Source organism: Lactuca virosa, chromosome 9, assembly GCF_052849685.1.
Source record: "Lactuca virosa cultivar CGN04683 chromosome 9, Lactuca_virosa_CGN04683_v6, whole genome shotgun sequence".
Taxonomy (NCBI): Eukaryota; Viridiplantae; Streptophyta; class Magnoliopsida; order Asterales; family Asteraceae; genus Lactuca; species Lactuca virosa.
This window is the reverse complement of record NC_136434.1, coordinates 242243448-242315536: the sequence shown is the minus strand read 5'-3', so window position 1 is coordinate 242315536 and position 72089 is coordinate 242243448. Positions and strand designations below refer to the sequence as shown.

The 72089-nt window shown below is 34.6% G+C and overlaps 2 protein-coding genes and 1 pseudogene across 6 annotated transcripts; all 3 read right to left on the bottom strand.

Moving 5' to 3' along the window:
* Positions 1–23088: 23088 nt before the first annotated feature.
* Positions 23089–27629, bottom strand: POL{LAMBDA} (DNA polymerase lambda (POLL)). Its single transcript, XM_079070155.1, has 14 exons — positions 27363–27629; positions 27146–27286; positions 26524–26775; positions 26362–26455; positions 26129–26259; positions 25988–26050; positions 25565–25744; positions 25417–25470; positions 25249–25337; positions 24856–24946; positions 24572–24652; positions 24317–24384; positions 23605–23689; positions 23089–23381 (listed from the first exon to the last, which is right to left on the bottom strand). The coding sequence occupies exons 1-14, from the start codon at positions 27471–27473 to the stop codon at positions 23286–23288; spliced, it is 1536 nt and encodes a 511-aa protein (XP_078926281.1). The 5' UTR covers positions 27474–27629; the 3' UTR covers positions 23089–23285.
* Positions 27630–29217: 1588 nt separating this feature from the next.
* LOC145141253 (NADH dehydrogenase [ubiquinone] 1 beta subcomplex subunit 3-B pseudogene) lies at positions 29218–31550 on the bottom strand (annotated as a pseudogene). Its single transcript, XR_013722532.1, has 2 exons — positions 31221–31550; positions 29218–29362 (listed from the first exon to the last, which is right to left on the bottom strand). The product of XR_013722532.1 is annotated as an NADH dehydrogenase [ubiquinone] 1 beta subcomplex subunit 3-B pseudogene (transcript).
* A 1137-nt stretch (positions 31551–32687) lies between these two features.
* Positions 32688–37540, bottom strand: LOC145136463 (protein STICHEL-like). 4 transcript variants are annotated; one of them, XM_079070596.1, is made up of 7 exons: positions 36618–37538; positions 35009–36545; positions 34710–34926; positions 34087–34626; positions 33383–33989; positions 33200–33269; positions 32688–33091 (listed from the first exon to the last, which is right to left on the bottom strand). In XM_079070596.1, exons 1-7 carry the CDS (start codon positions 37202–37204, stop codon positions 32990–32992), a joined length of 3660 nt encoding a protein of 1219 aa, XP_078926722.1. In that variant the 5' UTR covers positions 37205–37538; the 3' UTR covers positions 32688–32989. The 4 variants fall into 4 exon arrangements, with proteins under 4 accessions (XP_078926722.1, XP_078926721.1, XP_078926723.1 ...); XM_079070595.1 differs by having other exon boundaries at positions 35009–37538; XM_079070597.1 differs by having other exon boundaries at positions 32980–33091; positions 33188–33269; positions 35009–37539.
* Between the last annotated feature and the right edge of the window lie 34549 nt (positions 37541–72089).

The window sequence follows — 72089 nt, the reverse complement described above, 5'->3', positions numbered from 1 at the left end:
TGATTGCTAACCCTGGTACGTTGTATTTGTACTCCTGTTAATGCAAACCCGGTATGATGTATTATTACCCCGTGATTGCTAACCCTGGTACGTTGTATTTGTACCCCTGTTAATGCAAACCCGGTATGATGTATTATTACCCCGTGATTGCTAACCCTGGTACGTTGTATTTGTACCCCTGTTAATGCAAACCCGGTATGATGTATTATTACTTCTTTAATATATTATCCATATACTAAAATTATTATACCTATCCTGGTATAGATAAATGAATTGTTAGTACTTTCCTTTCCTAATATACTTGGAATAAAAAGTATACAATCGTGAATCATACTTGTATATTTAGTTTTGAATCATAAATTATACCTATTATAATTTATACGTTCTATGTGACTAGCATGATCTCTCATGAACGTACCCCTTTGCTCAGCATGATACAAAGGTAATGATACCGACTGAAGTAACCTTTTATATTTCCATATGTATAATATACATAATTAAGAAGGAAACGGCCTTCGGACAAATAACACCACCTTAAGTCCACATCCAAACAAGGAAAAGGAATTAAGGCAACTCATTAGTCCTAAGCCTTTTAAGTCTTATTTATATACTTATACATATATGAATATGAATATGATAATTATAATTTGAAATACTTTATAAAACCTTTTTCAAAGAATTTAACAGTATTAAAAGAGTTTACATGACTTTAAAGATTTAACATGGCTTTAAGTCATTTTGGAAGTATTTGGTAATCCTTAAAAGCATAAGGAAATCCTTTGTGTGATTATTATCACATACAATTATTAACACAATTTAGATTGTGTTCAACTTGTATTCCCCCCCCCCCTAAAAAGCATTTAAAACCATTAAAAATGTGGATTATAGGGGTATGAACTCACTTGATAAGTGGTGATTTGGGTAGCGTTTCGTTTCTATAAATTATCTTTCTCGAAGAAACCGCGAGTTTTTGATTAAAACCGGGCTTTACGTGGGCAGCACTTCGACCGGAAAGAGGTTAGCTTCTCGAGAATTCTGGGGCTTCGGGGCTTGCTTCGGGTTTTAGATATGATATCGGGGCTTCGGGGTGTTGTAAGGAAGTTTAAAGGGGTGAAAAATGTGAAAAAGGGTGAAATTTGGGGTGAAAATGAGTTAAGAACCAGAGAGTATCGCGCCCTATATATAGTCCGCAGCCTCGGATCCGAAGCAAGGAGGGTGCGACGCGTGTTCAGACAGGTGGCGAGGGAGAAGGCAGGTGGCAGCTTCGCATGCGAGGGGGAGGCTTCGCCTCGGACAGCTGGCGAGACGTGGCTCGCTTCTGATGCTCCACGGATGTGAGGCGCGTCGGTTCCTCATTGGACCGTGCCTTCGGTCGAATCAGCAGCGAACACGTGGCGACACAGGCAGGTCTCGCATGCGAGGTGACGTGGCCGAATGGTGACCATGCGAAATTTCCCGGTTTTCAAGATTTTTCGATTTTTGTGCCCAAAACTTGCAAAATTCATAACTTCCGCATACGAGCTCCGTTTTCGACGTTCTTTATATGCACGCGTAGGTAAAATTATACTCTACGACTTTTGTTTAGACTTCGTCGGCTAATTTTGAATTTATTTTTAATATTATTATTTTTAACAGACCGGGACAGGAAATCCGTTAAAAATTCATAACTTCTTTATTCGAAGTTCGTTTTCGTCTGTCTTTTTACCGTTGTACTACTATTTACGAGACCTTCGATTCTCGTTTAGGTTGTATCGGCTAAAAATCATTCGATCTTTATTTCGAGTTTTTAGCTGTATACTGTTATACTGGACTTTAGCAAAATCATAACTTCCTCATATGAAGTCAGATTTTGGCGTTCTTTTTATGAAAGTTATCGGTTTAACATATTCTACAACTTTTATTTAGATTGTTAAGGCTAAAAATCATTTTATTGAGAACTCACTTTTTACACTGAACAGTGTTTTGCCGGTTTTGTCGCGGATCTTCGATTGGTCATAACTTCTTCGTTATAACTCGGATTTCAGTGTTCTTTATATTTTTGGAAACCTTGTTACAATCTCTAACACTTTCTTCATCCAAACTAAGATTATTGAACAATTTATTTTTGACCTAAATTTGACTGGGGTTACAACTTCCCCCCCCCCCCCAACGCCCCCATGCCAGCGACGCCCCATGAACCATCTTGATCATGATTTCCCTTGACTAGTGAACCACCGTTCCCATTTTTGAACTTGAAAGATTTCAACTCTCTAAGCTTGCTAGCATCTTCGCTATTGAAACCCCACTCCAGCATTCCATCAGGTGAACCCCATTCAGAATAAGTAGAAGACAGAGGCATTAATTAAAGGCTCATGGTGGATCTGACACCACGGTCTATGAAACTCTGGCTTCGTTGTTTAGAAAATGAACCACATCTTGAATTCATTGTTGCTTGTACCATAGCAACCGATGAATTTAACCCCAAACTTGTAGCGTTTCTCCCCTAAGAAGACAGGTAGGCTGCCCAAAGTCGGCTCGAGTTCTGCCGGATCTAGTGGCCTATATGAAAGAATTTGTTTTGCCACATATTCCCGGAGAAGATGAATTAAACCCTATATTTGAGATCCAAAAACATCATCAAAATTAGTTTGTTTCATTTCCACAAATGTATTGTTGTAAAGATTGGATGATAAGTTGTCAATCAGGCAGTTAAAGACGTCTTCAAACGACTGTCAGGAAGTTGTAGAGTCGGTGGCGTTAGATGAACGAATTTTTTCTGCCACATATTCCCGTTTGATTTTGGATTTTTGATATCTATCAATGAAGGTGATGGAGATGAAAAGAAGTAGGAGGTGGGTAGGAGGGAGAGAGAGAGAGAGAGAGAGAGAGAGAGAGAAAGAGAGAGAGAGGAGGAGGAGGAGGGGGAGGAGGAGGAGGTGGGCCCCTTCTTATTTTTTAATTATTAGAATAAATAAATATGTATTAAATTTTTTTTTAAAAAATGAAAGAACATGGAAAAATGTTGTAACTTAATTGAAAAAACACATAGTGTCAAAATCAAACTTTTTTGAAAACTTAGTTTCTTTTGTATAATTTATTTTTTGTATAACATAATAATCAAGGCTTGTTGGAGGGTTGGAGAACCTTAATGGGCAAGATTTTGGAGCAAAACAACAAAACAAAATTGACTAATATACAGACATTTCCATAAACTCATTATTATTAGTGTTGGATTAGTGTCTAAGCCCGTAACCATATTTGGTAAGTACATGACCCGGTTGTGCATGGTCCTTTTGGGTTGCCTTCACCAAAGCAACTTGACTGGAAAAATAATAGAGAAAGAGGTTATTATGGTTTATTAATATATTATAAGAATAATATATTAAAATAGAAATCATATTTGTTTAGTTATTATTGTTCAAGAATTAATTAAGAATTAATTTTGTGACCAAAAGGAATTAACTAAACTAGGGGGACTGAAATGCAATTATGTGATAGTTGGAAAGTAGGGCAAAGGATGCCCTAGGTATAGGGTGGACGAATTCAAGGGGATAAGGCCCTAGAATTCGTCCAAGGATAGGGCTTCTGGAATTATCCTTTGGCTGCTTGGTGGCTAAGCAACCAGATAAGGATAAGGACTGAAACCCTAATCCCTACAGCTATATAAAGACCCCCTGGCTTAGGAAAATTGGCGACTTGATTAGAAGAAGTCCTAGAGCCGATTTTCTACCTCTCCCCTCTCTCTTTCTTGCCTCTCTATTGCTCTTGGTGTTTGTGAGCCATTAGAGGTGCTACACTTGTGGTACTTGCTTTCAAGACAAGAAGATTGAAGATTTGAGTTGTTATTACAATATAACAACGAGAGGTATGTAAACCATTCTCCTTTGTAGATTTCGAAATTACTAGGAGCATGCTAGGGTTCTTCATGTGTTCATAATGTTGTATATCTAATAGAAAAACATAGATCCAATTCTAGGGTTGCATGCACACATAGGATTGTTTGTATAAAACTCAACAGTGGTATCAGAGCCATTTGGTTTTGTTTTTCAATTAGTTTTATTCAAAAGTATGAATTTTACACTTTAGGGTTTATGCCCAATAAACCCTAGGAGGCATGGTTTTCGAAATTAGGGTTCTTGAACCCTAAATTTCGAAATTTGATAAGGGTTTCCCAAACCCTTTCCTTAGCCCCCAAGATTTCGAATTCTAGGGTTTGCCAACCCTAGGGTTTCGAATTTGGCCTCCTCCCCAAGATAAGATCCTAAATTTTAGGGACTAGGATAATGCCTTATCTTATAATTATCTTTTAATTGTTTAAAATGTGCTAATTAAATATTTTGAATTATCCCATCCCATATTTTCGATTTTTTAGGGGATTTAAGGGATTAGGTTAAATTAATTGTTTAATTTAAAAGATAATCCTTCAAGATTTGATAATTAAAATAAATTGTTTATATTTGGGATAATTATTAAATCAAAGTTTTAATATTTAAAATTTAAAATTAAAAGATTTTAATTTTAGGAAATTTTAAATTTGATTAAAACCCTAATGATTTGAAATGTTTCAAACCTTGCCCTCAAGTTTTGGAATTTAAATTTTAATTAAAAGTTTAATTTTAAAATGTTAAATTCTAAAACCCTAATTTTTGAAAAAGTTCAAATTGCACCCTTATGGTTTTATTAAATTAATTAAGTGTATAATTAAAAGAGAGTAAATAAATTCATAATGATATGGTTTACATTTAATTAAAAGTGTAATTTGTTAAATTAGACCACATAGTATTTTAAAAGTGTAAAATACACCCTTATACTATATATAAAATTAAAAGTCTAATATTATATATGTATAACTTAAATGTCAGTCTTACCGTTAGTAGGCCTCGTTCACGAAGCTGGTCTATAAGGGGTGTTTAAGGAAGCGGTCTGTAAAATGTCCGTCATTAGGTATCCACTCTTACCTACCGCACTCTTGACTAGTGGAGGGTCGTTAGCCGAACGGGTAGGATAGGGCAAACTCTTTCCATTAAAAGTATAATGAATTATAAAGTAACTAAATGTTTTATAAAATTCCCAAATCTTAGTTACTTTAGGAAAAAGTGAATTTGATGCAATTCCATGAAATTACACTTTGTACCGTTACTAAGACGTTAGTGGAGCGTGTGTGGTTATGTCACACCCCAAAACCGGAACGGCGGAAACGTTCTGGGGTGGAGGACGTCATGTCAAGTATCACAACACATGCAGTATAGTAATCAAAGTACAACAACCATTGCATTAATAGTATAAGTTTTACATAGGTTGCATTTAGCAACAACATCAGAGTAGATACAGAAAATAACATAAGATGCAGCTCGGTGCAAGGCTGTCTTCGCAAAAGCTCCCGTAATGTACCTGTCTACTGATGACCTGAGAATACAAGTTATTTTGAAAGAGAGTATCAGCATTTTAATGCTGGTGAGTTCATAAGTATTTTAATGACATTGATGTAAATACATATTTTTCCTCAAAACAATCTCATTAGGTGATGGTGATAAGAGTTTATAAGGTATTTGAGTTCTTTCCAGAAAATCCTATATTTTCTAACAAAAGTAGTCTTCTATCAAGACCCGACTATTTTGAGTTTTGAGAAATGAGTTTAACTAATAAAAGCAGTCTTCTACCAAGACCCGACTATTTTGTGTTTAAGAGCATTTTTCCCCAAATGTTACTATCATTATCAAAATATAGTTTTACATTAATGAGTATGTGAGAAGATCACAATTAAATGTAGTAGGGAAGATAATGCTTTACTTCAACAAGGACATTGTTGTTTATAAGGTAAAAATGCAGACTCCAGGTAGTATTTGATGGACTATACACCTCAGGGAGTCTAAAGTAGTAGAATACAGACTCCAGGTAGTATTAAATGAACAATACACCTCGGGGAGTCTAAAGTAGTAAAATACAGACTCCAGGTAGTATTAAATGAACAATACACCTCGGGGAGTCTAAAGTAGTCTTTAGTCCTAATTCGGTTAATTTAAAGGTTCAAATGGGAACTAGTACATAATTAGGAAGATATATTAGGATAGTTTTATGTATATATAGAAATTACCGTAGTATTAATTACCTTAAGGCCATGAATTATAAGGTAATTGTAAAGATACTCGTAACCATACTGATTGACGGATGTAAACACGACGGCCTGCTGGCGTCGAAAATAGATGTGACATTTGTCACCCCTTGGCTTGGTCGGCCGGGACTGTAGCTAGCAGTCAGGATGTGGGATGGTCTGTCCCGTATAGATCTATACACACAATGCCCGCTCTCCCTCCAGGAGACTTTGGTTACCACTCGACAACGGTGAAATCCGCGTCATGAGGATGTATCTAGTATTTTGATTTCTATATACCTTTCTTTTTACTAAAGGTACAAGCTTTTAGAATATTGATATAGCTAAGTTCTCCTTCATGAAAGTTATTGTTGGATTCTAAACTATACCTATTATAGTTTACTTGAGAGGTTATCTAGGTACCTTTGCTACCCAAAGGCGCTGAACTGGAGTAATAGTTTTAATATATAAATAGATATACATAATATATAACTAGGATTCCAACGACACTCGGACACATAACCGGATACTCTAAGTCCACAACCAAAGAAGGAGCAGGAAATAAAGCGAGCTATCAGTCCTAAGTCCTTCAAATCCTACTTATATAACTATATCTATACAGACATGAATCTAATAAGAATATAAGTTTAAAAGACTTCGATAAAAGTTTAGTAATTTAAAAAGTGATTTTAGTATTTTAAAAGAGATTTGAAAACAAGATTTGAAAACCTTTAGTTGGATAAAACAGTTTAACATGCAAAAATCTACTTGCTTGACAGTTATTAATCACATGTGATTCATATAATAACTTAGTAATTCAACTTGTATTCCCCCCCCCCCCCATAAAAGCATTTAAAATCATTTCAAAGGTTGATTAAGGGGTATGAACTCACCTGTAGTGGGTGATTCGGATGAACGGATGGTATAGGATGCTAAGTGTCAAGTGAGGACTTGAACACACACGCGGATCCTATTTAGCATATAATGACACACATATGCATCTAATTAGTCCTTTAACAACTAATTAATTAAGTTAAGACACCCTAATACATGGATAACACTTTGATTCAAGTGTTAGGAGTGCTAAAGGGTTGTATCTAAAGAGAGTATGGCCTCACCTTGGAGTTTACTTCCCATTTGGTAACAACACATGAGTTTACGGCCCATGGTCATTACCCCCATGAGTTTACGGCCGTAAACTCATGGTAATTTGTACCATTGTGTGATTTAAGGTCTTATACCCCTCAAGGAAGTGTTCTAGATTTGTATCAAAGGCTTAGGAAGGGACTAGGGCTCAAAATGGCCCTTCATTGGGGTTTACGGTTCTTGGACCACTCCTTGGAGTTTACGGTCGTAAACCCCTTGAGTTTACGGTCGTAAACCCATGAGTTTACGGCCATAAACTCATGGTCACTCCTACCATTCGTGATTTGGGGTCTTTAGCTCATGTATGCAAGGTTCTAGCTCAATATTCAAGCCCTAGAAGGTGTTAGGGGCAATTAAACACCACTTGATGGTGTTTACGGTTCAAGGAGATCCCTTGACCGTAAACCCATGTGTTCTTGAGGGTTTTTGATGTTTTTCAATGGTTTAACAAGTATTCTAAGTAAATAACTAGTTAGGAGGAGTGTACTTACTTATAGGAAGCTTGTAAGAGTGTTTTAGGCCCAAAAAAAACACTAGTGTGTGTTCTTGGTGTTCTTGGTGTTCTTGAAGAACACTTGAAGATCTAAGAAAATAGGAGATTCCATGGATGAAATCGTGTATAAACACTAGATAAAGTGTTATATCAACAAATCTAGGGAAGAAACACTTACATTTTTGGAAGCTTGGAAGGAATGTGTTATGATACTTGAGAGAGAATTGTGGGTGTTCTTGAGCTAGGAAGTGAAAAATGAGCCAAAAATGACTAAGTGTCATATTTATACTTTTTAGAGTTTACGGCCGTAAACTCCATGTTTGGGGCCGTAAACTCCAAACTCTTGGAGTTTTGAGACTTAAGTGATGCATGACAACCTCTAAAGTATACTTCCTATAATTATTTATCGAAGTACTAGGCTTTTGAATACTCAAAATGACTCCAAACAGCTTAGAATTTGGCGAAAACAAATCTGACTTCTAATGGGGTGAATAGTTGTACCATATGGAAATTCCGAGTTGTCACATCATCCCTCCGTTAGAGGGAATTTTGTCCCGAATTTAGAGTTTAAGCAATACGCAGTTTTAATTTAACGAAGCAAAAAAAAGATGAGGATATATCAGTGTCATCTGATCCTCTCGCTCCTAAGTGAATTCAGGTCCTCGCTTGGCGTTCCAGCGAGCCTTCACTGTCGGGACACGGCTTCGCTTTGTTCGCTTGACCTCTCAGTCCATGTTCTCTACAGGTTTTTCCACGAAATTGAGGCTCTCATTGATTTCGATCTCGTCGAGTGGGGTTACAAGAGCCTCGTCGGACAAGTACTTTTTCAAGTTTGGGACGTGGATAGATTAGGGCGGAATTTATGGAATCCCTAAATTAGTTGAGGTCTGACGGATGATGGACCAATTCTTATCAAGAATCTCTGATGGTCCTAAGCTCTTGGGGAAATAGGACGTTTCAGTACCTGGAACATAATGTACTTCCATTGTGAGATCATCACTGGGCGTGATCGTCATTTTGAAGTTCCAAAAGTTTTCTCTTACCGAAGGTGTAGTCCTTTTGATTGGTTCTTAGGAAGCTCAGGTCGTCTTCGGATTCGTATTTCTTACTGGTTGGCTTTCGGGGGTTTTCTGGATCATTGGAGGCGCTGACTACGGGCTGGCATCTATTGGTTACGTGGCATCTACCTTAGTCCAGTGCAAAAATGGACTTGCACTTCTAACTCATGAGGTGTTTCTAACGGAATATCTCAAACTCAGTATGATAGAGAGTTTTACCAGACGATGCTTAGAAATTTTTCAATTTTCTTCATCGTCTAATAGATGCTTCCACAGTATGATCCCTAATCGGAAAGAATCATTCTCTCACTTGCTTCGCTATTTCATGGATAGCAGTCTCTGATCAGGGCTAGCTTCGTCTTTAGAGATTTTCTGAAGTGATTGACTATTTCGGGAGGTGGTTCTACTATCTCTGTAGAGATAGTATACTTTGGGACACCTAGTAGTCTAACAAATCTCTAAGACATGCTCCATTCTCCATTGTGTCTGCTCCCTCCAGTTTGTAGGAAGCGCGTGTTTTTGACCTTTACGACTTGAGTTACTTTTCCTAACTGAGAGTGTCGGCTGCTATGTTGGCTTAACCGGGATAACAACAATTTTTGAATTTGTAGTCATTTTAGTAGCTCAACCCACAATTGTTCCCTTGACTTCAGTTCCTTTCGCTTCTGGTTTTAATGTCTAATGGAGTTGGTTAACAGCGTGCGGTACCCCTTTCCTGGGTACTTCTGAAGGTTGGATGAGAGAGATGATTGATGGTTCGCATTAGGTTCTCTATTAGGGCTGAATGAATTTTATTTGACGCTTAGGATAAGGTGAAAGTTCTTTTTACACAGCACTAGGAATTTTCGCATGGTCGAACCAAGTCGAGCCATGACTGACGGTGGTGTCGAAATTTACAACCATTGACACGATACGTAATGGAGATTGATAGGACCAGGTGCTGAACAGGGCACACAAGTTCGTAGCGCTTCGGGTTCGTCCATGGTATTACTACCGCGAATACTTGGACCGATATGATTTGACGCCGAACGTTAGGGGTCCTCATGTTGTGGAATAATGTACTTTCCATGAACGGATTTCTCACGAGGCCTCTATAATCGCCTAGTATACACTAGTCATGTATAATTAAGATTAAAAAGATTGTTGACTGAGCGACTCCGCCCTAAGTCCACAACCAGACAAGGAACAGGAAATAAGGCCGTGTCACTCATTCGAGGTCTATCAATCCTAATTACAAATGGCCTTAACGTATATACTAAGCCATCATAGCTTTACCTGATGGGTTTTTAAGTTTTACAACAGTGCTGCAACTTTTGCCTTAATGAGGGAGTAATTACAATTAGAATCGATTATTTAAAGTTTTCGACTAGCTACTTAAGGTTGAGAGGCGTACCAAAATTCTACTGGGTCCCTTGATGTTTCCCCTAGGTATTAGGGTTAAACTCCTCCTGCGTCTTTGTCATTTCTTTCAGTTGGGCAGTCCCTCTTGAAGTGCCCAATTTCACCACATAGGTGGCATATTGGACTGGTCCCAACATTGGTGGTTGATGTAATGAACTCAACCGGGGTCCTGCAGTTGCGAGCGGTATGTCCCTTCATGTTGCACCTAACACAAAAGGGTTCTCGACAGACTCCAAAATGATGGTAGTCACACTTGCTGCAGTGGGGGAGGTTCCCTAGGTAGGGTCTTCTTGGTGTCGAGACAGGCGGGTTGACAGGGGTATTGATCTCCTCAGCTTGCTGCCCTTCGGAAGGTCCTTGAGCTGAGGTACTCCCCTTATCGTTCTCAAACTTTCTTTTCAGGGGGTTAGATTGGGGTTCTTGGGTGGCTTTGCACACGGGTGTTGGTTGTTGTTGTCCATTGCTATGATCGGGATTCCTGATAGTGCTCCTGCTAACATTGGCGTTGTTAGCATTCAGGTGAGCCATGACAGCTGCTACTGCTGCTGAAACTGCAGCTTGGAACGTAGCTTCATCGATCTGAAGAGTCGGTGTCTTGCTAGCGGGTTGGTTACGTTTCTTCGGAGGCATGGTTTTTCCTACACGATGAGGAACACAAGCGGATGAGAGACGATAGTTACACTTAGACGTATCTTTCTTTATTATAGTAGGCATAAATTTTTCCCGCGCTTTGAGTTATGGTTATCTAAGTGTCGACCTACATCCCTATGATGCAGTCCTGGCAACAGGGTAGAGTAAATGTATCGGAAAGCCCTAAAATGGGTGTCGTTCCAACTAAGTTATTTTATATTGGAGAGGTTCACTCTCCGGCTTTGAAAAGATCTGAAAGGACCTCGGAATGAAGGTTACACAAGAAAAAGACATGAAAGTTCATGGCTAAACACCCTTAATCGAGGTTTTATGATCCGATTTATTTATCTTAGTCGCGACAGGAAAGACGATTTGCCTAACACATAGTGTGAGTAGTGTAATCACTAGCTCACTAAATTGTATTATTTTATGGGTTATTAGCGTGACGTTAAAGAGGTAGAATCACTTCTCGGGTTTCATGCATTGGCTCCCTCTGTCCACCTCTTATCCTTGGCTGCAACAAGCGTTGGTTTTCCTCGGGTACTTATATAGGGTTCTCTTCTCCTATAGACATATTGAATTTCTGTTCCACTTTACTTCTAATTCTGACTCTGATCGTCATCACTTCATAATGGATGACTGGAATCTCGGAAGTTCAGGCGAATTTCCCACCGATGTTCCTAAAAGGGTATAGGCACATGGCGATTTCAATAGTCTCATCACTGTTCAATTATTTCCTACTTGGAAATCTCCTCAGTGAACCTCTTCCGGGTCTTCGTCGACTCCTCTGCCGATTACTGAAGTGGATAAGGTTTTCTAAAGGGGTTTTATGCGAGAATGGGAATGTCTAAAGAATCTTAAGAGATTATTAAAACTTTTTACTAGGTGATCCATATCGAGTCTTGCTACAATTACATAGTGTACACAAATCATATATAACTTAGATCTAATAGGCCTTCGAATATGTGATACTACCCTATATCCACATCCAAACAAGGAAAAGGAAGTAGGGCGAAACCACACATTCTCAGCCTATGAGATCCTAACTATATATAACCTTGGGAGCATACACTCTGTAATCTTAGACCGATCCATAAGGATTTTTTTTAGTTTTCACGCAAGGTTATTTATGGTTCCTAGAATACCCCTATAGTATTTTAATTACATGTTTGATTCTAAAACTTCTGAACATGCTTTTGGGTTTATTGTTAGTCTTTTAGTATCATCAAATACTCCTATAGTATTTTAAACTTTATGTTTGGCTCTAGCATTCCTATATGGTAAGTTTCAGATTCATTGCAACACCACCATCACTCCCAAACACACGTTGGTCGCATCTCGAATAAATATAGTTGATCAGGTTATATTTATTCCAACTTACAATTACATAACTGCCCAGGTTTGACGGTAATGCTCAACATCCAAAGGCTTTTATTCTTATTCTTCTTGTGATACTTATTCGGGTTTTTATATTCTGGATGTTCTTATACTTTTGTAAAATATGGTTATATTTTAGAGTATAATTCTTGGTCAGAGTGTTTTTATCCCATTGTATTTATAGGTTGTATATCTTTTATGATTTGATATACTGAGCTCACTATAAACAATGCTCTGATACCAATCTGTCACACCCCAAAACCGGAACGGCGGAAACGTTATGGGGTGGAGGACGTCATGTCAAGTATCACAACACATGCAGTATAGTAATCAAAGTACAACAACCATTGCATTAATAGTATAAGTTTTACATAGGTTACATTTAGCAACAACATCAGAGTAGATACAGAAAATAAAATAAGATGCAGCTCGGTACAAGGCTGTCTTCGCAAAAGCTCCCGTAGTATACCTGTCTACTGATGACCTGAGAATACAAGTTATTTTGAAAGAGAGTATCAGCATTTTAATGCTGGTGAGTTCATAAGTATTTTAATGACATTGATGTAAATACATATTTTTCCTCAAAACAATCTCATTAGGTGATGGTGATAAGAGTTTATAAGGTATTTGAGTTCTTTCTAGAAAATCCTATATTTTCTGACAAAAGTAGTCTTCTATCAAGACCCGACTGTTTTGAGTTTAGAGAAATGAGTTTAACTAATAAAAGCAGTCTTCTACCAAGACCCGACTATTTTGTGTTTAAGAGCATTTTTCCCCAAATGTTACTATCATTATCAAAATATAGTTTTACATTAATGAGTATGTAAGAAGATCACAATTAAATGTAGTAGGGAAGATAATGCTTTACTTCAGCAAGGACATTGTTGTTTATAAGGTAAAAATGCAGACTCCAGGTAGTATTTGATGGACTATACACCTCAGGGAGTCTAAAGTAGTAGAATACAGACTCCAGGTAGTATTAAATGAGCAATACACCTCGGGGAGTCTAAAGTAGTAAAATACAGACTCCAGGTAGTATTAAATGAACAATACACCTCGGGGAGTCTAAAGTAGTCTTTAGTCCTAATTCGGTTAATTTAAAGGTTCAAATGGGAACTAGTACATAATTAGGAAGATATATTAGGATAGTTTTATGTATATATAGAAATTACCGTAGTATTAATTACCTTAAGGCCATGAATTATAAGGTAATTGTAAAGATACTCGTAACCATACTGATTGACGGATGTAAACACGACGGCCTGCTGGCGTCGAAAATAGATGTGACATTTGTCACCCCTTGGCTTGGTCGGCCGGGACTGTAGCTAGCAGTCAGGATGTGGGATGGTCTGTCCCGTATAGATTTATACACACAATGCCCGCTCTCCCTCCAGGAGACTCTGGTTACCACTCGACAACGGTGAAATCCGCGTCATGAGGATGTATCTAGTATTTTGATTTCTATATACCTTTCTTTTTACTAAAAGTACAAGTTTTTAGAATATTGATATAGCTAAGTTCTCCTTCATGAAAGTTATTGTTGGATTCTAAACTATACCTATTATAGTTTACTTGAGAGGTTATCTAGGTACCTTTGCTACCCAAAGGCGCTGAAGTGGAGTAATAGTTTTAATATCTAAATAGATATACATAATATATAACTAGGATTCCAACGACACTCGGACACATAACCGGATACTCTAAGTCCACAACCAAAGAAGGAGCAGGAAATAAAGCGAGCTATCAGTCCTAAGTCCTTCAAATCCTACTTATATAACTATATCTATACCGACATGAATCTAATAAGAATATAAGTTTAAAAGACTTCGATAAAAGTTTAGTAATTTAAAAAGAGATTTTAGTATTTTAAAAGAGATTTGAAAACAAGATTTGAAAACCTTTAGTTGGATAAAACAGTTTAACATGCAAAAATCTACTTGCTTGACAGTTATTAATCTCATGTGATTGATATAATAACTTAGTAATTCAACTTGTATCCCCCCCCATAAAAGCATTTAAAATCATTTCAAAGGTTGATTAAGGGGTATGAACTCACCTGTAGTGGGTGATTCGGATGAACGGATGGTATAGGATGCTAAGTGTCAAGTGAGGACTTGAACACACACGCGGATCCTATTTAGCATATAATGACACACATATGCATCTAATTAGTCCTTTAACAACTAATTAATTAAGTTAAGACACCCTAATACATGGATAACACTTTGATTCAAGTGTTAGGAGTGCTAAAGGGTTGTATCTAAAGAGAGTATGGCCTCACCTTGGAGTTTACTTCCCATTTGGTAACAACACATGAGTTTACGGCCCATGGTCATTACCCCCATGAGTTTACGGCCGTAAACTCATGGTAATTTGTACCATTGTGTGATTTAAGGTCTTATACCCCTCAAGGAAGTGTTCTAGATTTGTATCAAAGGCTTAGGAAGGGACTAGGGCTCAAAATGGCCCTTCATTGGGGTTTACGGTTCTTGGACCACTCCTTGGAGTTTACGGTCGTAAACCCCTTGAGTTTACGGTCGTAAACCCATGAGTTTATGGCCATAAACTCATGGTCACTCCTACCATTCGTGATTTGGGGTCTTTAGCTCATGTATGCAAGGTTCTAGCTCAATATTCAAGCCCTAGAAGGTGTTAGGGGCAATTAAACACCACTTGATGGTGTTTACGGTTCAAGGAGATCCCTTGACCGTAAACCCATGTGTTCTTGAGGGTTTTTGATGTTTTTCAATGGTTTAACAAGTATTCTAAGTAAATAACTAGTTAGGAGGAGTGTACTTACTTATAGGAAGCTTGTAAGAGTGTTTTAGGCCCAAAAAAAACACTAGTGTGTGTTCTTGGTGTTCTTGGTGTTCTTGAAGAACACTTGAAGATCTAAGAAAATAGGAGATTCCATGGATGAAATCGTGTATAAACACTAGATAAAGTGTTATATCAACAAATCTAGGGAAGAAACACTTACATTTTTGGAAGCTTGGAAGGAATGTGTTATGATACTTGAGAGAGAATTGTGGGTGTTCTTGAGCTAGGAAGTGAAAAATGAGCCAAAAATGACTAAGTGTCATATTTATACTTTTTAGAGTTTACGGCCGTAAACTCCATGTTTGGGGCCGTAAACTCCAAACTCTTGGAGTTTTGAGACTTAAGTGATGCACGACAACCTTTAAAGTATACTTCCTATAATTATTTATCGAAGTACTAGGCTTTTGAATACTCAAAATGACTCCAAACAGCTTAGAATTTGGAGAAAACAAATCTGACTTCTAATGGGGTGAATAGTTGTACCAGATGGAAATTCCGAGTTGTCATAGGTTAACCGGCACACTAAATGGTTTCTAAGCAAAGGTAGCGAAGGGTGACTCGATGTTTGTCATAGTTCGGTGGAGCGTGTGTGGTTAACCGGCACATCGAATAGGTGACTGTAACATTGCACCATGTATATTTGCATGGTTCTTCACACCCTGTTTTGTCATCCTCGGCATCCCAGTCACAAATCGAGGGGCATATCGAGATTTAAACATGCCATTGAAACGTTCAATGAATCTCAAAGGATCTAGGAGTTTTCAATACATTTAAAACTTAATCTCTTTTTCGTTTTTTCATGGTGGAAAATTAGTGAATCGTCATTCACTTACCTTCAAATGTTCTGCAATTTGGGTTACGGCATCCCTCTCCCAAGTTGTAGAGTATTGTGTTGGGTCCTAGCCTTAATATCTCATTTGGGTGTTTTATTAAGGACTCAATCAACTGACTTGATTTTTCTCCCGTTTTAGAGATGTATGATTCTAACTATGGTCTTCCCAAATCCCTTGGAACAAGCTTTCCACATGAAGATGATATTCCACGATTCGATCGAGGAACAAGAGATCATGCTTCACTTCCTCCACCTCCTCCTATTGTTCTCCCTAACCCACAAGTTCAAAGGCTTGAAAAGTTCAAGCTCACTCAAGCCCTTTTAGCAAGTAAACATGAAGAAGGAAAGTCAGTGTGTGCACACGTCTTAGAGATGAAGTCACACATTGATAGGTTAAGAATGTTGGGAGTCGTTGTCTGTGAGAATCTAATTGTTGACTGGGTTCTTCAATCGCGTCCTGACTCATATAGTGAGTTCGTAAGAGAGTACCATATGATGGACCACGACGTGACCCTCATCGATCTCACCTATTTGCTTGTTGCTGCTGAATCAGCAATGATTTGGCGCACTGGAGAGGCAAAGTTGATTGGTAGATCTGCCTTCCAAACTTCCAAACCCCCATGGAAAAGCATGCCATGGTCGAAAAGTTTGATCATAAGAGAAAGGCAACGTCTGAGGTAGTTCCGTGTGCTGTTCCAAAGGAGTCAATTTGCTTTTATTGCCAAGAGAAGGGGCATTGGAGACGAAGCTGCCCTGTCTACCTGAGAGATCTAAGAGATGGGAGAGTCAAGACGTATAGCTCTACTTCAGGTAAAATCCATTAACTAACTCTGTAAGTTCCTATTTTTGATTCTTGATACATTATGTGATAAGATTACATTTTTGATGTTTTGTAGAATCGAAGAAAAGAGAGGAAGCTTAAAGGAAGAAGTGAGCTGAGTCTGATCGCGAAGAAATGGATTTCGATCGCATGGATTCAAAGATCGGATTTTTGGAGCTGCTACTTTAGAGTTAAGATAAATTGCTAAGAAATATAATAGCATAGTTTTTCAATTGAGTTGTGTTGTAAGGACAAATTTTTCCGCAATAAAATAAATTGTGATTTTGTTTTATTTATTTATCCTTGCAATGACATGTATGAAAAATTGATGTTTGTGTATTTCTATTATTAGCAATGTTGAAATGGAGGTGATTCTTAGTTATGTTATTTATGGTAGTGTCATAATTTTCTAAGTAAGGAAAGATTCCCATCGCCCAAGTTTCAATTGGACAAGAACTTAAAATCATACGACTTGTATTGTGTGATGTATGGAAATCTTGGTACTTAGGTAATTAAGACTAATTCTTTGTTCACATAAGTATGTGAGTCAAGAGAATGACTAAAGGAACTAGTACACAATGTTGTGCACTAGTCAATTCCACCATAAATAATAATAACATTATTCGTCATGATTTACTAAAAGTCTAGTAAATGTGGTTATACTTACAAGATTAAGTGTAATTCTTAATCATTGAAAAGTTTCAATGAATGGCAGAACGAATAAGTAGAATCAATGAAGGAAGAAAGATAAAAGTTTCTCCATTCTAAGAAGAAGGGAGAGTACTTTTGTATCGTGTTTTATGATCGTCTTGGTAATCATAGGAACCATATTACAATTCATCCTCTAAAGACACCTTAGTGCACTAGTTTGGCTAAGAAGAGGAATCGAGAATTGTTGTAGTGGTTAAGTCAGTAATATGTATCGTACTTTGTTCCAAAATCAAGTCTTAGAGTTATACTCCAAGATTGTGACTTGAGTGACATAATCTTAAGTATGAATGTTCTTACACTTGCACATTTTGGTAAGTTGTGATGTCTTGAATAAGACAAAGACCGACTAGTACCAAATTGCATGTAGGTTTTGTCTTGATATAGACACACACTAACTCTTGAATGTTTGTTTTGTCAAGAAATGTTTCTTGATAAGAGAATCTAATATGTCAAGAGGTCAGTGGGAGTCTAAAGATCTTGAAAAGTTTCAAGAACTAATCGAGAGTAAACCTGCTGTTAATTACTAGCACACGACTTGAGGTTTCTAACCTATCGTGTTGACATATTCTTGTTTCTGTGCCATTCCAGTTTGGTCAACTATGCATGTGAGTTCTATGAGTTCTCAATAGGTTGCATAGGGGCAATGCACCTTAATCAATGGAAAGTACATTGAAAGGTAGGGGTGAGCTGCTCAATAACGTGGAAGAAATGGTAGGACCCTTGATGGCAAGAAATTAAGTATGAACGAGTTCTGTCCATAAGAGTTTGGATTTGTCACAAACATTATCTTATGACTATGGTTGTGACAAATTGGCATGGATAGGAACACATGCACCATAAAATCTAAGTGTCATAAGGTTTCTCTCCTTCATGAAAATGATTGTGAGGAAATGCTTTCACTAAGAGAGATTTTAAGGAGATGGCGATTATGTAAATTGCATTCTCAAATTCGACTATGATTACGGCATCCCTCTTCATAGTTCGAATTGTGAGATTTGGCGATTAGTCTGAACATTTGGGACTTAGTAATATAAGTTCTGAATTAGTTTAGACACATATGTGAGCTGTCTAAGGAAAGGTGTATGAGTTTGAGAGGCTTAGATAAAGGCTTATCGAAGCACATCGTATTGGAAATATGAACTTTGGAAGTCAATAAGTATTATCCAATACTGTTTTCTGATACGTGTCAAAGCTAGTGGGAGCATAAATGTTATGCTGGAATGGATATAATTATCATGATAGTGGGAGCATGATTATTATTTTAAGTGTTGCAAGTTGGCAATATTAATTATAGAAAAACAAAAGTTTCACTTTGCAAAGTTACAGGGGTTGAAAAATTGTTCTTGCTATAACTAATGGAGAGAATGTTATACTTCGTTTCCTATCTAAAAGCTTAGATCGAGAAATTTTAATTGAATTTAGTCAAGGATATATTTATTAATTGCATTCTCAAAGTTCGATTATGATTACGGCATCCCTCTTCATAGTTCGAATTTTGAGAACACGGCAAATAGAAATATTATGGCAATATTATAGCAAGAAACTGGTAAAGTATCATGTTTTTCATTATGAATCATATCCCATACGCTTCGGGTATAGGATCGATTACATATGCTGTAATATTCGACCGTTCTAAAATTTTCCAAATGCCTAGGGCATTTAGAGGGAAAAATGAATAGAACTGGATTTGACTAAAATAATTAAACAACTGTCAAGGACAATCTAAGGTTCGCCAAGGATTAGTCGCTTGCGGACAATTGGAAGTATAGTCATGGATGGACCATATTGGCATTATTATGAATAGATAAGATTCTATTTAAAATGAGTTGTCATATGGAAAATATGGAAATGTTTCCTTATTGGGAGTTGGACGTTAAGAATCTATGTCTAGATTAGAAACTTATATGCAAGAAGGATGTTCTAATGAATGTACTTTGAATGTAAGACTTCATGACTATGGAATTGTCTTGTAACAATCTCCAATAGAGCACTTTGTAATTTCATTGGCAAAGTCTTGGTCACTTTGGCGCCGTGATATTACGAAAGGACCGTTGCATAAAATGTTAGAATCTAACATATTCTGGTAGTGGCGAGAATTTTGTATTCTTACACTAATGATTAGGAATTGTGAAATGAGCATCATTGGAAATATGTTCAATTGATCTATTTCACAAAGTAAGGACCATAGGTAAACATAGTGTGCATGCTAAGAGCATGGGACAATTATTGTTATAATTCAAGTAATAAGTTGATTACCCGAAACAACAAATAATGAGTAATCAATATGGTGATTAAATAAAAGTGTTTTACTTATACTCAAAAGTTTGAGGCCATATAGGATTAGTATTATTCTTGTGTTTCACTTTGCATGTTTTGACTTCCCGAATAATAAGATTATTCAAATCCTCCACAGTCGCTCATACTTTGGAAGTAGGTATGAAAGAAGACTGTCATGAATCCGTCTGTAGATTGTCTAAAGTGTTTAGACATAGCACAAGTTTGCTGCAGAGTTCATGAGTGCTGCTATAAGATTAGAGTATTGGATTAAACCCACGCTCACTTGGATCTCTTCATGGATTTTATCACGAGTGATTGGTGAAACGATAATATCTTATATTCTTGAAACCGAGATGTGTGAGTTGTATTCTACAAGTCGGTTGCACATTGATAATATGTAAACGCACCAGTAACTTGGTGTTATAAAACATATTGTTGTGTGTGATTTGATGAGTAGGTACAAGCGAGCATTCGAGTCGAAGTTTATCCGTTCCTTTTACCCAAAGTGGGATAAAAGCGATATATGTGGTCCCCTCGATGATTTAGTGGTGACACCCTAAGCGCTTCGCCAAGTCGGGACTAAGTTGATGTGTTCAACTATAGTCCGTTGTCAGTCGTCATAAATCAGAAATCGGGAAACAACACATAGACTGAGAGAATGATTATAATCCATGTCTCATGTCTATACAATATCTAGAATGGAGGAATATATGATCCCTTATCTAAAGGACAGGTTGCTGATAAGATCAGAGTTCGACAGCGTCTTTGAGAGCTACGATTGCTAATCGGATTCTACTTGCATTTATGGTTACTAGACTTATCCAAGTGGGAGACTGTTGGATTAGTGTCTAAGCCCGTAACCATATTTGGTAAGTACATGACACGGTTGTGCATGGTCCTTTTGGGTTGCCTTCACCAAAGCAACTTGACTGGAAAAATAATAGAGAAAGAGGTTATTATGGTTTATTAATATATTATAAGAATAATATATTAAAAGAGAAATCATATTTGTTTAGTTATTATTGTTCAAGAATTAATTTTGTGACCAAAAGGAATTAACTAAACTAGGGGGACTGAAATGCAGTTATGTGATAGTTGGAAAGTAGGGCAAAGGATGCCCTAGGGATAGGGTGGACGAATTCAAGGGGATAAGGCCCTAGAATTCGTCCAAGGATAGGGCTTCTGGAATTATCCTTGGGCTGCTTGGTGGCTAAGCAACCAGATAAGGATAAGGACTGAAACCCTAATCCCTACAGCTATATTAAGACCCCCTGGCTTAGGAAAATTGGCGACTTGATTAGAAGAAGTCCTAGAGCCAATTTTCTACCTCTCCCCTCTCTCTCTCTCTCTCTTGCCTCTCCATTGCTCTTGGTGTTTTTGAGCCATTAGAGGTGCTACACTTGTGGTGCTTGCTTTCAAGACAAAAAGATAGAAGATTTAAGTTGTTATTATAATATAACAACAAGAGGTATGTGAACCATTCTCCTTTATAGATTTCGAAATTACTAGGAGCATGCTAGGGTTCTTCATGTGTTCATAATGTTGTATATCTAATAGAAAAACATAGATCCAATTCTAGGGTTGCATGCACACATAGGATTGTTTGTATAAAACTCAACAATTAGTTTGTTTTCCGATCTCCGTTTCCTGGATTTTCCTTGACAAATTCATGATTTTAATTGGTAACGACCCTTCAATATTTCATGAAACTCGTAAATACCCTATCTACCTTATCCTTCTATGTGTTTCGATGAAATTATAAAGCCTCTAGTGAAATTACTCCAATCACGGATCGTGATGACTATGCAATTGCTCATGAACTCTTCACGCATTTTATATTCATATGTCCCTCTTTGTTGGGGTTTGATCTTCAAGTTAAAGATGAGTCACGTTGTCGTTGCTACGTCATTTAATTTTTCACATTGGTTTTATGTGATGTTGATGGTGTTTTATTTCAAATTATCATTGTTGTTTAAAAATGTTGGCTTGACTTTACCATGGGTGTATTTGTAGGTATGAACGAGTTCTTCTAATTTGTTGTACATTGGATGTCATGGTTTGGTAATCACACTCTTTCAAAAATAATAAGTTTTGATTATTCGTTCTTTTTGATAGAAATTAAGGCCTAAATTTTGTGTCTCAAATGGTGGTCACTGAAACTTCTTGTCTTACTATATGGGTTGTTATGAAATCCACGGCGCAAAGTAATACTTTATCGTGGAATAATCTTTCATTTTGTTCGATAAGTTAAGTGCATTCACAATGCATTGAATTCCTTAGATTTCAATGGATATACACGTGCAAATTGTTCTATAATGCATTAAATTCATTCCGTCCATTAACTTTAGCGTCAAGGATGTTGGAGATCAAAATGTAAACTAATAGCACCGATATTATGGCACTGCATGTATAGACACCAATTTTGTTTTGTTGTTTTACTCCAAAAATATTGCCCACAATAGGTCTCTAACCCTTCAACAAGTCTTGTTTATTATGTTATAATAAGGACGAACTGCACAAAAAACATTAGGCTTTCAGAAAGGTTTGATTTTGATACTATGTTTTTTTTTCCAATTTGACACCGAAAAAGTGATGTCACAAAAAATGTCACGTCATCATGTCATGCCAATTCTATGAACATGTCATATCGGCTAGCAACTGGGTTGACCGGTCAAATGGTCAAACATTGAAACAAATTGAAAATATAATGTCAAAATCGAACTTTTGTGAAAACTTAGTGTCTTAATTTTATGAAAAAATAGCATGGTGTCAAAATCGATTTTTTATAGGATCTTGGTGTTTTTATGCAATTTTCCCAACTATAAAACTATAAATACAATTAAAAATATTTGTTTAAATGTGGTAAACGTAACAAAAGAGTAAGGGCTTTTCTTTTTGCATTAGCTTTACCAAAAAGAAGGAAAGGAATCTTCTAACGCGACCTCATAGCCGAAACAAATAGACAAAATAGCCCCAACCCAAAAAGGCCAAACATGAAACAACCAACATAATTAAGATTTTTTTAACGATAATATCGTCAAAAGTAACAGATAAACAGTGCCCTTTCTAATCAGTCCACTGAATTTTAAACTTAATTTACATATATGCCCCTTGTTAAATTTAGATATATTGAAGTGACAGGAACCCAAGCTTTTACATTCAAACAAAGTTACTTTTTCAAACTTGTTGCCTAAGCAATCCAGACATCCATATTATGTAAGATTTTGATGATGAATAAATATAACTTTGAAGAGGCCATTCATCTGGTTATAAGAACGTACATTGCATAATTGATCGGATCCAACACAGGTAAAAGTAAAACGAACCAATAAAAGTGATTAATTTCTCATCAAAAATCAAATTCATATTCATATTTAGAGAGAAAACATGTGTGGATCTTGAAAGTAATAACAACGACAAACAAGATTATTCACAAACAGATTGTTAAACTAGGGTTGATCCCATAAACCAAACCAAATAACTGAAACCGATTAACTAGGTGTTGCATAAGAAGCATGTATCATGTATGTTGCTAATGTTGTTAATTATGTTTCTATCAAAATAAAGTTTATACAATTACAAACAGTCGATTTGTCTATTTACAAAGTTAACACAAGAAAACATTTTCCCTGGGTATCAGATATTAAATATTAAATATTTCGTTCATGTGGTTCAAGCCACGGAAATCCAAGAAACTCAAACACTTCCTTTTCCGAGTTAAATTTCAAACTTGTGCTAGCACTAACCTGCATAACATCACATGTAGCATAATAAGTAATAAAACAAAATGCAAGAAATATTCTACATTCAAATTTTTGCACTTCCAAAAATTTAAGCAATAATAACTTTTTTGTTATTATGGATGGCATTATACTTTGAAAAATATATGTTTGAATGAAACTACTACACTGTCACTGACGTTTAATTTAAGAAATAAAAGAGAGTTTTTTGGTTGTATTAATTAATTACCCTTTTCCCTCCAGAACCTTGAGTTGCAGGGAAGAGCCCTGTGTCATCTAACCGGAATCCTTTGCTTTCCGCAAGTATTCTCAGCCTGCATTCAGTTCAGTTTTCATAAAAACATGTTAGACAACATCTTTTTTTAACAAGGAAATAAGAAAAGGCTCTCAATGCAAGAAATAGCATTTTACTTTCCAACTTTTTTTTTTTTTTAAATATAGCATTCTACTTTCATTTATGGGATATTCATCAAATTTCACCACTTTCCTTGACCACAGCTTTTTAAGAAATACCAAAAATGATCATTACTTTTGAAAGTTGGTAGTTGCAGAACAGCTTATTTCAATAAAAATCTCTCACCACAAAGAACCTAAAAAGAAATCATTTCTATTTTAAGAGTCCCAAAACTTCAAAAAGGGTTTTGTTTTTAAATTTAATTTTGTAAGGCTTATGTGGTGGGAAGAGTTGCTACAAATATAATAGATATATTTTTTGAAGTATGATGCTGTACTAAGAAATAATTGTGAAGTAGAATGTAGTAAACAGAAGAAATGGAGATACAATGAGAAAACAATTAGTGTTAAGGAAAACAAAACACCAAAGGTTACTTTTAGGCTAAAGTATCATTAACAGAATATACTATACATATATATATGATATATGATATATGATATATGATATATGCTATATGTCATGTAAGCTGTAAATGAAATTAACATACCTTCTATTTAACACATCATTCCCTGTCCATGCAATTAGCCCAAATGGATATATTTCCTTTGGGTACACCTATCAAATATTCACATCACATCAGTGTTTCTGTGTATCCTTATCCAAAAAAGCTACCAAAATTTCATAATCCATATCTAATTCATTTATTAATAAACGGACACCCGTATTACTGGTTAACTGTATTTTAAAAACAAATAAAGCCCCCATTTATATATATATTAATAAAATAAAAAGACCAAAGTACCTTCAAATCAATGCGATGCCTCAGCTCCCTACCAGGATATGTGCAAAGACCAAAGTATGTATCAACTCCAGAATCAGTACCCTGAATTGAATTAAAATCATAAACAAAAGCAACTAGTTATTTTCAAAGGAATTGGAATCCAAAAGAAGAGATGTAGAAGAGCTTTTAGGGTTAAAAGGGCATATTCGGTAATGCTAGGAATTGAATTCTATCAATACAAGGATTTTGTAAATTCCAATTCATCCCTGATTTTGAAAGGAATTGGAATCCAAATGAACTGTTACCTGCTCACTATGGATACTGAAGACCAAATCCTCTCTTAAAAACTTCATATCCTTCAAATGATTTACATACTTGGGTAGAAACCCTACATGACTGTTAAAAAAAAAAAAAAAAAAAAAAACTATAAATTATAAATTCATATACCAAATCAGCACCAATCATTATTTACTAGTTTGAATACCAAAAGCAGCTGAAATCATATTGAAATTTTAAGAAGAATAAAACACACTTAGGACTTTCTCTATTAAGTCATTCAATTTGTATCAAGTAATAAACAAAAATAAACACATATATAGCTCTCCAGATTGTTCCCATTAAGTCAAAAAGAAACAGAATGTAAAAAAAAATGCATATTCCAATATTAACTAGTAATATTATTAATGTAATGATGATACCTTTTTCCATCAGGATGTGTAATCACAATATCCATATCCCCACAACTAGCTTTTCCACGTCTGAAGGATCCTCCACACACAACATTCACCTGACATAAATAAATATTTTCATTTTTTTTTATATTGATTTGTAACACATTTTTAAATATTGGAAAACATAAGACTTACACCAGGTAAAACATCTTCTCCAGCTTTCTGTAGCAAGCACTCCATCTCTTGCACCTATGCATGCAGACAGTTATATAAGTTATAATAACAAGTTTTCATCCACAAATCTTCAAAAATATTATATTTTTCATAACACCAAAAGCCATACCTCATCACGTGGTATCCTTGTTTTGATATCATCAAAATATTTCAACCCTAAACACTGTGACTTTGTCAATGTGTCATCACTTTTTAAATCCTCCAGACTTCTGTGTCCTTTTTCATACAGTTTCAATGCAGTTGCTGGACCAATCCCCCATACTTCCCCAAACAAACTAATTGTCCTTACCTAGGAAAACCAAAAACAAGTGATTTTCATTTCATTTTCTTAAATTCAATATAAATCTTCAGATTAGTAACATTAATAGTTCACTTCATTTCTTAAGAGTATAGCAACTCCTTTCATACTTAAGAATAATGTTTGGCCTCATTGTTTTTGTACTTCATAAGAGTAAATTCTTACTGTAAAAAGTAAAACTTAAACAATTAAGATCACAACCAAAATGAGAAAAGTGAAGAAATTTTTCAACACCTTTTCATCACTCTCAAAGTGTTCCAACTTGGACAATTTCCCAGTAGTCACAATCTCATTTATCTATAATAGAGCAGAACTATCATCAGAAGATTATTACAATGCAATGTCTATTGAAAAAATTGTTCATATTTGACTTACATGATCCTGCATTGACTTCCCAATAGCAGGTAAATGTTTGACTTGATCCACACTTTCAATTTTAAATGGCAACCTTTCAATAACTGGAATCGCCTTGTAATAGCTGAAAGATCTTCGATCATCACCCAAAGCTAATGAATTTAAATTTAATCACATCAGAAAGTGCATCCAAACAACTCATAGCAAGGTTACATAAAGCAAAAAAGAAAAATATGGCACCAAAAGTAGTTTACCTCGATATATATTGATAAGCTTGCCAAATATTTCTGTGATATCTCTATTTAAATCAGGAGGATGATATGGCAACGAAGCATCTGGTGCACTGACCTGAGTGACAAACAAAAGCCATGTAATTTTATAAACATAATCTATAATGAAACAAAAGAAAAAAGAACCTTTTCATCTAATGACTTGTCCTTCATTTCAGAACTAGAACCTTCTGAGGTTTTGGGTGAGGATTTCAGCTTTTTATGGGGGTGTAACTGATTGTCACTAGATTCTTTCACATCAGTGGGTTTAATAGAGTTCTCATTAGATGAGTTTTTTAGGGGATTTTGGGATGAATCCAAATGTATAGTGTATGATTCCTCATTAACTTTCTTTCCTAGATGCAAGCTGTCCTCCAACCACTGATAAGGGAGAATGATCTGCAAAATATCATAACACCTGTTATTAGGCAATTCTATATTAATATAAACATGATTCCAGATTATAAGAGTCTAGGCGATAGTAGTCATCTTATGTCGTTTTGAATTTCCCCCAAAATTCAAGATTTCTAGGTTTTACACTATTTTGTTTTTAAATAAAAAAATCAAGGATTTCATTCGATCACGACTTAGTTGGGTAAAGATGCATTTTCAGTATGATTTGGAATGTCTGATTTTTAGCAAACCGTATTCCAATTTGCGTTATGAAGAGTGATAACTAACATTAACTCATCAACTTTTCAATGAAGAAAACGAAAGAGATCAATGTACTTGGTTGCGGAAAATAATCAATAGGTCATGTACGGTGTACCCCTTTGAAGCGCTGTAATTGTTTCTGGCCAAATTTCTTGCGCAATGAGTCGGAGTTAACAGCAAAAACGTGAGTCACATTCTGTGACAACTTTTCTTCTTCTATGATTGCTCCCATCTGCCCTAGTTTTTGCTTCCATATCTTCAAGAGAAACTCGATTATAATCATGATATACCGCCTTACATATATCTAAACAGCAAAGAGAGAAAACCGAAACCTCTAAACGACGTCTTTGGACGTCATTATCGACGAGGAAGACGACCATTCCGGAGAAGATTCCGTCAGGATCCGACGGTGGAGAACGATTCTTCCTCGCCTTTGGCGCCATTTTCTTACGGCTTGCTTCGTGTCTGCTTTGAATCCCGCAGTCAATCCAGAAGATTCCAACTTAAGACTTTAGACCTTCGACCGCTTAACGGTAGTTGTTATCCAGGTGGTGACATCTGTCTTCAGAAAGAAGTTCGAGGTTGGGGCCTTCATTTTCAGACACAAAGGTCCCTTGTATTATCAAGTAGGGGTGGAATTGGGACGGTACCAATTTATTTTTCTCTAAATCATCTATCGTACGAACTATAATTGGTATAAAAAAATTTCTACCGGTATCGTACCAAGTATACTTGGTACCAATTTATTTGGCTATCAACATGTTTGGTTGGTACAAATTGGTAATAGTATATATATACCAACTTCTTTTAATTTTCTATTGTAACATTTAAAAATAAGCAAAGACATCGGGATTTTGATGTTTAGTATAGAAATTAGTTAAATAGTTCTTTTTGTTTACAAAAGAATTCTACTAAAATAAAGACATCGGGATTTTAATGTTTAATATAGAAATTAGGTACGTAGTTCTTTTAGTTTACAAAAGAATTATACTAAAGTAACGCTAAAGTAACGTTTTAATTTTGTGCTTTAACGTGGTAATAACTATCGACTAATACAATCAAATGACTAATATAATGTTATTAAAATTGTAAACGCTAAACACAATTAAAAGTTGAAATATACGATTTCATTTATATATATATATATATATATATATATATATATATAATAAATTGGTTGGTACGGTATTACCATGGTATTAAAATTTTTGTACCATTACCGTATCAACATTGATCAATTGGTACGGTACTACCAACCAAACATGTTGGCTACCAAATATATTGGCTACCAAGTTTATTGGTTCGGTTGGTAACATGTTGGTTGGTTTTCCGTGGTACAATTTTGTCAGCCTTATTATCAAGTGTATGAGCAAATCAGTCCTTCACCTTTTTTTTTAATATGGAAGCTTTCTACGGTACTACTTCTACCTTTAAAATGTCACATTTTGGGACTTCGGTAAATCAATAACCTTTAACTTTAAAATTAGTGTCTACTGTCTAGGTTACTTATGATATTTTGTAAGAGTTCGTTTTCAAATTTGCCTTTTTATATTCATATTTCTGGACGAGTGACTAAGGATGCGTTTGATTGTGTAAAACTGTTTTTATTTTCTAAGAAAATAAAGTTGAGTTTTCATTTTCAGTTTTAATGAAAATTTTAGAAAATGCATTTGGTTGCAAGAGGTTGAATTTTCATTTTCCATATTAGAAATTTTGAAAACTTTGAAAACTGTGTAAAATTTTCATTTTCTTAAAAAACTTTGAAAAACTAACCAAATACATCTTCGAATTTCTGTTTTTTTCTTGGAAATTTTTACATAACCACACACACCCTAAACTTCTAAACTTTTTCAAAAGCAAGAAGTTATATCTTTGGATAACAATTTAGTCCCACTAGGATGATTGTGGGTATTCTTTCAGCTAAACATCAATAGATGGTCAGTAACATGGATGGATCGCTTTTATAGGTTTTGCATTTACATATGCATGAGGTAAGCGCTTGACGTTGTGGAGGCTCTCTTTTTCGCACATATTGGAGCTCTTCAATGCAATGCAGCCAACCCTCGGTGGAGGATATATGGGTTTTTTGAAAATATGAGCTATTTAATTTTATTTTCTTTTTGGTGCTGACATTTTTTTTTTTGTGTTTGTTGGTCTCAGTTACATTCCAATTTACTCAAAATGCAATACAACAAACATTATGTGTATCATCGAAAACAACCAACAAAGTATCTTTTACAACACAAAAATAGACTTACAATTGTAATAAATGCTTAATTTATTCGATAGGTAAAACATAAAGGATGGTAAAATCTTGCATACTTCATGACACCTGGAAAAAAAAATGTGAAACAATAAACAAAATATCAGAAATCAAACGCTTTTCTTTCTCTTCATAAATCGACAACAAACAGCACATAGGATTTTGAGCTTTGAATTCATATAAACTTATGTATGACTTCATATATAATGCATTAGTAAATAGGGTCAAATCCTTGTTTATGCAACGACATTTCATCTTTTTTATTTTCCAATTTATGCAACATCATGGTTTTTTTAAACAAAATATGCAACCACATTTCATTCTAGAGTAAATTACATTTTTGGTCCCTGATCATAGCTTTTTTTTCAATGTTGGTCCCAAAAAATTTCTCTCGCAAGTTTGGTCCTTAATTGAGGTTTTTTTTTACGTTTTTGGTCTCTCTTCCAAGTAGAATGACTATATTTTAGGGATGAAGGGTTAGGAGATAAAAGGGTGAGGGGTGGGACCCAACTTTTTATTAATAAATTAAATATCATAACAATTATAAAAATTGAAAAAAAAAATTGTAAGAGCATAAATGTCATTTTAAGTGTGCAGGGACCAAAATCACTAAAAAGATCCGAAATTGGACCACTTTTGCATCACAAAACATTTTTGGACCAAAGCCACATAATTCTGACAACCACAGGGACCATTTTTGCAATTTTGTCAAACAGAAACCAAAAACATTACAAAAATCTCAAATCCGGCCAAAAATTGCAAAAGAAAACATTTTTGGGGCCAAAATTGCAAAATGAAGTTACACGCAGGGACATATTTGGAAACAGGTGCACTAGTTAAATGCTTATTTATGCCACAACGTTCATCTTTTACCAATTTATGCCACAATGTTTCACTTTTTACCAATTTGATCAACTAACATGGATTATGCAGCCATGTTTTAAGCAGTAATATACAGCATCTTTTGGTTCTTAAATGAAACATCAATAAATAATTGGTATAAAAAAAAAACCACTTTGTTGCATAAATTTGGGAAAAATGAAAGATTGTTACATAAACAAGCATTAATGCTATGTGGATGTATCTTGGAAATCATGTGCATACTTAATTTCTTCCTATTACAGCAGGGAAAAGAATACTTAATTATACAACATAGATATAATAGATTAAATGTAATGACCAATTTTAATTGTCAACATTGCATATACCCAAGACTTTCATAAGACTGGATGATAACTTTTCTATTTGCTAGATAAAGAAGGTTTCAATAACTTTTCAGGGTTATTTTTGTAATGGAAAATGCCCTTCAAATAACTCAAGCAAAATGAGTTCAGCATGGTGATTATATTTGAAGCAATAACTATCGGAAGACAAGTCTATGCTTCACATCATATAGTAATGGAAGCACATCTCAACAAGCAAGAAAACTAACTAAGGTTCCAATAACTAGATTAGTCCTTGAATATTAGAACCTTTATAGCCCAAATTTCACTGTTTACAACTCTAAACTCTTTCCCTTTATAATTTGTGAGATTCTTGTGAATCCAACATAGAAACCTAAGCATAATCCCAGAATCGTGATTTTGATACACGATAGATTACTATCCTAGAGATGCAAGAGTTCGATTCTATACACCAAAGTAGTTGAGGTATCATTCGTAGCATCTGAAGTCTGATAAATTTTAACTAAAATAAATCGCAAAAAAGTTTCCAAGAACATAATATCAAACGCTTAAGAAGCTCATGAATCATGATACACCTCCATATTTTGATCCATGGATGTTGCAACAGCATAAAATTTAACGCATCAAACCGCTAATTTATCGAATAAAACAAATAAATACGACGCGAACAGCAAATAAATAAGAAACCCTAGAAATGAAGGACAAAAAAGGAGCAGAGGAATAGAAGGGTTATAGAAATTGACCTGATGGAGGAAAGGGATGTCAGTGAGATTGAGAAGATGTAGAAGTTGTGTGAGAAGGAGCATTTATCTTGTTGTAGGCAATTTCAGCAACGACGTAGACGCCAAAAGCGACGAGGGCGATTCCGAGGCCAGGAGTAGCGTGGCGGAACTGGTTAGTGAGCATCGGATGCTTCCTCCATTCATCCCTTCGCCTGAAGAATTCCCCAGTTGGCCCTAATGGTGCCTTCCCCATTTCTCTCTCAAGACTCAAGCAATTGATCCGATCGTTGTTTCGCTGTTTTGTTTTTGGTTGAATATCACTATCAGTCCCTTTGATGTTTGAACTGTTGCAGAATTGCAGTTTGCAGCTGCCCCCTCCATTCCATCCTGGGTTGGGTCGGGGTCACTATAGAAGCCCAATATCAGTAATTTTACTTTGTAAATTGCAAAGACTACATTCTAAGTTTCTAACGTTGTTTTTGTCTTTTATAATATTTTATTTTTATTATAAGATGATATGTTAAATCTGAGTTGTAGATATATAAATTGTTCTAAAAAAAATTATGATTAAAAATACTATAATTTTGTTAAATAACGGTTATTAAGATAGAAATGGATAAATTAATATACTGTAATATATAATTAATTGAGAGTATGTTTATTATTGCATTTAGCCCCATGAAAAATACAATATTAACTTTTTTTGAGTGTCTTAAAAATATTTAGTTTTATTTTTATGATTAAAATTTCTATTTGTGGATAACAAATCTTTTTTAAGCTTTGGTCCAGCCCAATCCTTAAAAAAATATACATATGACTACATCGGTTGGTTTTGGGCCTGAATCTAAACAGACCAAGACATTTTATACAACTCGAATTTCGGTGCAAATATATCGGAATGAATTAACAATGGCTCTTTTCTACAATATTGAGAAATTAAATACCCTCCTACTTTTTGTTTCTAATATCTTCCTACCTATTTTAGATGGTGACAAGTGTCATTAAATTTAATTTAAATTTGATTGAGATTTTGAATTTGTACACTTGTCATCATTTTAAATAGGTAGGAAGAAAAGTAGGAACAAAATTGATTTCTTATATACAACAATCGTCAATTTATTATATCTTTTTATTTTTATTAATTCGTGCATAAAATTGATTTCTTGCTAATTCAAAAGTTCATTGTTATTTCTTGTATTTCTCCCTTTTTATAAATGCAAGAATTAACATACTTTTGTTTATTTGTATAATATATCATTCTATTTCCATTTTTTATTAGAGCATCATACTTTCAAAAAAAAAATCTAATTGAGACATCACTTTTCAAAAAATCTACCAACTATAACATTGTACTTTCAACTTTTTGTTTTATCAAGACAATACTTTTATTTTCACTAATTATAACAATCATTGATGTGATTAATCAGATTTTGCAAAATATAAAGCCGTAATAAGAAATAAATTTAAGATGTCATAAAAATTAATAAATAAATCAATAAAAGTTCGTTGTTATTTTATTGCATTTAACTAAAAAACAACTACCAATAAGCATACCACATCAAGTGCAAGTTGAAAGGGAAGTGAAGAAAGAATGGTCCCTCTTCAGTCTTCACCTTTATTTTTCTCACAAAATAAAATTAAAAAAAAAAATAGGAAAAATGCAGAAAATCCCAGTTGTTAAAACTTTACATGTATCTCCCTCCTCCTCAAACTACAAGAAGCATTAAATTATGAAAATATTCTTCTGGACATAAATGACCTTGGATTGGAATTTTGACTTTTTTAGACAGTCATCTTCTAGATCTGTGATCTGTCCTTCCTGACTTTCCACACTCCCCAAACAATAAAAATCTTGCTCCTCTTCGTGGGCCAACCGGTGTTCCGGGCTTTATCTGTTCAAAATAATAGTTTACTGTTACTGTTACTGCTACTGTTATTGTTACTGTTAAATGCTACACATTCCATAATTCCATCATACCAAACACTACCTAACAGTTTACCTTCCCCCTCCTATTCCGCCTCTTGTTAAAACAGAAACAACCACCACCTCCTGATCCAGACTCATATCCCCTGTATAACAAAAACCAAAAGAATTGTTACCAATTATTGCATTCTGCAAAAAGGGTATTTCGGTCTTTTATCTTCACACAAGAAAAAAAAGAACCAGTTCGTCAACCACTTACTTGCCCCCTAAACTGCCATCATGCAACAAGCTCGGTGACATCGGATACTGCCGCCCAATATGTTCCTTGGAAAGGGTATTTCCTTCTTTTATCTTCAAAAGATTAAGTTCACGGGTCAACTCATCTTCCCATTTCTCCTGTGACAACGGGTCCATCGCCACCATCTGCCGCTGGTGGTCCCCACCATCTTGCGGTAAAACCTGATTCCGTTCCGGTTTCAACCGGTTCAACGATCCCGGAGTTCCGCCCTTTTCCGCAGTTTGTAACCACGCGGTTTCTAACCGCTGTTCGTGAATGATGGATTCTATTCTTTGGACCGGATTCCCGGTTTTGGGGGGCTTTCTCCCTATTGCAACAAGTGGGGATGCAGCTCTGGAATTGATGATTCCGGACATCTTTCCATCGGAATCATGAAAGCTTCCTCGCAGTAACTTTTGTGAATCTGGATTGGGTTTTGGTGTGGGCCCGTCATCTGAAAGTAATATGATTCTGACTTCTATATTGCGGTGGAGAACCATTTCAAATGAGTTTGTGATGCTACTAAGAAACCTTTCAGCTCGACTTTTTATATCTTTATCCCGAAACACAATATAAGCAACAAGAATTCCTGTATAAATTATAAATAACATATTTCCGGTTATTTGTTTATTATAGCATCCTACATAAAGATATGAATTGAAGCACATGGAAACTTAATTTATCACCTTTATCTTCAGAAATCGACACCAGATTCCCATAAGTATGAAGCAGTTGCCTCAGAGTCTTGGAATGACACTTTTCAATGCAACGAGCCCAAATATCATCCAATATATTTGAATTACTACGTTTCGATACATTATTTCCAATTATGACATCATCATCATGTGGGACAGATGATGCTGCAATTGCATCCCCATTCATGAGTTGCCTCATTGATAGAAGGGTATCTTTTGGGCTAGCTGAATTTTGGCGAATAGGTTTAGGGGGGTACATAGGGGTAGATTTTTGAGGGGTATATTGGGAATCTTGCCTTTGTTTTTGAAAATATATATCTCGGAAAGTAGCAGATGGATCATCTTCGGTTGTCCTTGAGCTTTGTCTTCTACTGCTTCCGGAAGGAGTGGGGTCCGCTGAGGGGACTGAGCCTAGCTGTAATAGGGTTGCTGTGAACCATGTTGACCTTTCACTTGAAAGTCTTAATTGTTTTTCAGACTCAGAAAGAAGTTTTAATGCATGCTTTAATCTTTCAATTTCTGCTTCTGTCACTGAAGAATTGTGCAATCATCCATAGTTTCAGTTTATAGTAATCAAAATATAATAATAAAGAAAAAAGTTGAGAAGAACTTACAGCTTCTACCATCAAACAATGAGTCAGCACTAGCTTCAATTACTTGATATGTTCCAGCAATAATGTCCATAATAAGTGTAGCCATTTGAGACATGAGGACCATAGGGTCAACTCCCAATTCCATTAGTTCTCTAGCTCTTTTCACTGTTTCAGCTGTGTTTGATGACATTGCTAACTCCAGAAGTTCCAATAACTTCTCATCAGAGACAACTCCTACCTACAATCAACTCCAAAAGAATCAAAAAAAAGTTTGATTAAAAAGTTACAAGTATCAAGAAACCAGTAGATTAGATACTTACAAGTTCATTCACCAAATCAGTGGTGATTCTCTTTCCTAATAAACTTAACTGATCCAACATAGTTTCAGCATCTCGCAATGACCCTTCTACATTCAATGCAATCAAATCCAATGCATCCTCTTCCACATCCAAATTCTCATCCACTGAGATTTTCCTCAATCTGTTAACTATGTCACTATCTTTAATTTTGCTAAAAAGATACTTTTGGCATCGTGACAAAACAGCACGTGGCACATTGTCAAGATCAGTAGTTATAAAGATAAACACAACACTTGGAGGTGGTTCTTCTAGAAACTTCTGGAAAGCCAACCATAATTTAGAAGGTAACAAGTGACACTCATCAATAACATAAACCTCATGCCTTGCAAAGGTTGATGTAGAAAGACCCACATTCACCTGAAGCTTCTTCATCAAATATCTAACTTTATCAATCCCTTTCTTATTGGATCCATCCATTTCAGTAATCACCTGGCTCTTCCCTGAAATAAACTCAGCACATTCCCTGCAAATCCCACAAGGTCTTGTATCTCCAGTAGCAAGACAATTCAAGGCTGCAGCAAAGATTCTTGCAGTTGATGTTTTCCCAGTGCCACGTGGACCTTGGAAAAGATAAATTGGAGCAATTCTTCCTTTCATGATAGCATTCACAAGTGACTGGACTACAACATTCTGCCCAACCAAATCCTCAAAGAACATTGGCTTATACTTGTGGCTGTAGCAGTTGATATTATCAAGAGATGAAGGAGAATCACCTTCTCTTTCTCCATTTACAGCTACAAGCTCCAAACCTTCTTGACTTCTGTAGCTTGTTGACCACCTCCTTCCATCTAATCGACTCAAAGCTTCCAAATCAAGCTCTCCATAGTTAGTTGAAAGCTCGTCATCTGTCCCAATAGATGAACGATCTCTGCTTTCTGCACCATTTGTTAACAATGGAACAAGACCTTGGGAAGATTTGTGGACATGTCTCTTCTTGTTGTAAGCACCTATTGATGATCGCCTATGGTACATGGTTTGGCTACCACACAACATGCTGCTTCCTTTTCTTCTCAATGTATCTGAAAATGAAGGTGAGTAACAGCTACCACAAACCCCACCACGTTTTGGGGTACTTCTCTTTGAGGAAGACCAGTAACAAGGAATCCCACATCCATGGCGACCTGGTAGATCCAACTGATCATCTTCATCATCATCATCATAGTCATAACCTAATCCTTCATCTCCATCGGTTGTTGCATCCCATGATCCAACTGTGCTTGGATTCCTAATGCAATACTTGTTGAATGAACTTGTGGATAAAGCTGGGGTGCTATAACAGTAAGATGAATCGTCTTTCCTACTACCACCTCTCAACAATTTTGAAGATTTGAGCCTTGACAACAATGGTGATGTCACTGAGGAACCTTTAACAACTATATCATCCGAATTAACATCATCATATTGGTCAACTAAGCTTAGCTGTCTCTGCAGTTGAAGTTTTAAAGCAGCAGACGCATGTGATGTTTTCTTTGGCTTCTTCTTCATCAACGATGCCCTCCTAACAGGTGGTGTTGTGAGACTAGTTGCATCTTTGCAATTATTGAACATCTTTGAAGATGACAATGCGTACCTGTGATCATCAGCAGCAACACTCTTCAAATCTCCATCATTTCGGGCATCGCTCAAGCTGTCATCGACACTCTCATCACAATCACCGATTCCGTCATCAACATTTCCTCTTTGTTGGTGTATTGGCCTTCTGGTAGTGTCATCTGTTTGCCCCGTCACGGAAGCGCTCCTCTCACTCTCCGATCTCTGCGTTTTCCAATTATACAAAAACACCTTCTTCTCTTTCCTCCTATTTTTATTATTATTATTATTACTGCTACCACTAACATTGTTGTTGATGCTGTTGCTGATGTCGTTAACATTATTCTCATCGGTTTCTTCTATACTGTAACTAGTGTTGTTTCTATAATGGTGATTATAATGGTTGCTTGGGGCATTGGTGACGGAAGAAGAAGCAGCCGCTGCTGCTGCTACAGCAACGGCGGTGGTGGATCTAGATGAACTGAGGGGAGACCGCCATGAGGAAGTCGTACCAGGATCTCGTAAAGCACGAGCAGCTTTCCTAATCTGAGTTAACTCCTTCTTCAGATGCAGATTACTGGGATCAACAAGGCCGCCACTATAACTACCACTGCGATTTGCAGACATTTTCTTGCTGCTGCGGCTCCAATGAGTTGCAGAAAAACTTCGGAAAATCAAAAGAATGAGTAAATGTAAATGCCACAGATCTGACAGATTCGTGTAAAGCTATAAAGTACAAATGTACGTTTAGTAGAAATTAGGGTTTGGAGGAGATGATTTTCGAATTGGGGAGGGAAAAAGAGGATTTTTGAGACAACATTTCATCGAATTCGGAGAAAAGATTGGGGGTAAAAGGTGGAACTTGGGTTCTTCCCTCTCAACAGTGGCACATTTGATAGTCCCCTTCAAAAAGATTCTTCTGCTTTTGTCCCCGGATTCATCTCACTTTTTGTCCGACGTTTTTATTTTAATTTTAGTCATTCTAAAAATTATGACTGCCCAATTAATGTGGCTTTGAAATTGATGGGGTACCGAATTGTTACAGTAAATAGCAACTTTTTTTTTTTTATCAATGGAGGTGGTATATGTATTTATGTTTTAATTTTAAATAATAAATTAACAATGTACTGGAGTATTTATTTTTCATAAAATCTAACTTCAAAGCATGTGCAATGCTATTTTTTTTTAATATTTGAATAAAAAAAACTATTTTTTTGCCGTTAGACATAATAAAGAAAGACAAAATTACATAAATGGTCCTTATGGTTTACTAAATGTCACAATTTCAGTCTATGTTAATTTTTTATACAAAAGGTCCTTATGGTTTCTAAACTTGCATGAATGGTCCTTGTAGTTTCTAAAACTTGCAAAAACGGTCTTTGAGCCATATAAAACGACGACAAAATTGTAAAAATGATCCTTGTGGTTGGCAATTTTATGTGTTTTTGGTCCAAAACGAAATGTTGGTGCACCGTTGGTCCAAAATTGGATCTTTCTATTGTTTTTGGTCCTTATCTACTTAAAAAGACCATTATACGCTTATAATTTGTTTTCCCATTTTTTTATTATCTATTTTTGTTCAAAATTAAAATTAAAAAAAAAAAACCACCATACTCGTTTTCCCTTCCTGTTCAGACCCCTAGTCCATTCCCGTTCACTCTCTCTTATACACAGACACACAGACACATATATCTCTCTCTCTCTCTCTCTCTCTCTCTCACTCACACTCATCCCCCCCCTCGGTAACACCCTAAATGCCACCACCATCCGCCTGTACTGCTCGCCGCTAGATGACGCCTGAAACCTTCAGAAGCCACCGATCTATTTGTACATCGGGAAAGGAGTGAATGATTGTGTCAGCAGAGATAGCAGGGGAGTTTAAACCCAAATCTAATTGCCTACCGGACATATAGTTTCCGGTGGTGGGAGATCGGTTGTAGAATAGGATAACAAACCGGGTCAAGACATAAATTCAAACTCCGGTGAAGACTTTAGATCCAGATGTAGGTTTTCGACGATGGATTTTAAACCTAGATCCGTAGAAATTGAAACCTTCATCGTCTTTTTCCTCGTTTGTCATTTGTTGATCAAAACTTGCATCTCCTTCCCAACCTCAATCCTGGTTGAAAGTATTGATGAGTGGTGGTGAACGATTTCTGGCCAAGACTAGAAGTACAGGAGGGTGAAGGGAATGTCAATGATGGGGGTTGTGGAGGGCTTACCAAAAACACAACGACACCAACGAAGGAAAAAGGATGGCGCCGGTGGTAGTGGTTTCTGAAACCATTCATCAATTTTTGTAGATTGCAACCACTGACAAAGGAAGAAGAATGTCGTCGATGGTGGTTTCTGGAGACGAAGGGTAACACTGATGACGTAAATGTGGGTGGGCAAGTGTAACGCCCACAGATTCGGGCTAGCCAATTTAGAGACAATAAGCGTCAAAAATGACTTTTTTATAGAAAATTATTTAGAATAAATAATCTTAACTAAGTTATAGTATATGTCACAAGGGTTTCGTACATATAAAGAACGTTGAAATCTGATTTATAACGAATAAGTTATGACATGTCGAAGTTTTACGGCAAAACCGGCACGACACCGGGAATCGCAAAAAGTGATTTTGTGATAAAATAATTTTTAGCCTTAGCGATCTAAACGAAAGTCATAGTATACGTTAAACCGAGAACGTGCATAAAAAACGTCCAAATCTGACTTCGTATGAGGAAGTTATGATTTTTCTAAAATTTAGCATAGCAGTGCACAGCCCGGAATTCGAATTTTAGATCGATCAATTTTTAGCCGACACAACCTAAATGAGAATTGAAGATCTCATTAATAAGATTTGAACAATAAAAAGATAGTCGAAAACAGAGTTCGTATGTAGAAGTTAAGAATTTTACACGGTCGTTAAACAGTGTAATCTTCTCATACAGTTAAATTTAAAATTGGTCGAGAACTAGCCAATGGAGTCAAAAGGGGAGTTGTAGATCTTGTCAATACCTACGCGTGGATATAAAGAACGTCAAAAATAGAGCTCGTATGCGAAATTTACAAAATTTAGAAGTCGGGAGGGTGCTATTGCGAAAGGGGTGGCGTGGCTTAATCTGGACCATTGCTTTCTCCCCACGTCTTGGCACCAGATGGTGACATGTGGCACCAACTTGACGAGTTGGGCCATTTTCCAGAGAGCATCCTATTTTCCGCACACCTTAACCCTTCTCTCTCTCTCTAACTTCTCTCTAAACCTCTCCCAAAGCCCTAGTAACTCCTAATTGCTAGAGTAAAGCCCCGGAGTGTTAGAAAGCTCCGAGAAGAAGAACTTTCGGCTCGGAAGTTCTTCCCACGCAAAGCCCAGTTACTATCCAAACCTCCCGGTAAGCGAGTTATGCTTACCCTACTTCAAGTATAGCTTATGTTTAAGTTCAATATCGTTATTAGGAACTTATAAACAATAAATATGTTAGAAAATATAATATAAAAAGTGTTATTATAATATATTTTAACTAATCACGGTACGGAGAATCGGGTTTGAAGGGCCGCATAGGGTTGTTGGATTTCAGAAGTGTTATAATGCCAAAATGGTCATGCCCTCCGTGTTTCATGTCTGGCCCTGTCTGTACATAGTGGTTGAAAAGTATTGTTTAACACTTATAAAACAATATCGCTCGTAAATATTTGCGATAAATATTAAAATCTAGCGGTAATGATACTAAACTAGAATAATTAGAAGCGAAGCGTTGCCCGAGTTTGGAATCACCACTTTAACAAGTGAGTGCATAGTCCCTTTCATGAACATGATTTGAATACAAGTATTGATTGAAGTATTAAGTATATGTTTGTGTGTGAAATATTTGATATTGCCTGAAATACGTGTTAAGAGCATATCTGACAGTATATGATGATTTAGGATATAGAGTAAACCTAAATTAATTAAGAGGAGTATTGGGTAGTATTTTCTTATGAATACGAGTGAGATATATACGGAGAGTATAACTTTAAAATATATCATTGATCCGAGAGCATGGATTAGACATAGTCATTCGTCCTTAGTCCGAGAGTATGGAAAGGGCATAGTCATTAATCCGAGAGCATGGATTAGAAATAGTCATTTGTCCTTAGTCCGAGAGTATGGAGAGGACATATTTATTTGTCATTAATCTGGGAGCATAGATTATACATAGTCAATTGCCCCTATTCCGAGAGTATGGAATTGCCATAGTTATTGATCCGAGAGCATGGATTAAACATAGTCAATTGTCCCTAATCCGAGAGTATGGAATGGGCATAGTTATTGATCCGAGAGAATGGATTAGACATAACTAATACGGGAGTAGGGATTAGGTTAAAAGGTTAATTTTAGATCCAAGTGTATAGATCGTTTCGTTATGAGGATCGACGGGGTGGGGTAAAAATTGCTTATATGAGGTGAAATTGTATATATTGTGAGTTCTAAAATATATATGTATATATGATATAACATTGTGGGATTGAAATCCCTATGTACTCACCAGGTTTCTCAACCTGACCCACTCAGTTTCTTTGTATCATAGGTGTCGATACGAAGCTACATTACACTGAGAGATTAAAGGATATGTAGATCACTAGTGTAAATGAATGTAAGGTCTGTTTATGCTTATGCTTCTGTATTGACGATGACATCCCAAAGTTTTGAATAAAACAAAATCCATTTATTTAGATGCTTTGATAATATATTTATCATGTTTTTTCTGGGAACAAATTCCGCAATATTATTCTTTAAAAAAGATACTTTGATTTTCAAATAAGCATAAATAATTTTTTTTAAAATGACCGTGAATTTGGGGATGTCACATCAAGTGGTGTCCAATAGGTGGTGGTGTCCAACAATTGGTGGTGTCCGGCGGGCGACGACGGTGGTCCTATGATGTTGGTGGATCGACAAAGATAAAGATAGAGAAAGAGAGGCATTGAGTAAATATCGGTGGGTAGGTTAGAAAGAGGAGAGATGGGCAGGGTATAATTTGTCTTTTTTGGTTTTTTAATTAAATATATAGAGAATAATTAAAAAGAAATTTAAAAAAAATTATTGAAGGGCAGTATGGATCAAAACCACACAAAAATGCCTACTATAGGGACCAAAAACAATAGAAAGATCCAATTTTGGACCAGTGGTGCACCAACATTTCGTTTTGGACCAAAAGCACATAAATTTGCCAACCACAGGGACCATTTTTGCAATTTTTGTCTAAAATGACTATTTTCCCATTCTTTAATTTCTTTTATCATTTAAGAAAAAAACTAAATCTAATTACTAAAAATAAGAAAATAAATAAATATATACCCCCCCCCCTCTTAACCATCCTCTTGTTCCTTCTTTTCTCTCATTTTCATCTACCACCACAACCAGCCCCTTGTATTTTGTACCTCAAATTAAACTCGCAAAATGGAGGACATCTTTAGGTGATTTTGGGGAGGCTTTTTTTTCGTCCACGTTGGAGCAGTTCCACACTGATTTGTTGTTGAGTCGACCGCCTTGATGCTGATTTTTCTAGGTTTGACCTACCTTCAAGTCACGTCTAACAAAATCCCACCTCCTCAATGTCGGTTGCCATGTTCTTATCATCAGTTTGAACATATGCTCTTCAACACACAATCATCTGGAAAATGATTTCTTGAAATTTTGTTTGATTGCATCTAGAAATCGATTTTTGACGTGTTTTAGTTTGAATAGTTGTTCTTAAGCATACGATAATTTGGTAATCAATTTTTGTAATCTATTTCTTGGATGTGTGTTTGATTTCATATATGTAACATACACGTTCGGTTATCGTGTTTTGTAATTTTAAATGTGAATAATATTATGAAATATTATATAATTATGAGTATTGAGTTCTAACAGATAGTTTTTACTATAAATGAAGTAAAACTATGTTTAGAATCATCCAGAATGTTTTGGAAGTCTTATGAGATTCCGAACATAAGGCAAATATTGAAATTTAACGAAAATATAAAATTTGAAATAAGTAAAATTTTATTATTGAAAGTTGTAAAGAATATCGTTAGAAACATTTAGGCGAAAACCTCATCGAAACGAGTTATAACGAAGAAGTTATGACCAATCGAAGATCCGTGACAAACCGGCACGGCGCCGAATGACGTAAAAAGTGAGTTTTTGATAAACTACTTTTTAGCCTTGGTGATCTAAATGAAAGTCGTAGTATTTGTTAAACCGAGAATTTTGATAAAAAGAACGCCAAAATATGACTTCGTATGAGGAAGTTATGATTTTTCTAAGTTTCAGCTTAGCAGTAGACAACTAAAAACTCGAATTTTAGATCGAATGATTTTTACCCAACACAACCTAAACGAGAATCGAAGGTCTCGTCAATAGTAGTACAACGGTAAAAAGATAGACGAAAACGGACATCGGATGAAGAAGTTATGAATTTTTAACGGATTTTCCCGTCCCGGTGTGTTAAAAATAATAATATTAAAAATAAAGTCAAAATTAGCCGTCAAAGTCTAAACGAAAGTTGTAGATCATGATTTTACCTACGCGTGTATATAAAGAACGTCAAAAACGGAGCCCGTATGCAAAAGTTATGGGTTTTAGAAGATTTGGGCTCAATATCCGAGGAATCTCGCAAGGATAAGGCCGATTTCGGTGAGTCATGCACGCCACGTGTCCGAGTCGATGATGCGTCGCTTTCCGATTTGTCCGAACAACGGTCTAATGCGCGTCCGACGCGCCTCGCACCAGGTGCCTCGCGTCCGAGCTCGCTTCCGTGTCTCGCATCCGACGTCGCTTCGTGGCCCGCTCCCTCGTTGCCGCGTGTCCGGTGACTCTCCCTTCCTTCGTCCGAACCTCGCATCTTCCCTCCTATAAATAGAAGACTGCGAGCCTTCCCGAGTAATTTTGGAAAATTGCCAAATTTGACCCCTAAATCAATATTTTAGCTATTTTGACTTCCCTCGAAGCCCCAGAATCATTTCCAACACCCGAAACACACCCCGAAGTGCCCGAGAAGCCCGAGAAATTTATCTTTTCGGTTTAAAACTCTACCCACGCAAGGCCCATTTTTCAATAAATCTCCTGGTTTTCAAGAAAACTCCAGGTTTTCATTGAAGAAAGTCAATTATACTAACGAAGTGCTGCCCAAATTACTATTTTAACCCCCGGTTATTTCACGGTGAGTTTAATATATAGAAACAATTGTATGTTATGTGTTATATGTGTTATGTGCTTTTCAGTGTTATTATTCCGGGTTATTTTCTCGTGTTATTTTTATTTCTGCTATTTATGATAGCAAAGTTATACCTTTGACCATGTGATCAGTGAAAGGATTTAGATTCACGGTGGTACTGGTACGTAGCCTCTGGCCATGTAGAGCATGTCTCCGTAAGAGAATGACTTCTATTCTATGGCATTGGCAGATGGTTAGACAGGGCTATAAGCCTGAAATCTACCGAAATATTTAAATCAGAAAGTGTATGTCTTCTGTGCCATTTGGGCCGAAGCTTTATTGGTGTATATCAAGTATAGAAATTGTCATGTCTCATTGATCGTATATCTTTGAATCAAATCATTGATTGAGATGGAAAGTTTGTCACATGATTCACATATGTCTTTGTTGTTCATTGTTTCTCTTTGCTTCTGCCATATTGAAGTATATATATGGCATAACGTTATATTGTATCTATTATTGAACTCACTAAGCGTCACCGCTTACCCCTCTCAGTGTTTAACAATTGCAGGAGATAAGTAACCAGTATGGTTATATACTGTCCGAAGATGTAGAATAGTTTTTACTATTACTTTTGTATTTCGGTTTATGTTTGTATAAAATTACAATATCCTTGGTAGTTATGTAAAATATTAAAACATAGTCGGTTTGTATCCAATCTTTTGTAATCACTTTATCAAAGTGAGATATTGTTTTATAAATATGCATGTAACATGTTTTGGAGTAACAATTGTCAAGTATGAAAGTTTGGGTCTTTCAGAAATACGAAAGTTTAGAAAGGGGTTCTTTCAATATAGTAATCATTTTTGGAGTTTTTCCTATGTGAAACAGTTTTTGTGAATTTAGGTCGCGGATTAGCAGCAGCCCTTACCCCGACTATTGATCGATTTATAGGTGTGCAAGAGAAACGAAGAACAGACGTGTCTGAATGGAGAAGGTGTATTGATGATAAGATTTAGGGTTGTGGAGTAGTTAATGAGCATGGAAAGTTCTTTTTTTTTATTTTTCTTGGAAGATGATGGTTTAAGATCGAGTTAGTCGATTGCAGGTGGTGTGAAGATGATTGCTCGATGGTGTTGGTTTTTTATTACCCCAGATTTGTCTATCTCCAAATAAATCACAAATTGTTGTGAAAATAATGATGTTGGTAGGGGATGGCGGCGATGGATGATGGGTCTACAATGGTGTACCCTCTAGTGATGCAACAGATGAACTGGATTTGATATGGTGATGGTCTCAGTGGTGTGAAGGTGATAACCTATTGGTGATATTGGCGATGCATGGAAGGGTGAAGGAGGGTCGATGAAGTTGGTTGATGTAAGGATGGTGGGTGTGGTGGAGATGTGGGTCAAGAATGGAATGTGGGTGGGGTATTTTTGTTTTCTTTTTTTTAAGTCAAAACTAGTAAAAAACTATAAAACAAAATAAAAAGGGTATAATAGTCTTTTTAACTAGGTTAGGATCAACCATATAAGTTTTAGAAACCACGATGATCATGTTCATCAAAAAATTAGTAGGGACTGAAGTTGTTACTTTGGCAAACCATAGAGATCATAAAACATGCGCTTCTTAGATCACATAAGGTGACTATTTTCAACCTTGCATTATTCCATTGTTTGAACTAGTTTAAAACAAATATCACTGTATTTATTGAAATATTACTTAACCTATTATATCATATATATATATATATATATATATATATATATATATATATATATATATATATATTATCCAAGACTTACCGGAAGTCACGAATAACTATTCCTAGTTTAATGTTAGAATCATCTTGAGCATCACAACGATGCCTTTACTAGGTATCATATTCAGGTCTATTGCTCAAGGCAAAATGTTTAACACTAGGACCTTTAGGTGTATACAATTCCACATCTCTCACGAGATTCTCTCTCAAGACATGAGCCTATTCATTAAAGTTGTATCTATTAAATGTTATTGTTTTATCAAGTTATTTAAAGAAAATGACTATTCATTGTAATGAGAGTGAATTATTTATATCTACAAAAATTTTAACAAAATTCATTTAGTATTTTCAATTTTTAATCTTTAATAACTAATACCCTTTTGGTTTCCAAAAATATTAATTATCAAAGTCTAAGATCCAAGTTGTAAAACAAATAAATGGTTAGGTATCATTTATCCCATCCATTTGAATCTAACCCAGTAGATATCGATTATCAATTATATCTTACAAAATAATTCCTAGATTTATGGGATCGCTAATAACAAATTTAATTAGACATGTCTGATCCCATCCATGTCTCGAAACTCTCTTGGTTAGGTATCCTTTCTCACAAAAGACTTCTGATCAAATCATCCAATTTGAAAAACTTGGTTATAGAAATTGGAAAAACACCTCGACCGTCAAAAGATAACACCAAACAATTAGGTATCCTTTATCAGTTTTAGACATGTCATGCTTCTTTATTGTATTTTAATGTCATGCTTCTAAAGCATGTCCCTAGATTAAAATATGTTAAAGACCGTGTCTCCATTATCTAGCCATGCTTACACTTTTATAAAGAAAAAGACAAGATTTTATTAAAAAAAACTTCAAGTCTTTATAGAATATAAACCATTATCTTTTTAGCTAAAAGACAAAAGTCTTTCTAGTCCAAAAAGATGTGCATGACTTAATAAATCATACCTTATGATATATTATGATACTTAACATTAAAAATATATATTTCCATGAGATAAATAATTTTCATTTAATTACAAGATTTATATTTATTTATCAAAAATCAATTTCCTATAAATAATATATTTGCATCAAGTTGTTGTTAGTGTGACCATTTAGGATCATATATTATCTAGCAATATTATTCTATAATGAATCTTGGGCATAAAGATCTTTCATTAAACATACCTGCACCTGTCCAAGATGCTTCCTCCCCTTCAAATGAGTTGGAACACGTCGTCAAAATCGGTAACACACTGGGTTTCCAAATTGAAGACAATAATAAGATTTTGGTCTAAATCTTCGATGGTTTTGGAGACATCCCCATTTCATAATGAATTTTCATCTCTATAAACATAAGGGGTATGAGTGAATTACAAGCTCATAAGATTTACTGGATCAGAAGACTTAAAAGAGATCATACATTCGACTTTATTGGGATTCAAGTAACACAGGTATCTGACTAATCTGCATTAAACATTACTAGTTGCTGAAGGTCTCCGAACTTCGAATGGAAGTTTTTTAACCCATTTAGAAGATTAGGTGGAATAATTAGTATCTGGGACCCTACCGTATTCCACAAATCTCATTCTATTTATAATCGACACTACCTTGCTATCTTTGGGCAATGGAATGGCTTTCCAAGCACCACCACCTTAGTAAACGTTTATGGTCCATAGTCAATTACGGATAGGAAGAACTTATGGGAGGATTTAATCGATCTTATCAATGGTCTAGATGACATATGACTATTCTTTTTTTATTTCAATGCGGTGAGAAACAGAGACGAAATATTAAATTCCAATTTCTTCCATCATATTGTTATAGACTTCAACTAGTTCATTACTTACCTCTGTGACTGTCCTTCCCCGAGAACACTCAGATCGTTTTTTGTTACTCCTCAAACCTTCAAATAAAAACTTCAAGCCTTCCCTATTTCGCTTTTTCAATTCTTGGTTATCTAATAATGAATTTCATTATGTGTTCTATTTAGCGTGGAACAACTTTCATAGATTTGGAAATCCGGACACACAACTCTTAGAAAGACTTAAATCCATAAAATGTGCTATTAAGAAATGGTGAATTATTGTAAAAGAAAAAGAGTCAGGCGGTATATATAAACTTTATGCTAAGGTAGATCAATTAGATTCGGTGGCTGAAAATAGATCCCTCACTACAGTGGAAGCTTTAGCAAGGGTTGAGTACAAACTCAAAATCTGTGAACCAAAACACTTCACCAAAATAGACATTCAACAAAGAAAAAAAATCAAATGGATTACAGATGGGGATGATAACACAAGTTTCTACGATTTGATGCTAAAACAAATACATGATAAATAGACTGCACGGGCTCAACATCAATGGTCTATGGTCTACTTATCCTAATATAATAAAAAAGTAGGTTTTCGACTTTTTGGTGGCAAATTCCATGAAGCATGGCCCAACAGACCAAGCCTACTCAATCTCGTGCTCAAATAACTTGCTTCTAATCAAATCCTCATGCTTGATTCTCCACTCATGTTGGATGAAATCAAATTGGCTATTTGGAGTTGTGGCTCGAAGAAGGCTTCAGACCAGACGGTTTCACATTCGATTTAATAAAAGAAAAATGGGACTTCATGAAAGACGGTGTTATTTAGTACACCAAGTATTTCTAATCTAATAGTTCTCTATACACGGGCTGCAACTCCTCCTTTATAACCCTTTTCCCAAAAATAAACGACCCAATTACCCTCAGTGATTATCGTCTCATTAGTCTTATTGGCTTCTTGTACATGATATTGGAAAAGTTACTTGCAAATCCCTTGAAAAAATGTGGTTGGATCTATGGTTGATGAAGTGCAATTTGCACATATAGAAGATCTAAATATATTGAATGAATGAAATCTATTCATGGGCTAAGAAATCAAATAATTATAAGTTCCTATTCAACATAGAATTTGAAAAGGCATTCAATTCAATTAATTAGGGATACCTTTACTTGGTGATGCATCAGATGGGGTTTGGAAGTAAATGGAGGGGTTGGATTCATGGCTGCTTATCATCTTCCAGAGCATTTGTCCTAGTTAACAGATTGCCTACAGATGAATTCTTAATATCCAAGGGTGTGCGACATGGTGACCCTTTGTCACATTTCCTATTCATACTAGCCATTGAGGGGATTCACGTTGGCCTTAAAGGTGCTCGAGACATGGATCTTTTTCAAGGGATAAATCTACCTCATTTAAGGCCAATAATTTCTCACTTATTCCATGCAGACGATGCAATCCTAATCAGGGAATGGGACCGTGGTAGCATTAAAAACTTTTCTCGCATCCTTAAATGCTTTCATGTGACCTCAGGTCTAAAAAGTCAATTTCCACAAATCCTGTCTTTTTGACATTGGAATTCCTGCACCCGAAATGCAACTCATGGCACAGATACTGGGCTGTGTGAAAAATGCATTCCCATTTAACTAACTAGGCATCCCAGTCGGTGCCAACATGCTCCTAAAGAAACATTTGACTTTTGTGCTTGAGAAATTCCAATCTAATCTATCAAATTGGAAAGCCAAACTCTATCTTTCGGAGGAAGACTTATGTTATTCAAGGCGGTAGTGGGGAGTTTACCCACCTACTTCTTATCGCTCTTTAAATCCCCAATGGGCATCATTGATACACTCGAGAAACTTCGTCGTAAATTCCTATGGGGTGGAAACGATCATAAAATTAAGATTCATTTGGTAGATTGGTCAAAAGTGATAGAGGACAAGAACATGGAATGTCCACAACCTCTACAAAGCACTTAATTTAAGTCTTATAACCAAGTGGTGGCGGCAGATGAAGAATGAAAAAGATAGCTTGTGGTATGGCACCATCTATAGTCTTCATAACTTCTATAAAAAACCAACAACATATTTAGCCAGGAATAATTATAATGACGTGTGAAGTAAAATCTCGAATGCAATTAAGTCTTTGTCTCAGTCACTTTTCGCCCTTAACCTTGGTTCCAACACCGACATCATGTTTTGGAATGATGTTTGGTGTGGGGTTGTAACCCTACAATCCATATTCCCACTTATTTACCAATTTGAATCCACAAAAAATTGCAGCCTTATGGATCATATTTCTAGTTGTGGTTTCACTTGGAAATGGAAACATGAACCTATAGATGCTTTGTCATGCTCCGAACTTCATGAATTTTATGTTGTCATTGGTTCTTGTAATCTCTCTTCCCCCATCGAACTTGGGATTCCGTTTCTCCCTCGATACTGATGGCAAATACTCAATGAATTTTCTATGTAAATTGGTGGACTCAAAGTCAATTCACTCCAATGGGCCAAAGGTATGCTTGTCAAAAATCATACGTTTAAAGTTTAGATGTTTCGTGTGGAGAGCGACTATGGGCAAAATTCTCGTGAGCATAGCCCTCATATATAAGGGTATAAATGTCCAGAATGTTAATTGTCATGTATGCACTACCCGCCCAGAGATGGTAAATCACCTACTAGTCACTTGTGATTTTGCAAAGGCTGATCAGTTCTAGATACTCATGTGGTGTGGGATCTCAAATAAAACATTTTCAAATGTAAGGGAGCTCATTGACTATGAGGTAGAATGGGGAAATTGCCCGAGAAAGAATCTTATCTGCTATCTTCTTCTGCACTATATGGAACATCTGGATTGTAAGGAATGATAAGCTTTTCGAAAACATCAGGGGATCATCACCAAAGGTAACATGCACAATCATCTTACAATCTTTTGAATGGTGCAAACATAGGGGTAACATAAGGTGTGATAATTGAGTAGAATGGAGTTTTCATCCTTTTAATTTCTTCTCTTTTTAATTATTTCATTTTTTCACTCTTTGTACTTTGCCTTTCCTGTCTTTTTAGCTGCTTGCTAAACTTTTGGGGCTTTATCTATATTATATTTTCCATTTTCAGAAAGTTCAGTTATATTGAATTTAACCAAATAAACATTGAGTGACATCTCGTTTCTCATTTTTTTCAAGTTTTTGGTATATTTAAAACACTTAGAATATCCATATAGTATCACTAACAAATATTTTCGATCATTTGAAAATTTGAATTTAAAAAAATTGTGAAAGTTATATTATTTGACGTGCTTGATAATGGTAATGTTATATATATATATATATATATATATATATATATATATATATATATATATATATATATATATATATATATATATATATATATCATGTTGAAACATGTCCTATTCGCCTTTATTTTGACACATAATTTTTGGTAATTTTGATTTTTTTTTTCACTTATCATTTTGCTATGTTTTTCAATTATATTAAAACTTCACCTAAGAAAATACCACTTATTAATGAGGAAATATTTATTTAATAATAATGTGTATACCAGCTAACATATATCAAGTTTAAACAAATAATTAATGTACCCTGTAATTCTTCTATTTACGCTCTAATTATCCAACAGTCATGCATCGATTTTATTATTGCATTCCAATTTTAAAACTATTTCTTCATTTATTCCAAAATGAAATCCACCTGTATGATTTACGTAGTTACTTTTAGTATGCAATCAATGAAGAAATTTCGTTACAATGTTTCAATCAATCGAATAATCACACATAATCATCCTATACTACTAATCATTTCCAAATTCCACTAACAATTTCACACATACATACACACACACACATATATATATATATATATATATATATATATATATATATATATATATATATATATATATATATATATACTAGTGGCATACCCACGCGATGCAGCGGTGCCAATTAGTTTTATTCATCAAATAGTTTCAAACGACAATTAGTTTTTCTTTTTACACACTGTTTCGGGTTCAAAATGGAAATACATTTATTTAGGTTACAAATAGTTCCACTTTGATGAATAGTTTTCTTTCGATAGTAGTTTTATTTGGCATATACTGCGAACAACTTTTTTTTGTTGGAATTGAATAACCATTTTACTCTTATGTGTAAAGCTAATTAAAAATTACTCTTCATTCGATAATTGTTAAATATCAAAATTATGAATAACATAATTTCAAATAACCTTTTGTTTTTAGCTAGTCTATTTAATTGGTTATAGATTTTTGTTCGATTCAGTTACATCATGTATTACTTTTAAAATATTAATAGAAATCTAACTGAATAAAGTTTAGCGTAATTTACTTTTAGTTTGTTTGGTTTGGTTTAAAGTTGAAGTTTGAAAAATATAGGTTTATATCTTTTGGGTTTGATAAAAAATTTTGTTATGTAATTTAATAAATTTATTTTATCTTGATAAAATCTGTCTATTTTGATGGAAATTATGTCAAATTAAACCATTATGGTTCATTTTTATAAAAAAAATCAACATCTAATAAAGTTATACCACTTAAATTATAAATACGAACATACGATGCTAAAAACCTATAACATAATTTGGGCATTTAAAAAACAAAGCATATTTTGTTCTTTATTGTTGGTGATTTCATAAAAATGTCTATTGCTTGAAGATTCTTATGCATCTTCAACGTTAATGGTCTAACTCTTTCAGCACATGTTTTTGGATTGTTACCCGATTAATTTCATGGTTTGATTATGTTATAATTTTTAAAAACTTCAAATTCTAATCTAAATGGAGTTTGGTTGAAAGTCATACCTAAATAGACGCAATGTCATTTATTTTTATTTACGTTGTATTCGTAGGAATGAGCAACGGAACCGACCCGGAAACTGAACTTGGTGGAAAATAGAAACCGAACTGGAACGTCGGTTCTACCGGTTCCGAACCGGTCCTCGAGAAATAGCAACATACAGTTCCGGTTTTTGCCGGTTCGACCGGTTCCAATCCCGGCCTGATCGGTTCTATCTGGTTCCGATTCCGGTACCGGTTCCAGCCGGTTCCCCGGGCCAAATGCTCAACCCTACGTATTCCTATGAAAATCTTAAACCCAACATTTATGACTAAATAAATTACAAAAAGCTTATATTGTTTGGTCGTTAGACTTTACTTGTTTTAGCTGGAGTTTGTGGTTAAGTATAGTTTAACATTTATTATAGAAATAACTTTTCTAGCTATGTATTTTCAAATGTGTAGTTTAAATAACTATTTCGTCTAAAAATGTGAATTGGGTAAATGACAACTTTAAATTTAGTGGCAACAATATGATCTCAGCAATCAACAATACCAGCAATAACGGAACAAAAACAAAGTACTAAGATAAATTTCTACAAAAGAAGTGATGTGTTATGCACCCATGCCTTTAACTAAAATAACGATAAAAATTTGGTGCTCTTCTACTAATTTGCGTCTATTTATACCTTAAACCATTTATTGGTGGTCTTCATTGTTGTAAAAATTTCCCCTTCAAGTTTTGTTACTACATACTGGACACTTTTTCAGGAAAAAAGAAAGATACATAGCCAATATTAGCCACTAACACCACCACACAGAGCAACATAAGCATAATAATATACTAAGTTTTGTACCAATAATAGCATCTAACTTTTATTAATTTAACATTTTTTAAAATCAACATACATCCTACTTTAGTTTATTTTATAATACAAACACACACACAAACACAACCCACACATCCCTTTTAAACATGTAAAAAATGTAAAATCAAGAAATAAAATTATTTTGTAAATATATCCACAATAAAGCTTCAAATCAATAAGTATTTATATAATTAAACATTCTTATTACTATTCCTTGCATCTAACCATAAATATCACTATATATAATTGTTTTTTTCACTCAAAGCAGAAAGAACCATTTAACTGAGAGTCAATTTTTTCACAAAAAAAAAAAACTATATTTTCCTTCCCTTCGTGTGGCATCATTTTCTCAAAGAAAGTAACACACACACACACAAACAAAGGATCTGTCACCTATCTTTCTCTCTGAAGTCAATTATACTAAACAAAGATTGCCAAGACACTTACTTGGACTATTTTGACCTTGAATGAAAAAGATCCATTGCTTTCTTAGCTTGATATGTAATTTGGCGTTGAACAAAGGACCCGTGTTCTGATATGTATGGTGGGTTTCATTCCTATTGACGAACAACATAACCAATCTTTTTCAAGGGAGATGCACTTCCGTGGTCAAATCCCTAATTTTACACTTCAATTGACATGGATTTTGTTACAAATTGAGCACCAACATTGTTGGTATAATTCACAAACAAAAAATACCTTGTCTTTTAGATTTAGTCACTCAATGGCATAGCACTCACACAACATACACTGGAAAAGACACTTAAATACCTCAGGTTAGTAAACTGACCAAGTAGTGTAACATGGTAAGTTGATCAAGTTTAATAAACACACACACACACTACAAAAAAAGACTTATAGAAGCTGTAGCGGAGTAAGCTGACCAAGCTACAGAACCGATTTTAAAACACAAGCCTACATTTACATAACTTTCCTTCTGATTCAGAATCCCTGATAAGAAAAAAAATGAAAATACAATATTTTTAGAAAATGATGAGAAAATTCATGAATTCCATTAATACCCTTCTTGTACCAATAAACAAATTCATGGATTCAATTAGTTAAAATTTTCATTATTGAAAAGGAAAAAATCCTTAAATATTTTTTAGACACCTAACTCAAAATAAGCTCCATAAAATGGATTAGCAAAATTCTCAAAAATTAAACTACAAGCATTTGAAACATTTACCATAACAGACAAAAAGATACATTGCTATAACAAACAAAAAAGTTGATTTTAAAACAAATTAACGTATATTATTATTATTATTTGCTATGGCAAACAAATTATAAAAAAACCAATCAATAAAGCTAAAAATAATACTGCTTAGTTGGATTATTTTTTATAAATTGAAAAATAGATACTAACCATCACACCAGTTAAGCTAAAAATATAATTTTTTTCAATTTTTATTCTATGAAAGTTCCTAATTTGTGTATAATTAGTGTCTTGATTACATTATGACAAACACCACACTCCCATATGAACCAGCCACAACTTGTGTTGGAAGGGGAAAAAACACCATACTCTTAATTTTCTCATCATAAACCCTTCAATGAAAACAAGTAGAAATCATCAAACCTTCAAAGTAACATATGATAGCAATACAACATCTGTGCACAAGCGAAATTTACAAAGTGGCATAAGGTCTTAATTTAAAATAAGAAACATCATAAGTAGAGAGGTAGAAGAGCAAGAACGCATACCTGGGAGAAAAATTCTCAAATTGCATTATAGTAATTTGTTTATCCAATTCCAAAGTATTTCAAGAACAAAGAGAAAATTGCATAAACATTATCAAAATCACCTCTTAAGCAAATCTCCCAAGAAAATATGGAAAAAAATCAGCCAAGAACCTTTAAGATCGGCCAAATAGCCATGGATAGTGAAATGTTAAATAAGCGATCCAACTCAAATCGGTGTTTCACCCGATTGATATCTTTGTTGGGTGGTGATGATATAACTTTGTGGCAATTCCCCTGATTTATCCACCAGTGCCACCAGTCGCATTTATCACTCTCGCTCTCTGTGAACACCTGTGCATAAAGAAAAATAAGAGCAAGTTGTAAATCCAACAAAACCCCTTTCGTTTTCTTTTACACCCGTCCCCTAAGTTCGATCTAGAGTTTGTGGAGAAGATGGGAGGAATATATTGAGAGAAAGATAGAGACAAATTTGAATCTGAGTGAGATTGTGTGGAAATGTATGATTGATATAGATATTTCAAAAAAATTCAAGTTCTTAAAAGATCTCAATTCAAATTTTGTCAACCAGTTTCTAATCTATTCCATAAATCACGCTGGGATAAAACATTTCAAAATAAATAAGCCCGCCTTTCAAAATCAAGTGTTGGGTCGTCGTTGACGGAAAAGTGCTGCGAGAGCACATAGTTGGTGGAGACCGCGGTCAAATACTGCGGGTGGTGTGAGATTGGAGAGCCGATGGTAGTGAGGATGATGAGTCGGACTGAGGTGCAATGTCGGCTCTTCTAATCAGGGTTTTTGCTATTCGTTTGAGAGAAAATGCGAGTGTGGAGGGACAGAGAAGAACAACAGAAACTATTCTTTAATTTTTTGATTTAAATTCTGAAACGTTAATCTTTATTACCATTAATTTCTGAGAACGGAAATATAGTATGTGTATTGAATGGTAAGCATAAATTGGTTGTATATCATGTAATATGTGTGGTACCTCTTAATTTTCAAGAAATGGGCAATATCCTTAATAATATAGTAAAGATATATATATATATATATATATATATATATATATATATATATATATATATATATAATATATATATATATATATGTGTGTGTGTGTGTGTGTATGTGTGTGTGTTTTCGTGTAATGTTATTAACAAGATATCTTTTATTTACTGTGAAAAACAAGTTTCTACAAAATCAGCATCAAGGACACTAAGGACACTAAGACGAGAGAAGGTTGATAACTCCATTCTTTTTTATGTACACATTCTCATTTTCATTTTCATTTTTCTTTAAAACGCCGTCTAATAAGGCCATTTGATCTATGTCCACTACATGTTCGATGTAATGTCAATGTTGTTTGGAATGTTTTTTCCATTAATCTGTCGATTTTTTTCTTCTTACCCTACTTTTGGATTGTTTATTCATGCATAATCAAATACTAAAATAAAGTCATCATAACTATTTATCCTTTTATGACCTTATACTCAACATTAATTATTAGGTAAAGAAAAAAAAACAAAGTCATGTTTTTGGATATCCAAAAAAATTTACTGGAAAAAATTGGAAACCTTGTATTCTGATTTGAAAAAGTGTTGTTTCTGTATTATAGGAACAATCTTTTATGTGTACTGTGGTTTGTGTGTGTATGTGTGTTTGTAACTCTTGTATCTCTATGAGTAGGGGCAAAATCCTTTAGATGTTGAAATAAGATGTTGTTACTTCATTGTTATAGACCTATATGATAAGGACATATGGTGGCTCATTTTTCTTTGCAAATAATGTCCATAATTCATCAAGGGTTTTAGATTAGTGATGATGATATATACATGTATTCAGTAACTACTACAATATTCATATTTGTGTTCCTATAGTTCTTCATATAATTGTTTGTTCTTCTCGGTAACTGTGCTGCCATTATTGACCACTTGCATATTAACTTATTCAAACTTCTACATACATACACACACACACACACACACACACATATATATATATATATATATATATATATATATATATATATATATTATATATATATATGCGAGATATTGACAAAAGTCCCCTTTTTTTGCTTGCTAACATTATGTAATTTATACTAGAAAGGGAAAAAAGATAAATGTTTTCTACAAGAACAAGATACAAGGAAGAATAAAAAATCAAAATCACATGAAATCGCCAGTTCTTCAGGTCCATTGGAACTAAAATCTTATAGAATTTTGCAATGCCATTTGAACCAACAACTGTCTGGAATGGAAATGTAAATTTTGATAGTGTTAAATATTAAGGAGATAAGTTAACCTTAAATTTAACTGAGTTTTCAATATGAACATTTGGACACAATAATACTTAACTCACCAATTTTAAACTCGAATGGGAGTTCCCAAATCGAGCATCTAGAACTTGATCCATAGATCCTCCAAAGGTTTTGCATTGCTTCCATTAAAGAAGCTCATTGTCTAATGGAGATAAGGTAGAAAAAAACATTTTATAAATAGTTTCAACAAACTTTTGGAATTCTGCATATATATTCACATTTGCGATATATTGAAAAAATGTACCCTTTTTTGCCTGGTAATATACCATAAAATCGCCCTTAATACAAAATATTGAAAGAGAGTCTACCTGCTACCAATGCTAGCAAAGAGGGCTTAAATAACTTTATCTCCATCAGAAATTCGCCATGTTTAATGTTTTATCTAAGATAGTTCAACCATGGGTTTCTATGTAGTCTTTAAGCTTTCTATCTTCTTCAGGAGGCGATGACCCTTTCTTCACCATTTCCTTGTCACAACATGGAGCTCTTCTCATCTCTCTCTTTCTCCCTCTCCCTCTCTCTCTCTCTCGCTCTCTCTCTCTCTCTCTCTTTCTCTCTTTCTCTCTACGTGTATTTCTGTATGATCAGGGACATAATGGTCATTTTTAAAAAATTTGACCATGTGGTATTCATATTTGTGAGTTATTGTTGTAAGGCTATAACTTTTTTTTAGAAACTGACAACTTGATCCTCAATTAAGTGTGTAATTTCCCTTTTGAGGTTCAACATTTTGGTTGCATATATGGTCCCTACGAATAGTGTCTGTGTGTATGTGTGTATGTGTTTTGTTTTATCTCTGTGTGATTAATAGTGTGTGTGTATGTGTTTGTTTTATCTATGTGTGATTAATGTAGTGTGTGTGTGTTAGTGTTGATGTGATAAAAAATAATTTTATGTTTATCAATATGAAAAGAAAACAGACATGCAATGAGGTTAAAAATCATTTATCCTACACCATTATTTGCATATTTTTCACTTCCTACACAATGTATGGTATTTAACTTATGGTTTGATACCATTTTTACTTATTCTTACTTGATTTTGTCTTTTATCATGGTTTAATGCAATCAAAGGTTAGATTCGCTCTAGAAATGTCTAATTTAACTAGTAGGCACCATGATTACCCATTTTATTGCGCACATTATTTTACATAGGCTTTACTTTTAAACATGTACTGATACAGGTCGTAGAAGGTTAATCCTTCCATAATTTACTTCATTTATGAATCCAAGTAAAGAAATTCAGAGTTTTCTTTTCTTATTGTTGGGAATTTTGGAAAAAACGTTTAGTGAAACATTTAATTTTTTTTATCCATGATAGTTTACTTATTGTTTTCAATAGTTTTTTTTATCACATATAATCATTTTTTATTGCAACAGGTGGCATTTCCAACAAACGTTGGAATAAAGCATCAACGTCCTCATAAAGGATCATTCCTGAAGAATTTTGAATGTCAAGTTACGATATCGAGGACAAAAAGGCTTGCAATAGGTAAAAATATAGAAGTACATAGTAATATTTGTATCAAGTCGTAGGTATATTGTTATTTTGTAACATCCCAAAAATCCTAATAAAAATTTTTATTTTTAATTAAAGAGAAATCATTGTTTTCAATCAATCTAAATCATAAAAACCCAATATCAAATACAAATGCTCCAAAATCAATGTATCATAATATCTCCAAAACATGTCACCAAAGGATGTCTACGATCACACCTTTGCTTTCCACCGATCATCTGAAGTACCTGAAACATAAAACTTAAACGGTAAGCCAAAGCTTATTGGATTCCCCCAAAATACCACCATACAAACATATAGCAGCATGCATATTGGGTCCACAGCCGTTGGGCTGGATTACCCCTGAGCCCACATCATGAGTATGATTTGCCTTTCTTGCCCACGACTCATGATTGGATTGCTCTCGTGTTTGTTGGCTTCTGCATAGTATAATATTGCCTCAACCCAACCGCACTATGTCGACATATGCAACAGATAAACATAAAACCGATAAACAGATAATCATACATTTCTAACATATCACTACAACATAACAACATCCTATATAGCAGGATACACAACCGAAAGGACCGACATTGGTGCCTTCGACCCACAGGTACATTGAGGAAACTCACCTCACAGTAGGGATGTTAATCGGGTCAACCCGATCGGGTTTCGGGTTAAACGGGTCGGGTTAATTGGGTTTTTTCTTAAAAAAATTTGACCCTAAACCCGACCCTATTAAGGTTCGGGTTAGTCGGGTTAGGGTTAGACGGGTTTCGGGTTAACCGGGTTGGGTTAGTCGGGTTAATCGGGTTTAAATAGAAATAAAATAATATTTGTTTATTTTAGCAAATAACTTATAAATACAAGGACCTAAAATGTAACGTTTTAAAAAGTAAACTTTTTGTACATAGAATGAATTAAAAAACTAAAAAATGTGGGTTCATAAACTTGCTGTAACTTACATATACAGAATTTTTGTTACCTTTTGAACTCTCTGTAACTTATATATAAAGAATTTTTATAAGCTTTTGAACTCTCTGTTAACATAGCATTTATCAAATATGTCATTTTTTTGTATTTTAGTAATTTGTAATTAGTTACTTAGTTTATAAATTGACATGGTAAAAACTTAAATATTAAATACTTGTTGAAACATTCAATAATAAAATTTACGTCACAGCAACAATTTAAAATATTAGCAACAAAAATCAAAATGAATTTGAAATCAAGTGTTTATATCCAAAATAACTGTTGAATTGGCAAAACAAACTTCCTTTCTTTCATCTCTGACGCTCAAAATTATAAGCTTGCATAATAATTTTCTTATTTCAAAGAACATGTGTTTGTACTTCACATGTGAGGGATACAATATGTAAAAAAATTATAGTATGCCCCTTATTCGGGTTAATCGGGTTAACCCGCAACCCGATTTTTTTAAAAAAATCAACCCTAAACCCGACCCTAAATGCAATTCGGGTATGTCGGGTTAACCCGAATGACCCGATTTAGAATTTTGACCCTATTAAACTCGACCCTAAGTACTTTATTCGGGTTCGGGTTGAGTCGGGTTAATCGGGTTCGGGTTTTTTGACACCCCTACCTCACAGTATGAGAAATAGCAGAAAAAAGACGATGCTCTAAAAGTCAATTCTACGAGTCATCTCCAAATGATGCTTGAGGGTGAAACACTTCTGGATCCAAAGTGTCTTGAGCTTCCAATATGTTTTCCGTTCCTTCTCCATCCTGGATCAAGGTGTTACATATTTTCATATCCCACATATAATCATACAGTGTTTGTTTGGAACTTAGAAAAATTAGCCATTATTTACATTTGGAACACAATGATTATATTAATGTGCTATTCTATGCATTTTTATTTTTGCTGATATACAAATGTTGTTATAAAGGGGATTCTCTATGATTTTCTTTAATAAAAACGTTAACATTTCACACCATCCTCCGCATGTCATGAAGCGCTCCGCATGCCGTGAAGCGCTGGATACCCTCTAGTTTAGCCTAAAAAAATATTAATAGGATGTAAGAAAATAACAAAATCCAAACAACACAGCTGAATCGAATGATTTTTGGTTTATTTTGATAATATTATTCGATTTTTGGGTTAATCGGGTTGGGTAACCAAATAAAGATGACCTTATTCGATTTGGTTTCAGATCAAATTTCAAATTTCCGGATTAACCAATAACCCATATAAGAAACTATATTAGCTTCTCTATATTTTTATGGTAAACTTAAAAAAATCTATAATGTTTATAATATGTATATGATGTTTAGTGTTGGTTTTTTTTTCTCAAATTGTCGAGCTAAAACTCAAAATTTCAAATTTTGTTTATTCCGTATTATTTCTATAGTGCTATTAATATGTACCCATTGTTTAGTTGGGTGTTGTGCCTGGAATATGGTACAACCAAACCTATTTTGAGTGTGTGCTCTTTTGAATCCAATGTCACGACACTTTCACATTATTTATAACTTTCAAGTCAAACTAAACGTAGGTACAGTTTCCTCCTTCCTGTGCATCAACCTATGTTTATTGCCAAGTAATTTCTGAACTTTAATATTAACGACTATTCTATATTTTTTTTACGTCTCATTTGTTATAGGGTAAATAGTACAAAAGACATTAAGTTTACATCAAAATTTTAATTTGACATTGTGTTTTCCAATTTTTTACAATTCTGACAACTTGACCGGTCAACCCGGTTACCTGATGACATGACATGATGACGTGTCAAAATTGAATTTTTTCCACAAAAGACACTAAGTTTTCACTTTTTTTCGTTTTGACACTAAATTTAATTTTTTTTTTCAATTTTGACACTTTGTTTTTTTGTTCCAAATCAAACATCATTTTTTCTAATTTTGTTCGATGTTGACCATTTTCCATTTGAAACCATATAAATATTTTTTTAATACATTTTAAACCATATAAATATAGATATTTTTTAAAAAACTCTATTTTTGTATAAAGACAATGTTTTTTTTACATTCAAATTATAATTTTATATATTAATATGCATTAGTTATATAATGAGAACCAAAATAACCATAAGTTTCGAATAAGATCAACAAATTTTTATCATTTATCGCTTATGAAATATTATTTATTTTATTTTTTGTTGTAGATTTTACTGGTATTTTTATTCACAGTTAAATAATTTTATTAGGTATATATTGATATCTAACGTTCGTTTGAAGCATTGAAGAACAGGTGAGAAATATATAACAAAATACCAAATTTTAATGATAATACTAAAATAGATGTAATAATGACGATATTTATCCTTCATAAATATTTTCGAAAAAAATGAGCTAAAAATATATGATTTAATGAGAGCCACACCATGAGATTCAAGATGTTCATAATAATATTACGAATAAGATATGAGATGTAAAATTTCACGGGTTACAAACTTGACCTCTGGCCTTGATCGACTACACGCCTCCAAACCTCCAAACTCATTTTAAAGTTGCGTATTTAATATAAAATACAGTTTTTATATAACTAATACATATTTATACATAAAATTATGGTTTGAATGTAAAAAAAAAAATCTTGTATTTATACAAAAATATGGTTTTTAAACGAAAAAAAATATATTTATACGATTTAAAATGTATTAAAAAATATTTATATGGTTTCAAATAGAAAATGGTAACATTGAACAAAATGATGTTTGATTTGGAACAAAAAAAACAGAGTGTCAAAATTGAAAAAAAAAATTAAACCTAGTGTCAAAATCGAAAAAAGTGAAAACTTAGTGTCTTTTGTGGAAAAAAAAATCAGTTTTGACACGTCAGCATGTCATGTTAGCATGCCACATCATCAAAACCAACACATCTCATGTCACGTCAACAGGTAACCGGGTTGACCGGTTAAGTGGTCAGAATTGTAAAAAATTGGAAAACAAAGTGTCAAATTTGAGACAAAAAAAACACAGTGTTAAATTAGAATTTTTATGTAAACTTAGTGTCTTTTATACTATTAACCTTTGTTATATGGATAAAATCTCATGTTTTCTATGTCTAATGATGAATTGATATTTAACGTTGTACTGGGAATTTACCAAGTTCAATCATGACTTATGCAGTTCATTATCAAGTAATTAAAATTACAAATCAATTTATGGTTATTGCGATTGTATTTTCCTGCTAAAAATTTTCTTTTATGAGAAAATAACTTATCCGGATAATTATCTTTTCATATTTTTAATGTTTAAGCATCTTTTTTTGTGTACATTTGATCATTTAACTTGTTAAATGTCTTTACATATTACCATTATCGCAGACTATTTCAAGTGACAATGATAATATGTAAACATTTAACAAATTAAATTGTCAAATGTCTATAAAAAAGTTGTCTAAATGTGAACACACACACATACACACACACAATATATATATATATATATATATATATATATATATATATATATATATATATATATATATATATATATGGCTAGATTCAAATGTGGATGAATAACTATTGTGTGTACGTGTGGACAATGCTATTCTAATGTTATTCTGTGAGAATGACTAAAAAAATATGTTGTTTGGTAATGTAAATACGTTCAACCTTACATAATTATTGTTATTATTATGTATTCTCACTAATTAAATCGTCTATAAGGGTATTATAGACTTTTTTTATGATTCTCATTCTATCAGAATGTGGTATGGATAATCGTATTCTGTAAGAATGCAAATGAGTGAAAAACGATGCGTGAGAATAAAAATGACTAAGAATTACTGAGAATGCATGATAATGACGATAGTTGTATGAGGTTGAACGTATTTATATTACCAAACAACCTATTCTCTTAGTCATTCTCATAAAATAACACTGTCCATACACGTCCGCACAATAGATATTCATCCACATTATAACACACACACACACATATATATATATATATATATATATATATATATATATATATATATATATATATATATATTACAATTTTCTTAAGACATTTTTAGTTTATTACAATATATTTAAGATAATTTTTTCTTATAAGTTTTTCTAATACAATGTTTTAAACATTGCTTATAGTTTTTTTTTTTTTTTTTTTTTTTTTTTTTTTTTTTAATACTTTTTTTTAGGTATAATGACTTGAGAGGGTAACGAACTTTCAATTTTTTTCACATTTAGTCACTAATTTTTTTTTCGTGCTTGATTTACCCTTGATTATTTGAAATTGTTCACATTTTACCCTTATGATTGGTTACAACCCATCAGTAACCGGTCATAAGGGTAAGATGTGAACATTTCAAATAATTCATGGGTAAATCAAACACGAAAAAAGTTCAGTGACTAAATATAAGCTAGTTGAAAGTTTGTTACCCTTTCAAGTCGTTATCCATTTTCTTTTGTAATAATCCCTTAATTTATTTTGATTACAAGTAGCAATTATTTAGATTAATAATTTTGATTTCAGTAACTACAATTTGTTTTGTATTGTGTTTGTAATGAGTATTACAAAATAGAATGTGTATCACATAACCATGTTGTAGTTCATTGCTTTAATCCTAGTTAATGAGATAAATTTTTAACTAGAGTCTATTTAGTCAAATATAAGTGAAACGCCAACCCACAAAGAATAAATAATTAGTAGAGTTTCACAAAGGCAAAAAGAAACATATACGAGCAATAAAATGAAAAATAGATTGAAATCACAAGGAGCATGTTGAGAAGGTACATATATAACTAACATAAAAATATAAAAGGTAGACACAAGTAATAATTACGAAGAAAAGTATCGACAAAACAAGTTGAAAGTAAAAACAGTGAAAATTAGGCAAAATGCACAAACAATGTAAATGCAACTAGCACCTAGACTACTCATGTACTACTCCACGACCTTGATCTTATGCATACACACTCTCTAATCAAAGATTGTGTCCTTATAAAGAGAAAAAACTCATTCAAATTTAACATTGCATTATCTTCACACTTCTTTATCATATGTTCTCCCGTCCTCGCACGATCTAAAATGACCATCTCCATCCTATGGAGTGAAAATCATTGCCTATGTCCTAAGTATATTTCTAAAACCACCACAATCTTTACTTCTTCAATTTCTATGTGATTAAAGTCGCTTCTATTCTATTTCTAAGCGTTGTTTCTAGTACCTTACACAATAAAGGTATATCACACGATTACTTCAACATCCTCACTTTTGTGACCTTCATATTCAACTTATGCTCATTCTTAATAAAATTTCTAACCATTATGTGATAATGGCGTGAAAGGGTAACAAACAACCATTTACAGGATAATGACTTGAAATGGTAACAAACGTTCAATTTTGTTCACATTTAATCATTAAACTTTTTTTGTGGTTGATTTACCTCTGAATTATTTGAAATTGTTCACATTTTACCTTATGACTGGTTATAACCGGTCATAAGGGTAAAATGTGAACAGTTTCAAATAATTCAAGGGTAAATCAAACACGAAAAAAATTCAGTGACTAAATGTAAACAAAATTGAAAGTTCGTTACCCTGTCAAGCCATTATCCATTTTTTTTTATTCTTTCATATAATTTTCATACAACTACTTTTAAACAAAGTATTTTCTAAATGTTCTAAAACTTTTCTTACAAGTTTTTTTTCTTCATACAATTTTTTATAACTTTCATATAACAATTTCTAAACTTTCTTTTACAACATTTAAAAAACGTTTCGTCAATTTTGTATAACTTTTTTTTAATACTTTTTTATAACATTTTAAAATACTTTCGTCAAATACAATTTTAGAACGTTGTATTAAAAAAAATTTTAATAGTTTATAAACTTCTAATTAAAAAGTATAAAAAGTTGTAATAATTTTAAAACATTTACATTATATATATATTTTTTGTTTTTTATTTGCTTTGTAATACTTTGTTTTTATTTTTGTAAAAAACCCTACATACTTATCCTTACCTATCTAATTTATTTAATTTTATTGTTAGATACTATCTACTTTAAAAATATTTTATATGATTAAAAACGAAAGAAAAAATAATAACATACTATATAAAATATTTCACAAAAATTTTAATATATTTTTTTAATTAAAAAGAAAAGTTTAGAACTGATCAATGATTAATTAATATTTATGATAATAAGTTTTGCTAAAAATAAATTAGTAGAAAATTGTTTTGTCAAATCAAAAGGTTATAAATAGGATAAATAATCTATCATTATGGATGTCTTAAAAATAAAACTTAGAAAAATAATACAAAAAAATATGAAAAATAAAATTTCTATTAAAAGTGCGTAAATTGATTTATCATGGTAGTTACATTTCGAATTCTTTACGTTTAGGCAATTTCTATTTTTTGTACACATTTGACCATCGAACTTGTTAACAGTGTTCACATGTTACCACTGTCACCTTTATGTAGCCTATGACAATGATAATATGTGAACACATCTAAAAAGTTAAATGATCAAATATGTAAAAAAAAAATTATATAAATGTGAATAAAACGAAAAAGTAATTACCCAGATAAGTTATTTTCCCCTTTTGTATTTACAATTTTGTTGTTCTAAAAGGTAAATAATATATATGGAATATTATATGATTTACTCGTTAAACCGAAATGTACAACATGTAACCGAATTGTTCAACACCAAGTAAATAGAACCATACGCTTAAATCAATTTTTTTTATGATTCTTTATTTTTTATTATTTGTAAATCTCTAGATTGCATTGTATGGTGTAACGTCCAAAAAATTACAAAAAACATTTTCATTAATAAAATAGATTAATCAATTAAAACATTTATCTCAAAACCATTGAGTGATATTTGTTTGATTGGAGCCATACATTATCAGAGTTGAATTTACAAAACCGCGGAAGCGAATATTTTCAATGCGTGTGTACAATCATTCGGAGCTCTTCTCACGAACAATCAGCAAAACATTTAATCCACAACTATAAGAATAAAGTTTAGTGAGTTCTCCAATATACCACATATTCCACCATACATACAATGTATCCAAATAAAATCCTCAGCTATAACACCGAACAACCAAATCTCCTATCCACATACATATATCATGCGTAATGGGCCCATCCCAAGAGTATACATGCCCAACCCAAACACACATAACGGGACCCGCACAACCTATATAATGGGCCCCGCCCACATAGATAACGAGCCCCACTTATATACATAACAGCCCCCACCCACATACATAACAGACCCTGCCCAAATACATAACAGACCTCGCCCAACCTGCATAACGAGTCTCGCCCAAATACATATCAAGTTAATGCGAAGGGATAGATCCTGGTCTTTCATACAATACATAAAGTTATATGTGGTCAGAGACCAGATACGTAGTCGAATAGGTGGTCCACCCGAAAACAATAAATCAAACAAGAACCATGCAATCACGCTGTAGACCATGATTTCTCAGCCCATCCAACTTAACCACCTACAACCATTACAAACATTAGCCTATCTAACCATGAAAGCTAAAAATATAATATCTTCCATAGGCAAGATCCTACCGGTCTAGCATACCATGACATTAAATGTCCTACACTGCTCAAGCCAATAGTAGTATACAATCAACAGGCAAGACCCTATCGATCTAGGATACCATGACACCAAAGGTCCTAAACTGCACAAGGAGTTAGCCTAGTCAACTAGCATACTTGTACTCTAATAGTACCTCTATCCTACCATGCAAAGGGTATACAATGGGATACGTGGAATAGCGAGCAATTCACCTGAACCGAGGAACCAGAGAAGCACAACAACACTCTCGCTCCTTGCACTGATCAGAACCACGAAACGACTAACACCAAACACAGAACAATCCTCAATCAATAACCCAAATTCTTCAAGTTTGACCCAAGGTCAAACTAGTCAAAGTCTACGGGCAACGGTTAACAAAGTCAACGGTCAACCAAGTAAACAGCCACCACGATGTGGCGACCTCTTGACCACGTTATGGGCATGCCCTGAAAAAAAACAGTCATGAGGATGAACCCCACCATGACGTGGTGACCTCTTGGCCATGTCGTGGTTGCTGCCAAAAGTCATTTTTCTCATTACGGACATAATTCGTTAAGTCCTTTGCTATAACTTTCTAGAAGGCCTCCCTGCCCTCAAATAAACCATATAAATCCCTACTTTATGGACATGCATGTCCAATACATGCCTCTCTCAAGTCTAGGTCAAAAATAGGTAAGAAATGGGGTCAAAGCTCCATACATGGCACCACTCAACATGAAAGATTAGATATGCACCATATGACGACCAAGGGACCCCAAGGAGTGATAAAGTTGCCAACTTTATTACAACCATCCCTTCATTACAACATATCATGAAGTAAATGAACTCAAAACCTAGATCTATAAAAGATGAATGAAAAAGATGAGAACTTGAAGGCTTACAAGAGTCCAAAAGTTGCACCAAGAGATATATATGAGGTTGCTAGTTGATCCTTAGCTCAACATAGCCTTTGTTCAACCTTCAAGTAACCAAAAAATCATCAAGAGATCAAAGGGTAAGAGGTGAGGCTAGGGTTTTGAAAAGGAGGAATTGAGTCTGAATAGGATACCCTAATATTGGGGTTAACGACTTTAAAGATCGGAGAAACCCTAAAAATCATGGGCTTGGGATGCAGCAACCACCACATCGTGGCAAGCTACTTGCCACATTGTGGTTTTCATCAGAACACACGATCCATCTGTGCTATGCCATGTCGTGGTCTTCCATACACCATGTCGTGGCATAAGGTTTTATCCAAAAACCTTATCGTTGACCCCTTTAATTCATCGACTGATCCATTCTGGAAAACGGGTGTTAAAATTCTCCCTCATTTAAAGTAGATTTTTTCCATGAAATATGTCCTTACAAATTACTCTTAAACACCCTCCGAACCCCTTGTGGGTTTTCGAAATCCACTCCCTTCTATGCGAGTCGACGCCACTCTTTATGCCAGAATCTGCCACTACAATCACAAGGATTTCAAAATCCAGACGCATAATCCATACTCGAGCGGACACTTTCCAAAGATCTAAATCTCCTCCACCGTAGAACTGGAATAGAACCTTGAACAAACAACCTCTTACCAGCACCGAAGTCGAATCATTCCTTAGCGAGAAGGACGCAACCCAACGAAGAACGAACACCCTCACGCTGCAACTAACCAACATTGAGAAGAGCTAACTTCATTTTCATAGATTGAAGACTCTAAGATCATGCGTGACTATCCGAAAAATAAGGTCATAGATTTGATCTGACTAAAACCTCTCCCAGCCTCACGTCATCTTACTTGATAACTAAAGAATGAAATACACGACCAACCGCTGAAGTCGTCAACCTCACACATAGATGCACAACGAAACTCCAACAAAATACCAACAAAAAAGGCTAACCTAGCCTATACATCAACATAGCTCCAATAGTCCCTAAGTCTAAACAAAGTAACGAATAAAAGAAACAATAACGTGTCTGTTTCAACCCAAGTGAATGTTATGGTCCACCCATAATCTTTCAATCACTATCATTTCTACAGCCCCAACTACAATATTTCTTGCCATGGTTCCTACCATGGTCTTTCATACGACTACCATGGTACCCGACATGGTCTTTCATATTGCTGTCATAATACCCACCATGGTCTTTCATACGGTTGCCATGGTACCCGCCATGGTCTTTCATACAACCTACAAGATGATAAACATAAACTGACACGAGATGGACCACTGGTATACTAGACCCCATTAGGTATTGAGGTTGTATTTCGAACCCTAAAGACACCATCAAACAAGAATAGCTAGAGAGGCCCCACACAACCATCGGCCCGAGACGAATCATTAACTCTATCTTACACCTCTACCGATTCTTCTAGTCTTCCAAAAGAGATAAACTTGAATCCTCAACATCTGCTTCCTTGATCACAACTGACTGCTGAACAATGTCTCTTGCGTAAGCTTAAATCCTGACAACATTCCAAACCTGCTATCCTTTAATATTTAATAAGAAACTTGGGGATGACCTGTAACTCTGAAATCTGTCCATCTGGTAAGCGATTCTACCCTACTTAGAGCTGGCTTGATTCCGATGACCTCATAACCATTCAAAACTCCGAGCCGATGCCATAACTTCACCATTTGTTTCCTAACAACCATACCTAATATAAAAAAGGCATAAGAGAATATGAATCCTCCAAACAAAGCCCAAAGAGTTCAAGCATACATATATATTCCCATAAGAATAAGCAATCTAACCATACATAATCATTCAAAATAGAACCAGGGTTGATTAAGACAAAACCATTCAACAGATCATTCAAGATTACATCTGAAACAATGAAACATAACTAAAAAGATACTAAGGATACCAGCGAATACTACATCTGACCACGCTGAAGAAAATCGATAACTTAACCTCGGCCCGTAGGACTACAGTTGTTCCATGATATCCATCCGGTAACTGCCAAGCTAAAGGTGTCAGATCCAAAACCATCCCCTCTGCTCTATGAGAACAATTAGCCTTAATATGGTCTGGCTAGCTATAATTGAAACACACCCTTGACTCCCGCTGGCTGCAGTCATGCATGTAGTGACCCTCTTGACCGCATCTGAATCATCTAGAAACTGGCGTACAAAAAGTACCCCAATAAGCCAAACCACACCGGCCGCAAAACCCCTGAGTCTCTCGATCTCCTGACCAAATGCTACTTACCCTGGCCTTATTGACGGTTACTACTGGTGCGTGAATATGATCCTGCTTCCTCTTTCTGTTGTTGGTGATGGGTTTTGAGAACTACAACATTCATATGGTGTACATGCAACCCTAACGCTTTGGATCTAAGTTTTTCTCTATTGAACATGCAAATACAAACACCAAAGAAATAACCCTAAGACTAGCATACACAATTTCGAAATTTACATATAAATTAGGGTTTGATGATTACCTCACTTGTTATGTAGCAATAACAAGAACACCTTGAAGATCCTTGACCTTTGAAAGCTTAGTGCCCCAAGTGTTGCACCTCTAATGGAGTCACAAAAACTCAATGCAAAGGATGGAAGGAGAGTACTAGAAATCGGCCATGGTTCTTCTTGGAAAGAATAGACCGAAATCTAATGCCTGGAGGTTCCTTATATAGTTGTGTGGGCTGCTAGGGTTTCTGGAGGAAACCCTAATTCCTGCTTAAGGCTTAAGCAGCCCATGTACTTCCCTATTTAGAGCCCTTGGATGAAATCTATAGGGCTTCCCAATAGGATTTCATCCACTCCACTCTATGGAGTCCATCAGCCCAATTGTGCAACTATCAATGATTTGCATAACCAGTCCCTCTATTAAATCAGTTCCTTTAATCACAAAATTAATATCAAATTAATTTCTGATTAATCACTAATTAATAATATGATTTCCAAATAATATATTAATCTTGTAATATATTAATAAAATTATTTTGAGTACCAACTTATTATTCATACAATAAATCCTACTCTCTCTCCACTTCTCATCCTATCAAGTTGCATGAGTGAAGGCAACCCAAAAGGACCATGCTCACAATCAAATCAAGTACATACCAAATATAGTTATGAGCTTAGACACCTAATCCAATAGTCCCCCACTTGGATAAGTCTAATAACTATTATTGCAAGTATGACTCCAGAATTTGATTAGCAATCATAGCTTTCAAAAGCCGTTCTTGAACTCTGATCTTATCATTAATGCGTCCTTTAGATAAGTGATCAAATATTCCTCCGTTCTACAAGATATCGTATGGACACGAGACATGGATTATAATCATATTCTCCGTCTAAGGTTTGTTTCCCGATTTCCGATTTATGACGACTGACTAATTGAACAAATCAAATCAGTCCAGGCTTGGCCAAGCGCTTAGGGTGTCATCACTAAATCATCGGGGGGGCCCACGGATATCGCTTTTATCCCCTTAGGGTAAAAGGAACAGATAAACTTCGACTCATATGCTTGTACTATTTACTTATCAAATCACACACAACAATACGTTTTATAACATCAAGTTACTGATGCGTTTATGTATTATCAATGCACAACCAACTTGTAAACAAAAACTATATGTCTCCGTTTTAAAAATATAAGATATTATCGTCTCACAATCACTCGTGATAAAATCCATGAAGTGATTCATATGAGCGTGAGTTTAATCCAATACTCAAATTCTTATTTCAGGAGTACTCATGAACACTGCAGCAAATTTGTGTTATGTGTAAGCACTTAGACAATCTACAGTCAGATTCATGATAGTCTTACATCATTACTTACTTCCAAAGTATGATTAACTGTGGATTTTTGAATAACCTAGTTATTCGGGAAGTAAAACATGCGAAGTGAAACACAAGAATAATCTAATCCAATATGGTCTCAAGACTTTTGAATAAAAATAAAACACTTATTATTTAATCACCATACTAATTAGACCTTACTCATTGTATACTGTTTCGACTAATCAACTCAATACTTGAATCTAAACAATAGTTATCCCATGCTCCAAGCATGCACACTATGTTTATCTATGGTCCTTACTTTGTGAAATAG

What these genes read in the sequence shown, in the direction of transcription:
- LOC145136463 (XM_079070595.1), bottom strand. Translation starts at nt 37,204, where the DNA reads ATGTCTGCAAATCGCAGTGGTAGTTATAGTGGCGGCCTTGTTGATCCC. An exon ending in CTGATTTGGTGAATGAACTT is followed by an intron (nt 34,927 to 35,008) that starts GTAAGTATCTAA and finishes AGTTGATTGTAG; the next exon opens with GTAGGAGTTGTCTCTGATGA. An exon ending in ATTGTTTGATGGTAGAAGCT is followed by an intron (nt 34,627 to 34,709) that starts GTAAGTTCTTCT and finishes ACAATTCTTCAG; the next exon opens with TGACAGAAGCAGAAATTGAA.